Below are 72,089 nucleotides of genomic sequence, written 5' to 3' on the forward strand. Positions count from 1 at the left end.
CTGCAACGTCATGCTGGCCTCTGCCGCCACAGGCTCGTCCATCACTCCGTACCCCTCCCTCCCCCCGGCTGAGTGAGCCACAGCCCCCTAATCAGCTGCTCCTTTAACCCCGTCCTGTCTGAGCGGGAACAGACGCCCTCAAGTGACCTACATGCAAAGGAGGGCCAAATCCAAAGCTGAGCCCCAGGAGCTGTACGAACAAAGAAGAGAAAGGGAAATCTCTCCCAGCAGCCTCAGGAGCAGCAGATTAAATCTCCACAATCAACTTGATGTATCTGCATCTATGGAATACCTGAATAGACAACAAATGATCTCAAAATTGAGGCACTGGACTTTGTGTGATTTTGTCTATATAGCTTTGCTTTTACGATTTGTCATAGGGTTCTGTCTGTCCTTTTTTTTTCATTTTTTTAGTATAGTTTTTAGTGCTTCTTGACATTGGTGGATTTGTTTTTTGGTTCGGTTGCTCTCTTCTTTCTATCTTTTTTTAAAATTACTTTTTAATTTTATTATTTTTTTAATAATGTTATTTATTTAATATTTTTCTTTCTTTCTTTCTTTTTTCCTCCCTTCTCTTCTGAGCCGTGTAGCTGACAGGGTCTTGGTGCTCCAGCCAGAGGTCAGGTCTGTGCCTTTGAGGTGAGAAAGCCAAGTTCAAGACATTTGTCCACCAGAGACCTCCCAGCTCCATGTAATATGAAACGGCAAAAGCTCTCCCAGAGATCTCCATCTCAACACTAAGATCCAACTCCAATCAACGACCAGAAAGCAACACTGCTGGACATCCTACAGAAAACAACTAGGAAGACAGGAAGACAAGGCCACCCATTAGTAGAGAGGCTGCCTAAAATCATAATAAGTCCACAGACACCACAAAACACACCACCAGACGTGGACCTGCCCACCAGAAAGACAAGATCCAGCCTCAGCCACCAGAACACAGGCACTAGTCCCCTCCACCAGGAAACCTACACAACCGACTGAAAAAACCTTAGCCACTGGGGGCAGACACCAAAAACAACAGGAACTAAGAACCTGCAGCCTGCAAAAAGGAGACCGCAAACACAGTAAGATAAGCAAAATGAGAAGACAGAGAAACACACAGCAGATGAAGGAGCAAGGAAAAAAATCCACCAGGCCAAACACATGAAGAGGAAATAGGCAGTCTATCTAAAAAAGAATTCAGAGTATTGATAGTAAAGATGATCCAAAATCTTGGAAATAGAATGGAGAAAACACAAGAAACTTTTAACAAGGACCTAGAAGTAAAGAGGAAACAAACAACGAAGAACAACACAATACATGAAATTGAAAATTCTCTGGAAGGAATCAATAGCAGAATAGCTGAGGCAGAGGAACAGATAAGTGATCTGGAAGATAAAACAGTGGAAATAACTGCAACAGAGCAGAATAAAGAAAAAAGAATGAAAAGAATTGAGGACAGTCTCAGAGACCTCACGGACAACACTAAATGCACCAACATTTGAATTATACGGTTCCCAGAAGCAGAAGAGAAAAAGCAAGGGACTGAGAAAATATTAGGAGATTATAGTTGAAAACTTCCCCAATATGGGAAAGCAAATAGTCAATCAAATCCAGTAAGCACAGAGAGCCCCATACAGGATAAATCCAAGGACGAACACATCAAAACACATTAATCAAACTATCAAAAATTAAATACAAAGAAAAAATATTAAAAGCAGCAAGGGAAAAGCAACAAATAACATACAAGGGAATCCCCATAAGGTTAACAGCTGATCTTTCAGCAGCAACTCTGCAAGCCAGAGGGAGTGGCAGGACATATTGAAAGTGATGTAAGGGATAAACCTACAACCAAGATTAGTCTACCCAGCAAGGATCTCATTTAGATTCAACGGAGAAATTAAAACCTTTACAGACAAGCAAAAGCTAAGAGAATTCAGCACCACCAAACTAGCACTACAACAAATGCTAAAGGAACTTCTCTAGGCAGGAAATACAAGAGAAGGAAAAGACCTACAATAACGAACCCAAAACAATTAAGAAAATGGTAATAGGAACACACATATCAACAATTATCTTAAATGTAAATGGATTAAATGCTCCAACCGAAATACACAGACTGGCTGAATGGATACAAAAACAATACCCGTAAATATACTGTCTACTAGAGACCCACTTCAGACCTAGGGACAAATACAGACTGAAAGTGAGGGGATGGAAAAACATATTTCATGCACAGGGAAATCAAAAGAAAGTGGGAGTAGCAATTCTCATATCAGCCAAATAGACTTTAAAATAAAGACTATTACAAGAGAAAAGAAGGACACTACATAATGATCAAGGGATCAACCCAAGAAGAAGATATAACAATTGTAAATATTTATGCACCCGACATAGGAGCACCTCAGTACATAAGGCAAATTCTAACAGCCATAAAAGGGGAAATCTGCAGTAACACAATCATAGTAAGGGACTTTAACACACCACTTTCACCAATGGACAGATCACCCAAAATGAAAATGAATAAGGAAACAAAGCTTTAAATGATACATTAAACAAGAAGGACTTAATTGATATTTATAGGATATTCCATCCAAAACCAACAGAATACACTTTCTTTCAAATGCTCATGAAACATTCTCCAGGATAGATCATATCCTAGGTCACAAATCAAGTCTTGGTAAATTTAAGAAAACTGAAATTGTATCAAGCATCTTTTCTGACCACACGCTATAAGAATAGATATCAATTACAGGGAAAAAAATCTGTAAAAAATACAAACACATGGAGGATAAACAATACACTACTAAATAACGAAGAGATCACTGAGGAAATCAAAAAACACCTAGAAACAAATGACAAGGAAAACACGACGATGCAAAACCTATGGGATGCAGCAAAAGCAGTTCTAAGAGGAGAGTTTATAGCAATACAATCCTACCTCAAGAAACAAGAAAATCTCAAATAAATTACCTAACCTTACACCTAAAGCAATTAGAGAAAGAAGAAAATAAAGACCCAAAGTTAGCAGAAGAAAACAAATCATAAAGATTAGATCAGAAATAAATGAAAAAGAAATGAAGGAAACAATAACAAAGATCAAAAAAACTAGAAGCTGGTTCTTTGAGAAGATAAACAAAATGGATAAACCATTAGCCAGACTCAGAAAGAAAAAAAGGGAGAAAAATCAAATCAATAGAATTAGAACTGTAAAAGAGGAAGTAACAACTGACACTGAAGAAATACAAAGGATCACGAGAGATTACTACAAGCAACTGTATGCCAATAAAATGGACAACCTGGAAGAAATGGACAAATTCTTAGAAAAGCACAACTTTCCGAGACTGAAACAGGAAGAGACAGAAATATAAACAGACCAATCACAAGTACTGAAATTGAGACTGTGATTAAAAATCTTCCAACAAACAAAAGCCCAGGACCAGATGGCTTCACAGGCGAATTCTATCAAACATTTAGAGAAGAGCTAACAGCTATCCTTCTCAAACTCTTCCAAAATATAGCAGAGGGAGGAACGCTTCCAAACTCATTCTACGAGGCCACCATCACCCTGATACCAAAACCAGACAAAGATATCACAAAGAAAGAAAACTACAGGCCAATATCACTGATGAACATAGATGCAAAAATCCTCAACAAAATACGAGCAAACAAAATCCAACAGCACATTAAAAGGATCATACACCATGATCAAGTGGGGTTTATCTCAGGAATGCAAGTATTCTTCAAATTACACAAATCAACCAATGTGATACACCACAGTAACAAACTGAAGAATAAAAACCATATGATCATCTCAATAGATGCAGAAAAAGTTTTTGACAAAATTCAACACCCATTTCTGATAAAAACCCTGCAGAAAGTAGGCACAGAGGGAACTGACCTCAACATAATAAAAGCCATATATGACAAACCCACAGCCAACATCATTCTCAATGGTGAAAAACAGAAAACATTACCACTAACATCAGGAACAAGACAAGGGTCTCTCACCACTATTATGCAACACAGTTTTGGAAGTTTTAGCCATGGCAATCAGAAAACAAATAAGAGGAATACAAAGAAAAACAAATATGAGGAATCCAAATCGGACAAGAAGAAGTAAAGCTGTCACTGTTTGCAGATGACATGATACTATACATAGAGATACTGTCACTGTTTGCAGATGACATGATATTATAAAGCTGTCACTGTTTGCAGATGACATGATACTATACATAGAGAATCGTAAAGATGCTACGAGAAAACTACTAGAGGTAATCAATGAATTTGGTAAAGTACCAGGATGCAAATTAATGTACAGAAATCTGTTGCATTCCTATACACTAATGATGAAAAATCTGAAAGAGAAATTAAGGAAACACTCCCAATTACCATTGCAAAAGCAGAATAAAATACCTAGGAATAAACCTACCTAAGGAGACAAACAACCTGTATGCAGAACACTATAAAACACTGAGGAAAGAAATTAAAGATGATACCAACGGATGGAGAGATATACCATGTTCTTGAATTGGAAGAATCAACATTGTGAAAATGACTATACTACCCAAAGCAATCTACACATTCAGTGCAATCCCTATCAAACTACCAATGGCATTTTTCACAGAACTAGAACAAAAAATTTCACAATTTGTAAGGAAACACAAAAGACCCCGAATAGCCAAAGCAATATTGAGAAAGAAAAATGAAGCTCGAGGAATCAGGCTTCCAGACTTCACACTATACTACAAAGCTACAGTAATCAAGACAGTATGGTACTGGCACAAAAACAGAAATAGAGATCAATGGAACAGGATAGAAAGCCCAGAGATAAACCCATGCACCTATGGTCACCTTATTTTTGATAAAGGAGGCAAGAATATAAAATGGAGAAAAGACAGCCTCTTCAATAAGTGGTGCTGGGAAAACTGCACAGCTACATGTAAAAGAATGGAGTTAAAACACTCCCTAACATCAAACACAAAAGTAAACTCAAAATATATTTAAGACCTACATATAGGACCCAACACTATAAAACTCTTAGAGGAACACATAGGCAGAACACTCTATGACATAAATCACAGCAAGATCCTTTTTGACCCACCTCCTAGACAAATGGAAATTAAAACAAAAATAAATAAATGGGGCCTAATGAAACTTAAAACCTTTTGCACAGCAAAGGAAACCATAAACAAGATGAAAAGCCAACCCGCCGAATGGGAGAAAATATTTGCAAATAAAGCAACTGACAAATGGTTAATCTCCAATATTACAAGCAGCTCATGCAGCTCAATATCAAAAAAAAACCAACCCAATCCAAAAATGGGCAGAAGACCTAAACAGACATTTCTCCAAAGATTGCCAACAAACACATGAAAGGATGCTCAACATCACCAATCATTACAGAAATGCAAATCAAAATGACAATGAGGTATCACCTCACACCAGTCAGAATGGCCATCATCAAAAAATCTACAAACAATAAATGCTGGAGAGGGTGTGGAGAAAAGGGAACTCTCTTGCACTGTTGGTGGGAATGTAAATTGATACAGCCACTATGGAGAACTGTATGGAGGTTCCTTAAAATTCTAAAAATAGAACTACCATATGACCCAGCAATCCCACTACTGGGCATATACCCTGAGAAACCATAATTCAAAAAGAGTCATGTACCACAATGTTCATGGCAGCTCTATTTACAATAGCCAGGACACAGAAGCGATGTAAGTGTCCATCGACAGATGAATGGATAAAGAAGATGTGGCACATATATACAATGGAATATTACTTAGACATAAAAAGGAACGAAATTGAGTTATTTGTAGTCAGGTGGATGGACCTAGATTCTGTCATATAGAGTGAAGTAAGTCAGAAAGAGAAAAACAAATACTGTATGCTAACACATATATATGGAATCTAAAAAAAAAAATTGGTTCTGAAGAACCTAGGGGCAGGACAGGAATAAAGATGCAGACGTAGAGAATTGGCTTGAGGACACGGGGAGGGGAAGGGTAAGCTGGGATGAAGTGAGAGAGTGGCATGTACATATATACACTACCAAATGTAAAATATATAGCTAGTGGGAAGCAGCCACATAGCACAAGGAGATTAGCTCAGTGCTTTGTGACCACCCAGAGGGGTGGGATAGGGAGGGTGGGACACAGACGCAAGAGAGAGGAGATATGGGGATATATGTATATGTATAGGTGATTCACTTTGTTATAAAGCAGAAACTAACTCACCATTGTAAAGCAATTATACTCCAATAAAGATGTTTAAAAAATTGTGTATATTGAATTTTAGAAAAATGATTATTGCACTAATCAAGCTTCCTCATTTTAACATGTTTGTAAGCTTACTCATGATTTCTCACATAAGTAACTGAAAATCCTAGTTAAATGCACAGAGTTATGCTTCACTTTTAATTTGTATTATTTTCTTCTCTGAATTAAAATGAAACATTAACTCCATTGAGCAAAAAGCTATATCACAAGAACCTTTTTTGTTGTTGTTGTTGTTTAAAACCATTACATGTTCTGTTTTTTTTTGTTTTTCTTTTATGGTACGTGGGCCTCTCACTGTTGTGGCCTCTCCCGTTGTGGAGCACAGGCTCCAGACGCGCAGGCTTAGCGGCCATGGCTCTCGGGCCTAGCCGCTCCGTGGCATGTGGGATCTTCCCGGACTGGGGCACGAACCCGTGTCCCCTGCATCGGAAGGCGGACTCTCAACCACTGGGCCACCAGGGAAGCCCTGTTTTGTTTTTTAATGACGAAAAGGCACTGAGTTTTATGCCATCCTTTTGTTTATTTTCTGCATTTACTGAGATGATTGTAGGGTTCTTCTCTTCAATCTGTAAACAGTGTGAACTGCTTTCTTGTTTTCTACTGTTAAACTATTCTTTCATATCTACTTGGTTATTTGAATAGTTTTCTAGTTTAGTTTGTTAATAATTTATTTGAATTTGTTCTCTATGTTAGTAAGTGAATTGTCTGATAATTTTTCTTCCCTATCTAGTTTTGCCATCAATCTTATAAATGAGGTAGGAAGCTTTTCTATTTTTCTCTCCCTAGAATAGTTTGTATAAAATGGGATTATCAATGTCTTCAAAGTTTTATAAAATCTTTCTATAAAGAAAAACTGGGCTTTGTAATTATTGTGATAGACATTCAATCCCCATTGTTAGAGGATTCTGTATCTTTGAATTTGCCTAATCACTAAAACTTATTTGCAATCCCAAAATGGATAGTCACAGACCTTTTTAAGTCATTCACAGACATTCAGAGATTTTTGAAAAATCTCAGTTACGCAATGTGAATGTTTCTACCTGAGGTCAAACCAGGTGACACTCTGCCTTCTTGTTCCAGATCTCATATTGTAAACAAGTGTCCTTTTTATTGTCTATTTAGTGCCACGTTTTCACATTTTTATACTGTTAGCTGGTGATTTTACTGTTTAAAATAGTCCCCAACTGTAGTGCTGAAGTGCTGTCTAGTGTTTCTAAGCGAAAGAAGACTGTGATAGACCTTACAGAGAATTACATGTGTTAGATAAGCTTTGTTCAGGCATGTTATAATGCTGTTGGCCATGAGTTCAATGTTAATGAGTCAACACATATTATATACAGTGTCTTTAACAGAAACACACATAAAACAAGACTACATATTTAATGCTTGATGAAAATGTGATCAGAAGCTTGCAGGAGTCTCACCTTGTATTTTCCCCAAGGAGCAATGGTTTATATTTCCTTATTCAGTGTTCACAGTAACTTCATAGAACATATCTACTATGAATAATGAGAATTGACTATATTTTAAACTACCAATTCAATTTCTTTAATGGCTATAGATCTAGTACATTTTCCTCTTTCCTTCTGAATCAGTTTTTTAATTTAAATTTATTTTAAAAATTATCTATCTCATAAATTTGTTTTCTCATTGTAGAGATTTTAAAAACTGTCGTTCTATCTATTTTTCTATTCCTGACATGTACAATTTTGCTCTTTGTTTTTTTATTTTTTCTTGATCAACTTTATTAGATTATTTGCTTATTTTATTGTAAATCTTTTTTTGGTTGGGTTTTGTAAAACCTCTCCATTGTTCCTTTGTCTTCAACTTCATTAACTATTTTTCTTTTAACCTCTTTCCTTCTACTAATTTAGGTCCTCATGGTTTTTCATTTTCTGAGCCTCTGAGTTGAATATTACATTTCTTTATTTGCCTTTTTAACATATGAATTTGAATGTAAATATCTTTATGTTCTTTATTTTACAAGTTTTTATTTTCTTTGTCATTCAATTAGAATTGTTTCATAATTCACATTCTAATTTCTGTTTTGGACTATGAATATCTTAGAATGGCTGTGGCTTTTTGTTTGTTTTAGGTTCCAAAAATATAGGAATTGGAGCTTTTTTTCTCCACTTTCTAAATTCATTGCATTGAGGTTATAAAATAAGAAACACAAACTAATGATTTTGCAGGTTCTTATTTTTAGTTCTATTGTTTGCTCAGATTTGTTAAATGCTTCATGTGTGCTGGAAATGAGTAAGCATGTTCTATGAATGCAAGATTCTATTCATCATATCAGCTTATTAACTATGTTGTCTGAATTTTTACTATCCTCAATAATCGATTTTTTTCTGCTTGATCACTCATTGTCAGAAAAAAGTGTGTCAAAAGCAACCATTAAGATCAGGAATCTGCCCATTTAGCTTTGTACTTCTGTCCAATGTGTGTGTAGGTTTATTTAATTGTAGGTATGTTATTATTGTGTTGCTTTTGTAAATGGGATATTTCTTCTATCAGATTTCCTAACTAGTTTCTAACTAGTTTTAGTTCTATAATTGATTTTTTTTATTTCTGTATATGAAATGTATACATAGCCATCTACTAAATTTTTGTTTGTCGTGGTTTTTGCATTGATTCTTTTAGGTTTTCTAGGTAAAGACTCACTTTGTCTGATAGCAATGATTCTTTTACAATCTACTTTTATACCTCCTACTTTGATCTCTTGTCTAATTGCATTGGCTGCCACCTCTATAACAATGTTAAATAATAAAGGTGATATCTGATATCTTGTTTCTGCTTTTAGTGCTAAAGCATGATGCTGGCTTTGGGTTAACAAATTATGCCACAACTATGAAAGTCTCATCTATTTCAATTTTAACATATTGGGGAATTATTCATCTATTACTCTTTTATCATAGTGTGATATTTATTCATATTTCATCATATTGTAGAAGTATGCACAGATTCTTATTTTAGATATTAAATATTACCTAACACCTTTCAGAATCTATGGAGATGATCACCATTATTTTTCTCTTTTGATATATTAATTTTAAAGATTTGGTAGAATATCCTTTTAACACTAGCTAGTCTTAAGAATTGGGGGCGAGTCCCTCCCAGCAAGCCTCTTAGATAGCCTCATCCACCAGAGGGCAGACAGCAGAAGCAAGAAGAACGACAATCCTGCAGCCTACGGAACAAAAACCACATTCACAGAAAGATAGATAAGATGAAAAGGCAGAGGGTTATGTACCAGATGAAGGAACAAGATAAAACCCCAGAAGAACAACTAAATGAAGTGGAGATTGGCAACCTTCCAGAAAAGGAATTCAGAATAATGATAGTGAAGATGATCCAGAACCTCGGAAAAACAATGGAGGGAAAGATCAAGAAGATGCAAGAAATGTTTAACAAAGACCTAGAAGAATTAAGGAACAAACAAACAGAGATGAACAATACAATAACTGAAATGAAAACTACACTAGAAGGAATCAATAGCAGAATAACTGAGGCAGAAGAACGGATAAGTGACCTGGAAGGCAGAATGGTGGAATTCACTGCTGCGGAACAGAATAAAGAAAAAAGAATGGAAACAAATGAAGAGAGCCTAAGAGACCTCTGGGACAACATTAAATGCAACAACATTCGCATTATAGGGGTCCCAGAAGGAGAAGAGAGAGAGAAAGGACCAGAGAAAATATTTGAAGAGGTTATAGTCAAAAACTTCCCTAACATGGGAAAGGAAATAGCCACCCAAGCCCAGGAAGTGCAGCGAATCCCATACAGGAGAAATCCAAGGAGAAACATGCTGAGACTCATAGTAATCAAATTGGCAAAAATTAAAGACAAAGAAAAATTATTGAAAGCAGGAAGGGAAAAATGACAAATAACATACAAAGGAACTCCCATAAGGTTAACAGCTGATTTCTCAGCAGAAACTCTACAAGCCAGAAGGGAGTGGCATGATATACTTAAAGTGATGAAAAGGAAGAACCTACTACCAAGATTACTCTACCCAGCAAGGATCTCATTCAGATTTGATGGAGAAATCAAAAGCTTTACAGACAAGCAAAAGCTAAGAGAATTCAGCACCACCAAACCAGCTTTACAACAAATTCTAAAGGATCTTCTCTAGGCAAGAAACACAAGAGAAGGAAAAGAACTATAATAACAAACCCAAAACAATTAAGAAAATGGGAATAGGAACATACATATTGATAATTACCTTAAATGTAAATGGATTAAATGCTCCCACCAAGAGACACAGACTGGCTGAATGGATACAAAAACAAGACCCATCTATATGCTGTCTACAAGAGACCCACTTCAGACCTAGGGACACATACAGATTTAAAGTGAGGGAATGGAAAAAGATATTCCATGCAAATGGAAATCAAAAGAAAGCTGGAGTAGCTATACTCATATCAAATAAAATAGACTTTAAAATAAAGAATGTTACAAGAGACAAGGAAGGACACTACATAATGATGAAGGGATCAATCCAAGAAGAAGATATAACAATTATAAATATATATGCACCCAACATAGGAGCACCTCAATACATAAGGCAAGTGCTAACAGCTATAAAAGAGGAAATCGACAGTAACATAATAATAGTGGGGAACTTTAACACCTCACTTACAGCAATTGACAGGTCATCCAAAATGAAAATAAATAAGGAAACAGAAGCTTTAAATGACACAATAGACAAGATAGATTTAATTGACATTTATAGGACATTCCATCCAAAAACAGCAGATTACACTTTCTTCTAAAGTGCGCATGGAACATTCTCCAGGATAGATCACATCTTGGGTCACAAATCAAGCCTCATTCAATTTAAGAAAATTGAAATCATATCAACCATCTTTTCTAACCACAACACTATGAGATTAGAAATGAATTACAGGGAAAAAAACATAAAATAAACAAACACGTGTAGGCTAAACAATACATTACTAAATACGCAAGAGATCACTGAAGAAATCAAAGAGGAAATCAAACAATACCTAGAGACAAATGAGAAGGAAAACACGATGATCCAAAACCTATGGGATGCAGCAAAAGCAGTTCTAAGAGGGAAGTTAATAGCTATACAAGCCTACCTCAAGAAACAAGAAAAATCTCAAGTAAACAATCTAACCTTACACCTAAAGGAACTAGAGAAAGAAGAACATACAAAACGCAAAGTTGGCAGAAGGAATGAAATCATAAAGATCAGAGCAGAAAGAAATGAAATAGAAACAAAGAAAACAATAGCAAAGATCAATGAAACCAAAAGGTGGTTCTTTGAGAAGATAAACAAAACTGATAAACCATTAGCCAAACTCATCAAGAAAAAGAGGGAGAAGACTCAAATCAATAGAATTAGAAATGAAAAAGAACTTACAACCCACACCGCAGAAATACAAAGCACCCTAAGAGACTACTACAAGCAACTCTATGCCAATAAAATGGACAACCTGGAAGAAATGGACAAATTCTTAGAAGGGTATACCCTTCCAAGACTGAATCAGGAAGAAACAGAAAATATGAAGAGACCAATCACAAGTAATGAAATTGAAACTGTGATTAAAAATCTTCCAACAAACAAAACTCCAGGACCAGATGGCTTCACAGGTGAATTCCATCAAACATTTAGAGAAGAGCTAACACCTATCCTTCTCAAACTCTTCCAAAAAACTGCAGAGGAAGAAACACTCCCAAACTCATTCTATGAGGCCACCATCACCCTGATACCAAAACCAGACAAAGATACTACTAACAAAGAAAATTACAGACCAATATCACTGATGAATATAGATGCAAAAATCCTCAACAAAATGCTAGCAAACAGAATCCAACAACACATTAAAAGGATCATACACCATGATCAAGTAGGTTTTATCCCAGGGATGCAAGGATTCTTCAATATATGAAAATCAATCAACGTGATAACCATATGAACAAATTGAAGAATAAAAACTATATGATCATCTCGATAGATGCAGAAAAAGCTTTTGACAAAATTCAACACCCATTTATGATAAAAACTCTCCAGAAAGTGGGCATAGAGGGTACCTACCTCAACATAGTAAAGGCCATATATGACAAACCTACAGCAAACATCATTCTCAATGGTGAAAAACTGAAAGCATTTCCTCTAAGATAAACAATGAGACAAGGATGTCCACTCTCACCACTATTATTCAACATAGTTTTGTAAGTCGTAGCCATGGCAATCAGAGAAGTAAAAGAAATAAAAGGAATACACGTTGCAAAAGAAGAAGTAAAACTGTCATTGTTTGCAGATGGCATGATACTACACATAGAGAATCCTAAAAATGCCACCAGAAAACTACTAGAGGTAATCAATGAATTTGGTAAAGTTGCAGGGTACAAAATTAATGCACAGAAACCTCTTGCATTCCTATAAAATAATGATGAAAAATCTGAAAGAGAAATTATGGGAACACTCCCATTTATCATTGCAACAAAAAGCATGAAATACTTAGGAATAAATCTACCTAGGGAAGCAAAAGACCTGTATGCAGAAAACTGTAAGACACTGATGAAAGAAATTAAAGATGATACAAACAGATGGAGAGATATACCATGTTCTTGGATCAGAAGAATCAATATTGTGAAAATGACTATACTACCCAAAGCAATCTACAGATTCAATGTAATCCTTATCAAATTACCAATGGCATTTTTTATGGAACTAGAACAAATCATCTTAAAATTTGTATGGAGACAGAAAGGACCCCAAATAGCCAAAGCAGTCTTGAGGGAAAAAAATGGAGCTGGAGGAATCAGACTCCCTGACTTCAGACTATGCTACAAAGCTACAGTAGTCAAGACAATATGGTACTGGCACAAAAACAGAAACACAGATCAACGGAACAAGATAGAAAGTGCAGAGATAAACCCACACACCTATGGTCAACTAATCTATGACAAAGGAGGCAAAGATATATAATGGAGAAAAGACAGTCTCTTCAATAAGTGGTGCTGGGAAAACTGGACAGCTACATGTAAAAGAATGAAATTAGAACACTCCCGAACACCATACACAAAAATAAACTCAAAATGGATTAGAGACCTAAATGTAAGACCGGACAGTATAAAACTCTTAGAGGAAAACATAGGAAGAACACTCTTTGACATAAACCACAGCAAGATCTTTTTTGATCCACCTCCTAGAGTAATGGAAATAAAAACAGAAATAAACAAATGGGACCTAATGAAACTTCAAAGCTTTTGCACAGCAAAGGAAACCATAAGCAAGACGAAAAGACAACCCTCAGAATCGGAGAAAATATTCACAAATGAATCAACAGACAAAGGATTAATCTCCAAAATATATAAAGAAAATATATAAACAGCTCATGCAGCTCAATATTAAAGAAACAAACAACCCAATCCAAAAATGGGCAGAAGACCTAAATAGACATTTCTCCAAAGAAGACATACAGATGGCCAAGAAGCACATGAAAATCTGCTCAACATCACTAATTATTAGAGAAATGCAAATCATAACTACAATGAGGTATCACCTCATACCAGTTAGAATGGGCATCATCAGAAAATCTACGAACAACAAATGCTGGAGAGGGTGTGGAGAAAAGGGAACCCTCTTGCACTGTTGGTGGGAATGTACATTGATACAGCCACTATGGAGAACAGTACAGAGGTTCCTTAAAAAGCTAAAAATAGAATTACCATATGACCCAGCAATCCCACTACTGGGCATATACCCAGAGAAAACCATAATTCAAAAAGACACATGCACCCCAATGTTCATTGCAGCACTATTTACAATAGCCAGGTCATGGACCAACCTAAATGCCCATTGACAGACAAATGGATAAAGAAGAGGTGGTACATATATACAATGGAATATTACTCAGCCACAAAAAAGAACAAAATTGAGTTATTTGTTGAGATGTGGATGGATCTAGAGACTGTCTGTACAGAGTGAAGTGAGTCAGAAAGAGAAAAACAAATATCGTATATTAACGCATGTATGTGGAACCTAGAAAAATGGTACAGATGAACTGGTTTGCAGGGCAAAAGTTGAGACACAGATGTAGAGAACAAACGTATGGACACCAAGGGGGGAAAACTGCAGTGGGGTGGGGATGGTGGTGTGCTGAATTGGGCGATTGGGATTGACATGTATACACTGATGTGTATAAAATTGATGACTAATAAGAACCTGCAGTATAAAAAAACAAAAACACACAAACAAAAGAAACCAACTAATACTAAACTTTCTTTGGGTTATTTGTATGGAAATAAGTTAATATAAATGTTTCAGACATTACATGAAATTTCTAAAAATCTCATATGTTCCGGTATAATGTTATAAGTCATAATTCTAGTTATTACTTTAAAATGTATATCTCAGAAATAACTAAATGTCCTTGTCAATTGCATTATTATGAACTTTCATCACATCTTTAACCGTGGTCATTTTTAAGTCTCTTGTCATTTACAGACAGTTCTGGGTGTACTCTGATGCTTTTGCAAAAATGTTCCCATAAAAGGGTTTCATCTTCAAGGAATTCATGGAAAAGACTCCGACAAGTACAGGTTTCTGGTAACTGACTATACTGCTGAACTGAATGAATAAGCATTTTCAGAGCTCTAATGGAAAACTGATGAATTCATAAAAGTGCTAACAAGAGATCAAGATGAAAAAATAATTAATTACATGGGACTGAGTGACCTGATGAGGATGATTATAATTTTTGTGACTTTCTCTTTGAATAAAAAAAATAAAGAACTGGGGCCTATGGAGAGTGGGTGGATGTATATTTTTTGCTCATTGAAACTTCCTTTGTTTTTACCATGGCAACTAGTCTATTTGAGTTAAAGAACTTTACTTGGGTTAGTTTTGTAATTTTTATAAATAATCCACATGCATGTGAAAAGGTAGTGTTTTCAGGGAACAGATTTTTACATATACCTTATTATGTTACTTAACTTATGCATGGACAGTAACATGTGAAATAAAGCCTTTCATTACCAATGTATTTCTATTTCTCTTTGTATTTCTAGCAAGTTTTTTTGTTAACTCTTATTATTTTCTCCATAAAACGTTTTTAATTTTTTTTTTCCAGAGGCTATATCACTTGCAATGTGGAATTATTGGGACTATAGCAACTGTAGTATTCATAGAAATAAGACAAATTTCCTTTCAAAAACTCTGGAATTCTTGACAAATGCTACATCAAGATGTAGACTGTAGAGAAGCCACTGTTTTATAATTGTTTAATAACTGATATTTTTAAGGGCCTGTCATGAATGTAGTGAATTATTCCAAAGAGAAAGAGGGACCTAGCCAAGAAATAAAGAAGTCATTATTTTTCTAGCCCCACTTCCTATGAATATAGGTAACTGCTTTGACAAGCAGCTCATTCTTCACACTCACCGTAGTTCTTCACTGACCCATCCCTGAAACACGATCAGATTCAGTCAGCAATAGCATTCAACTGGGTAAAAGGGCCTTAGTCGATTCGTAGTTAAATAGAACATATACCCACCTAATTACATGTCAATCTTAACCAGTAGAATTAGACAGGTAGGCAAGGGGTTATTTGTTGGTAATAATCCATATTCAGTATTGAACGTAAGTAGATTTAATTAATTTCTAGGCCGATACATATATTTATACTCAGCTTGGCCCAGATGGCAGTTGGCATCCTCACTAAGTTTCCTATAATCACATCATCCATGTTCTGTGCTCCTATTTCTCTATGGTGAGGCTTCCTGTTTGATGTTAAATCCTCCTTGACTTTTGACAACGAGGCGTCACCACCCTCGGCCAGCTTCCTGCCACCTCCCTATAATTGCCACCTTGCATGGGCTCTTCCTCATCTTAGACAGATAGCTGTTCCCCTCCTTTCCTTCAATGCAACTGTCTCCCCATAAACCAGCAAGCAGAAGGAACATGCATGACAAAAACGTCTTCCCTAAAGCCCAACTGTACCAAACTGCTGTTGCATGTAACTGTCATTGTATGAAAAAATAGAACCCAGAATTTCTTGCCTGTCTCCCTCAGCCATGCTGTGAAGCTGCCTGTCAACCTATTTTCAGTCAGAAAATTACAGTATTTCTTGTAAAGCTTTCCTTACATAAATATTTTCTTTCCTAACTTTGTGCCACATTTTTCTCCTTATTTCTTTTCTTAAAACCTGTTTCTCAAACTAAAAACCCCATTCTAGCTTGGCACACTGAAAACAATTCAACAGATGTTGCACTCATCACTGGACATTTTCTGTTTCTACAAAAGAACAGAAAATTGGCTGGGAAAGTAAGTCTCTGTTGATCTTCACTTAATGCTGGTGCCATCAATGCCTTCCTCAGAACTCACCTTCCTGTCCATCAGTCTCACCGTAAGCCAGCTGTCATAAACATACTAAATTATTTCTTTCCATGCCACTTTTATACATATCTCCTATCTGGTCAAACTGTACAATGGCTGTTCTGTTATTTTACAGTGTAACTGTCTAAAACGATTGCCATGGGATTTTTTTAACATCGTTTTTTGTTTGTCTTCTATATTTTGTAGTATTTTCCCCTAGTGTCTTTCCTGGGCAGCTGACTTTTCTGAAAGCGAAAACACAGTATCTGAAGAGAAATAATTCCTGAATAAGGTTTCCCCACATAAAACTTTTGCAAAAACTTGATAATAGTGTTTACAATTCATTCCATACTTAGTATTTATATGATTATAATAAAGGCTTTCAATTTGAGAGTATGAATAAAGAGTAACAAAACATCTACGTAAACATAAATTCAATTTTGCAGATATTTCATCACTTTGAGTCACTAAGCATCCACATGATTACGTGAATTATTTTACATCACTCAACACATTCAGTTTCCACTCCTTGCCTTATACTTCAGTTAGGCATTTGAGGAACACAGAAGAACTGTGAGTTTCCTGCTCTCTGTGTCTGGCTTCTAGTCCATGAGACATAAATGAATTTGCCATAAACAGCTGGAGAATAGCATTTATCTTCGAACATCTATGTCAGGAAGATTTTCATCATAAGGAGGCAAAAACTGTAATTTAGTTGCCCAAAGAGTCTATCATTTATCAGTTTTAAGGCTAATGTGTCCTTCAATAAAAAAATGAAACACTATTAAACACCACTCTTCTTTGCTATTTTAGTGTAATATTTCCACATAATCAATGCTCTATAAACATCAAATAAATGAAAATGAATGAATATTGTGATTATTTAGATGTCATTATTCTACTCATGCCCTATAAGAATTTATATAACTGCCATTCACAGAAACTGTTTTAGGTATATGAATTAAAGTTTTACTCTCCTCTTTGTTTTGAACCATTCAATTAAGAACAGTGAAATAGATCCCTAATTTAAATATTTCATATAATAGAGGCATCACAGTCAAATGACAGCTTTGTCTTACAGCCAACTCAGTGACTTCAATTTAATAACACTCACCTTAAACTAGTCTTGAAAGTTCAATAAAAATTATTCTCAGATAGAAATGTAAGAAAATAGATCCCGTGGTTTTCTTATGTGTAAACATGGAAACTCCAAACCTGGGGAATTCTTCTATTCTAAGTAAAGCTAAGAATGTTGGGAGAAAAATCAGGCACATTCTTTAATCTTTCAAACTATGAAATGTAATTTATTTGCATCATTAGAAGAGCTTCCCTCATTTGTCTGCCTTAAATCACTTAAGAGCTTTTGATGCTGGTGATGGTTATAAGAATGTAAAACAGAACATTTTGCAGCGAAGTATAAATGAACGTTGAAGAGTGGGCAAAATTCTGGTTGTGTTCTGGAGCAAAGCTGGATGAAACTGTTAGAATCTGAGGGAGAATTGCTGGGTTTCAGAACTTTTTAGGGATTAACCTTAAACAAAAAAGGAAATTTTAATTTTAATGAAACAAAGTGGTATATTATTGCCATAGTGCCTGGCTGGAGCTATGGGGCAGGGAGACACTTTTTTTTTTTTTTTTTACTCAAAAATGACTTATAATTGAATCCTAATAAAATGTAAGACAGAACCTGAAATATTTTCAGGCCATGACTGGATGACCAGCCTCACAGATGGTAAGATTCCTGCATGGGTCAGGCAGTGGGCTTCTTGAATGAGTTCCAACAGCCTCTGGTAGTTCTGTAGCCCTCCCTTTTCATTCGAGTCATATTTGCACAATTTGAAAACATTTTAATCTGAACAACATTGCTTAGCTTTTCAGTGGATGAATGAATTGTCTGATCCAGCCAGAAAAGTCAAGGGCCTTCATACTTAGGAAATTTGTTCCTTGTTACAAATTATACTCCTAATCTAGAAAACAGCCTTCCAATCTCTTCAGTTAAGATGCCTCCACAAACTCCTGCCTACATCATTGAAAAGACTGCCTACTGTGTCCCAGAACCACAAGGAGGCCAGGGTCTCTGGAGCAAAGGGAGCAAAATGGAGACTTGGTACTAGAGAGTAAAGAATTCAGAGATGGAGCAGAAAAACAGGCCATGCGGAGTCTTGTAAGCCATTGAAAGGACCATTGCCTTTACTCAAGATCAAAGGAAAGCCATTGTAAGTTCTTGAGAAGGGGAATGACTTGATCTGATTTACTTTTACTTTTTAAAGGCTGCTGTGTGCAGAACCAGTTCATTAAAATATCTGTTAGTGGATCCCAGTAGAAGTTATATCCAAAGTCCTCCACCAAGCCCTCATTCTCCTTTACCTCTTCACATCACTAATCACATTTGAATACTATCCAGGTCTGGAAGGACACATTTGGCCAACTCAAACAGTGTAGGTAATTGTAGGTAATACGACATTAAAAGGACTATTTACAAAGGTGTAGGCAAGGTTAAGTAAAACTAACAGTCAATGGTGAAATCACCCAGGGTTAGAAATAACGGAGTTGTTACCATACCTTCTGTGAAGTGGACAGGAGACCGGTGGTTACCAGAAGCCAGACGTAAGTTCTGTAGCTGTAGGAGGGGATACCTACAAGAGCCATGTACCTAAACAGAGAAATGCAGACGATTGGCAGCAACCTGCAACAAAACTCTTACTTTGAAAATGCAAATTTGTTCCAATGTGACTGATATATTAGGGAACAATTTAAGCATAACTAAATTTGATGTTTGCTTATGCACAATTTCATCCATGAGAAATACTGAGCGAACAGAGAAAAGTGCATAGCTAAACTATGCTGAGCAGGAACACACAAAAGGCACATGCGCACACACCTCAAATATCTACCTGCTACCTCAGTTCACCATGTGTTATGAGCCACGAACACTCACATCTGGTGTTACAACTTTCCTTCCAATTTCAGATAATCCACCTTCCACCACTTTACAATAACTCATATTCTACAACTTTTCCAATGCCCACTTCTGCAATCAAACTGCATGCAGGTCCTTTTTGAGGTAAAGTGCCATATTTATTGTAATATATCTGTGTATTTTTAACAATTTAACATGTGTAAAACTGTGCTATATTTTTTATTGGGTTTCCATCTTTGAGTGTGTGTGTGTGTGTGTGTGTGTGTGTGTGTGTCACTGATAAAGATTTTGTGTGTTCTGCCCCTAATCCCATTTTCCCATAACCCTGTGGGATTTTTGTTTGTTTTGTTTTGTTTTTATTATTATTATTATTTTTGCGGTACGTGGGCCTCTCACCGTTGTGGCCTCTCCCGTTGCGGAGCACAGGCTGCGGACGCGCAGGCTCAGTGGCCATGGCTCACGGGCCCAGCCGCTCCGCGGCATGTGGGATCCTTCCGGACCGGGGCATGAACCCGTGCATCGACAGGCGGACTCTCAACCACTGCGCCACCAGGGAAGCCCAACCCTGTGGTTTTAACTGCATGACTTTGCACTGTGTGGTGATTTTTAGGACAAGAAATGTCCTGTTATAGCAAAACTAATTGTACATACCCAGATCTCACTCACATGCCTCCTTCCATTTTCAGCCAATTCTTCTTACTAACCCAAACCAACAGAAAGCCAAAACAAAGAAGCCCACTGTTATAATCCATAAACAGCAGCCTCCTGGGGCACAGTGCCAGGTGGAGAAGGGTGGAGAGAGCATCTGAAAAGAAACTGAAAGCGAGGAGCACGGAAACCTTCCTTCATTTAAAAATCCTCTCTTTTGAGTTCTAGTGCCTTGCTACTCAAAATGTGGTCCAGGGATCAGCAGTTTCAGCATCTTTTAGGAACATGTTAGAAATGCAGAGTATTGGGCCTCTCCAAAGAATTACTGAATCGAAGTCTGCACTTTAACAAAATCCCTCCTCAGGTGACTTATATGCACATTAAAGTTTCAGAAACATCGTTCTCAAGTCTTAAAATATTTGTTCTTCCCCTATCTCTTACCTCATTGGTCACTGCCTTGATGTATCCTTTCCTAGTGTCTCTTCTTCCAACTCTATAAAATCTTCAAAGCTGTGTTAGACCATGACTGGCCTGTAACTTGAAGAAATTTCAATGGTGGAGTGAACTTTGGCCTCAATGATATAATTTTCATCCTAATAGCTAGTTCTAAGAATACAGCAAAAGGTGAAATAACATCTATCCCCAAGAAACCAAATCAAGACCATTAGAGTTAAATTTAACTAATTAATGCTGAGTCAAATACCAAATATTGTCTATCAGCTTGCAAGAAAAATAGCATGAGACCCATAGGCTAATCAAGATTAATTATGAATCAACCGGTATTAATAGATATAGAATTTTTACCTTTTTAAAATAGCAAAGCCTAAGAATTTTTACCTTTTTAAAATAGCATAGCCTAATAGTTGGCTATGAATTCCTCATTAATTAAATTCAGTAAATGATTTATAATTTATTTTCAATGCCAGCCAACTGAAAGCAATGTAATCTTCACCTTCCCTTTCCTTCAGCAGCTCCCCCAGAAGATTCTCCCAGTTACCTATTCTCAAGTCCTGAGAATTATGTTTGACTCATTTCTTTTTTTTGACCTCACTCTTGGGAGCCAAATGATCATTGAACCTTAACAATCCTTCTTCCTCAATGTCTCTTATATTTTTTTCATTCTTTCCATTCCCATTTCTAATTTTCTGGTTCATGTCTTATCACCACTTATCACTTGGGATACACGAATAACCTCCTACGTGGTCTTCCTAAATTAATTATTTCCTTATCTCAGTTAGTTAATGATCCAGGAGATCATTATTGCCTCCAGAGTGAAATTCATGCCTGCCCTAAAACTCATGATTTCTGATAACTTGGTCCCAAACTAGCATTCCAACTTACATTGGAACCTGCATGGTGTCCTTCATGGCTCCATCACCAGCCATAGATGAGGCCATATGTCCATCCATCCCTGACTCTCTAGAGGAGAACTTTTGGAGAATTCCTCAACATCTGTCTATTGTGTGTCCACCTAAATTTGTTCCTTTCATCCTGCTCTCACTAAAGGCAGTCCCTTTAACTCACACATGGTTTTCTGGGCTGTCCACTTTGATTTTTCATTTATTTTTGTCCTTGGTGTTATTTTTTCAGATGCCCCTTTATTCCATGCTTCAAAGTCACAGATCATACCTGTACTTCCTTCAGGGCTCAACCCTGAGAAAGCTCAGCTCAAGTCAGTGCACCTGGACCATTTATTTGGTTGAAAAAGAGATCTAGAAGACTTATTTCTAGTCCTTTCTACTTCCTTAACCAAACTAGTTACTTGACAGACCTTGCCCCATTTTATCTTCCATGAATGGAAATATCATTTCCTTTCTTCTCTGAATACTCAAATTGTATCCATCTTCCAAGAACCTGCTGACTTCCACTTTCTCCATAAAGGATTGAATTCCACACCACTTCAGCCACACCAGTTATCCCTCCTTTCTTCACCTTCAGGTACTTTTTATTTTTTATATCAGTCTTTATTTTTCAGTTAAGACTCCTATGGTTTTATGACATTGGTGAACTTTTCCTGAATTGTTTAACTCAGGTTTATGTCTTACCTCCCTAACAAGACCAGGAACAATGTGTAATTTTTCTTGTATGCCTTAGAAATTTTGTATGTCCTCAATAATATTTGTTGATTGAAGCCACAGCAATTTCCCTCAGTTGTTTAACAGAAGAGGTTTTTGTTTTTTGGTTTTTTTCCTTAATGGAAACTATAAAGCCTGGACCCTGTAAATGTCCACACAAATACTACCCACATGCTGACAGATTAACAATGCTTTTAAAAGTTACCATGAAGGATCCAGTTCAAGTCTACTTTTCATTAAGTTTTAATCCCATAAGCAACTTCCTTTCCCAGAGTCCTTTCTTAGTTACAATGTCTTCATAACGCTATTTAACTTTAACCATTAGAGAACAGGTTAAAACAAACCCATAATCAAATTGACACTGAAAAGTGATAAACGTTGCCTTTCAGTGCAAAGCTTTCTATCTTAAATGTGTCCATCTCTTGTCTACTTTGGTTAATTGCTCATAACTTTATTCCACTAGAACTATCATTTAAAGGTACATGCAGAGATATGTGTACTTTATATACATGGATATTTAATTTTATATGCATGGATAAAATAGAGAACTAGTTTCTTTTAATAAATTGTAGTAAGTTTTAATATAAGAAATGTCTTAAACAGTTTTCAATATTTGAGATATTAGTTTTCAAAATTAATAAATTTGGAATAGGCCTAGAGCATTAATAAAGTTTGTAACAAAAAAAATATGTTTGTGATTTTTATTTAAGAAAATCTTATCTAGTGCTTACTATGGGTCAGATACTCTTGTAACTTTACAAATATTGTCATTTACTCTTCATAACAAGGCCATGAGCTAGGTATTATTATAACACCCATTTTACAGCTGGGAAAAGGCATAGCTAGCTCATGGCAAAGACAGGACTCATACCCAGGCTGTTTGGCTCTTCTGGGCTCCTAACCGTTACATACTGATGCTTCTCTTGTGAAAGAACAAAAAATAATGTTATGGGATATTTTGTGTACAATTATAAGTATTCCTCTGTCTATATCCAAAGACATTTTTCTGTATATAGAGATCATATATCAGAATATGTAAACTTAACACTCACTAGAGCCACATAAAATCACCTTCATCTAACCTACTGAATCATGTTTTTTGCTATTATACTTCTCATCAATCCCTTCCGTGAATTTTTATTTAGATTTTAAATGTTGTTTGACCAATAGTCTTTTCTGTAGGAATTTGGGCACATTTTAATAATGGTTCACCCTTTAAATTTAATTTTTACGTGTATTAAAGTGAGACATATATATATAATTTAAAAGTCAAATATTTCTATAAACACTTTAAATAAATGACATCCCCAACCCTTTTTACCCATGATTTCCAACTTCCAGAAGCAACCATTTTTCAAGTCATTTTAACTGTTTCCTCTGGTGTTTACATCATTTTAAAGAATCTGATTAAACTCTTATTTCTATCTGCTTGTTTGCTTTAGGTAGCATCTATTGACTGTCGTGATAGGTGAGAGGTCTCTGTAGTGATGGGTTGGCCTGGGGAGTGGCAGGCTTTACTCTGAGGTAACAGTGTGAACTCAGACATTTCATTGGGGGATCACTATAATTAGCATCTATAGTATTATCACTCTCCTATTTTGTTTATCCAAGGAAAGTCTCCTAATCTCTCTGGGAGTGGGCAAAGCACGGTGTGGAATGAGAATATAAGCATGGATGGCCACCGAGGGAATGACAGTTGGACAGTTTCATTTTTAACTGAGCAGATTTTTATTGAATTCTTTTATTTTCAGTAAAGTACCAAAATCCTCATCTGGCTTAACGTCAATAAACCCAGACTCCCTCTTTTCCAACCCATCCAGAAAATAAATCTCCAGTCCATTGCCGACAATGAAGGAAGTATGGTCACCAAGTTACTTTGAGAATTTAAGTGTCTTTGAAAAAAAAGAAAGAAAGTCCCATCACATTTGGGATAAAATCCAAATTTCTCCTTATCAAGTTGGTTTTCTAACCACCCAATCTCTAGTAGATGTGAATCTACCAAACCACCCAATCTCTAGTAGATCTGAATCTACCGTAACTCTTATCCTTCCCTCCTCCCTCCCTTCCACCTTCCCTTCCTTGCTTCCTGGCTTTCTTCATTGCCCTCACTATTAGGATGTAAACTTGCTGTTGTCTTATAAACCACTCCAGTACCTAAACCAATATTTGGTGCCTAACTGCCCCTCAATAAAAACATTTTGAATGCTTGTTGGTAGAAAGCTCACAAATCAAAGTCAAACTTCCTTCACCAAATGCTTTGCTTCATCCTCAGCTGGGGGAATTAGCACCTTTTATGCATGAGAGTAGGGTCTTTAGAAACAAGGTTTTGAGCTGCAACCCAGATTCATGACTTAATGTCATACAAATCCCTTGTCTATAAGGATGATGGCAATAATACCAGCATCACCGAGTTGTGGGAGGATTAAGTGGCTGCCATTTAGAACACATTCCACAAATGTCAGTGTCCTGTCCTATCCCTGAGACCAGGAAAAAATAACTTCCACTTCCTGATCCTGTGTATCTGTGAAGTGTGAGTGTTCTCAGTCTTTTCTCTCCCTTGGTCTGCCAGAGGGTCCTGGCTTTGCCTGCTCAGTTCTTGGTCCTCTTCATCCCTCTAAGGAAATTTCTGCTGTTGTCACATTCTTTTTTTTTTTTTTTTCAGCATTGCAGAATTGGAAAAAAAGGTCAAAACATAGAAGGTTATAACTTTGTTGATAGGCTGTGGAGAGAAATACAATGGGAATAAAACAGGAACCGTGGGCTGTGATAGTGAAGGTGGAAGGTGAGGACAAAGGGGTTCCAGAGGAGTTCAGAGGGGAGTCTGTGTTTGGGGATGGGGGATGAAGAGAAATGGAAGGGACAGAAAGTCATGAATGAGGAGAAGGGTCCTCTCAGATGCTATTGAAAATAGCTAATGTTTATTAGGTGCTTACAATCAGTCAGTTCAATAAATCTTATTTATTCCTTGTAATAGTCCTATGAGGTAAATACCTAAGAGATATGGGGTTTTAGAGAATAGGAGACAACCTAGAATTTTTATAAGCTTTCCTGTGAAACATGGCTCCTTATATTCTTCTAGAGAAATGAAGAAACAATAAAATTCTTATTTAGGCTATACATTTCTGCAAGAGAGATTACTCTGAGATTGACCCATAGGGGTCACAGCTTCAAAAGATGACACGTAATCCATTTTACATATATTTCGCATCCCTTAGTATTAGCTATGAATACAACAGACCTTCTCTCTGCTATCCAATGCTGGAAATTCCTTTACTTTATAGGAGTGAAGGACATAAATTTAAAAAACTCTAAAGACAAAAACATTCAAAAGATGATCTCAAGTAAATTAAGCCATGGTCATTCTCTGGTGGGGACCAAGATGAAAGCAAGTGAGAAAAGAATAGTTGATGGTTTTTCTCCCCAACAATTTTGGAATATAATTATTTAAACCTGGGAGAAAGACCCCATATTTTAAAAGGAAAAGAAACCACACAATTGGAATTCAAATTTTATTTCAAATTATAATTTTTTTAATCTGCTACTGGAATTAAATTCGTTTTCAATTAACTTCTCTTTTATTGTATTTTCTTTGATCCTGTGGAAGGCGGAAACTTTATTGATTATAATTATTTTTCTTACTATGCCTGGATAATAGTGTTGGTAAGTGGGTTTGCAATTCTGTAAATAAATAGATTTACACTCACATCAAAGAGTCAAAAGAATATATCCTAAAATATATACTTGTGTCTAGTGAGGGGTTCTTTTGTGCTTCTACTACCCACAGGTTGTCTTGTCTATAAGACTCATGTTTTCTTGTCTTTAATTGAAGGAGTAAAAAGCCCTAAGAATATTAAGGGGACAGCTACACTTCAGACCCATATGTTACCTTATTAGGCTTGGCTTTTAAGTGTGTTTAATTTTCATTTTCATTGCAAAGGCAAACTTCTAGCTCCCTGATCTTTAAAATCATGTGTCTGAATTATTTTAATTCATGTAAGCATAAAATAACACTTTTTATTGCACCATTTTCAGATGATTTTTTTTTTACCAGTTGCCTTTTCAAAATAACAAAACAAAAGCATAGATTTGCATAACACTCATACTTTCAAATCAATTTCATATACGTTGTCACATTTTCTCCTTCTAAAGCTTTATGGGGTATGGAGGCTGGTATTATTTTCCACACTTTATAGATAATGAAACTGAGGTACAGAGAGTTTAACACACTGGCCCAAGGGCACATAGCTAATAAATGATAAAATAGAACTATAACCCAGGTCTTCTCTTTTCTGATCCACAAAATAATAAATCATATGTGTTTTTCCAAGCCTTAATTTCTACTCTAACCAGGCTTTTTACCATTAGCTTTTACCAAGTGTTTATGTTATTATTACAACTATCATTATGTTCTAGTGGTGAGCCAAAGTTTGGAGCTAGAGTTACCTCTGTTCCCTTGTTTGTTAAAGGGAGATGCTGACAAAATCTAGCTCATTGTGCTGTGAGAATGAAATGAGTTAACACAAATAAAGGGGCCTTCTATGTGAACCAACCTGGGGTAAAATCTTGGCTCTTTAGTACTAGCTGTGCAAACCTGGGCAAGTTACCTCCCCTTCCCAACTCTATAAAATAAGGGCCGAGCTCAGCTCATAAGAGTCTTGAGAGGATTAACTGTGATACTTGCAAAGCTCCAGTACAGTTCAACTATCAGATAAGTGGTAGCTGCCACTGCTGTTGTCTTCCTAGGTACTAGTCCTTGTCACCACTTGTTTCTGTTTTCCTCTGCTTGGTATTAAGTGCTGCGATTCAGGATTTCATTCCAACATTTACTTAGTTGATTAACATTATTAGTTACTTTGGGGATAGCTGTCCAACTAGATGAAAAAGTACTTAACTACTCACCTACTTTTTCCCCATCTTTCCCACTGGATATAGTGAGATATTTTTCAGAGACCTTAATAAAAATAAACCTAGTTGTCTGCTCCATCCACTAGTTCCCACAGCACTTAGTTTGTACCTCTGTAATAGCACTTCCTTATGGTTTTTGTTTTTACTTCTGTCACCTCGAAGTCAGATGCCAGCAAGCTGAATGGAACCATGGATCAAGACTGCAGTGTCCCAGGGAACAGGGCTCTGCCCAGAATTTCAGGACCTTGTGCCCATGCTGGCAGCTAGAGAACGAAGGAGCAATTACCAGAAGTAACACCTTACATGGGTACACAGTCTACTGTCTGAAGCAGGGTTACCTAATCCAAACATGATAAAGTTAAATGGTGGAGACCAATATCTTAATCTAAGTATGTCAGGAATTGATGAATCAAGAATTGATGAAGCATGATCTGATGAATGAAAAAATTTAAAGTGTATGAAGGAAAGGTGAAACTGGAGAAATTCTCTGAGCTAGAATTCAGGTGGTATCCGATTCGAGTTTTTATGTGCCTGCTTGGAGCGGGGGCATTTATGAGAACTGATGCAATGAAGGGAGCAACAGTGTCCCATTTATTCTGGTTTTCCCCGTGCTGGGCACTGAATGAAAAGCTTTCTTCACAGCCATGGCAAGCCCACCTGCAGCTGCCTCTTAACCCCTCACAGGAGGGTTGTCATGTTAAGTCTTTTCCTCCCGGCTTATTAGCAAGGTTCTTCCCATTTGGCGGAGCCCATGATTCTCCTGTGTATCAAACAGTCCCCACTGTTCGATATCCTGTGTTTCTTCAAACAGTTCCCACACACTCCAACAAGGAAATCCTCTTAACTAGGCTAAAATTTCCATGGTGGATAGGTTTTCTGCTTGTGCATTTTATTGTTGCTACGGTTTTCTTCTCCACTATTTACTTTGAGACACAAACTTCTAATCACAAACGTCCTATCATTGATTTCCTCTGTTACCATGCCTACCTGGCTTACTTCTTCCAACTTGCCTAAGAACAATTCACCCTTTCAATAAAAGAGCATTCGCCAAAGGTTTCCTTTCCCCTTTTCCTCTAGCATGGAGATGCACTTGCAGTACACATAGCTAATGATCATCCAAAGCAAAAATACATGCATAGCACATAAGCTATAGATCACTGGGACAGATGCCACCATGCTCCAATGTAATGGGTCTCAGGAGTAATTCTTTAGCTCCCCTGATATATTTCTCCATATACATAGTATGGGAATTGCCTCTTTGCAGCTCCTGTTTCCCTAGGGAAGAGCTACTGATGACGTGCTTAAGACTCATCCTCTTCTATTTGTTAATTTGTAAACCCGCTGTAGAAGGTTAGCTTTAAACAAGATTTCAACCCTGTCTCTGGAACCCTCACCCTCAAAGAATATACAACAGAACCTTGCAACAGAATTCACTCTCTCTCACGGGCATTTATGCCTTGGTAGTATTTCCTGCTTCTCCTATGTTATATGGAATCTGGAACTGGAAAAGACTGTCAGCATGAGAATAAATAAGTTACTGTTTTCTTGAGTAACTGCAGAGGAGAAATGGGTGTAATGCAAGGATGTTATAAATATTGGAACGTGAGGTTGAGAGAACGGTGCTGAAAATAACTCTAAGATTTTAGGTCAGAAAGATCAAGAGGAAACAGCTCACATAATATTAAAATTTTAAATTATCCTGAAGTTATTTGAATTTTATTCTAGTCACCCCAGAGCTCTGGAGCCCCTAACATTAGCTGAGGAGTATATATGCAGGAAGTCTATGACTCTCACCCAGGAGATGTCCAAAATGAGCAACTTAACGCAGTGTAATTTTTCTAAGAGTATTTGGAGCACTTTTTGTTCCATTAATATTATGTCATACCACAGAAAACTCATATGAGCTACTGACTTATCAATCAGCATGTCAATTAATTGGCTCCTTAAATATGAATATATAAGTGTATATTACATATATATATATATATATATATATATATATATATATATATATATAAAATCTACAATATCTGGCTCTAAGTGGTAGCCTAAGGGAAACTCCCAGCCTCTTTGATTTCAGATGATAGGCAGCAAAGGCATGGCTGTTAATTTTTATACCTATTTTCTAATTCTCTCTTTCATCTTTCATATATATATATGAGTGTGTGAAAATATACAAAATATGTACTATATATATATTTCTATTGTATATATACCCATCTCTAATACTAAAAATGACTCACATTAGGTAGTTTGAAGACTTCTATTACTCTGGAAATTAGAACATTTTCTCCTATTGTCTGCCATTTTTAAGTAACAGGCACCAATATTTCTTTCTTTAGTTCTTTAAATCCTTCTCTTGTTCTTCTCTCTTCCTCTTTTCTTTCTCTTCCCATCCAACCTCAGCCCTCTTCTCCCACTACCAACGATCCCACTTCAACCAGGCAATGATGTCTGCTCAAGTACAAACATCCAATATGACAACCTCAGAATTTCTGAGCTTCACCATGTCCAAACCAGAAACGCTCACTTTCCTTTCAGAAACTTATGCTAGATGGAAAGAAAAGATACACTTTTAGCTAAAGGTCCAATTAACTGAATGCCCAGAAAAATATAAATGCTCTATAAACATTGCCAATAATCTATTTCCATAAACAAAGGAGAACAACCACTTTCATATCTAGCCTTTTTATAACCCCAAACTCATGAAGACTAATGCTACTAAGTACCTATCATCTTGAGTGCTTGTTCTGTATCAAGCACTGTGTTAAGCAAAATATATTATTTTGTTTAATTCTCACTATGATGCTATGACAATAGTATAAGTAGTATTACTGTCATTTCTCAAATGAGAAAATTGAGATTTAGGATAGACAAACAACTTACCCACGAGTCAAAAAGCTACTAAAAATGTAGACTTGAAACCCAGGTCAGACTCATTTTAAAACACACAGTTTTAGCCCCTGAACTCTAATGCCACCAGGACTTTTTTAAGACTTTCAAAATATACTTTGAGGTAAATGAAAATAAAGTTCTTGATCAAATGGAATAAGAGACATTTTTTCACTAAACTCTAACTTACAAATGGAACATCTGCCTACTCGTTTTCTTTTCAAATAGAGTTCTATTAAGATAATAAAAACCAAGGGAACTTACAATGATTTTGGGGGTCATACTTTAAAGCAAATTTCTGATGTTTTATCACTTCAACTTTTAAATAATTCTGTAAGAGTATCTACAAAACATAGACATTTAACTGTATAATGGTATTATCATACCTAAGGAAATCAATGATAACTTTTAATATATAATAACTGGTTTACATTTTTTTTGAATTAAGTGCAGTTCTACGCTTAACAAATGCAGAATCAAAGGCCAAATGAGATCCATATATCATAATTAAATACTCAAAGTTTTATACTAAATATTTAACCACTAAATAATAATTTTAAAACTATATGTCAAACAAATGAATTACTAGATACATTATTTTTATTCTTCTACATTGACAAATATACCTTTACATAAGAAAAAACTTGAAAAATATGCATACAGCTATGGTTCTTATATAATTGAAAGTTTAAAAAATATCAAAAGATTATTATTACTGCAAATGTCTGGGTGTTCCTTGGTCAACTGGTAATGTCTGGACGTGTAATGAAATACAGATATATGTAATTCATAACTTATTTATTATATTTTATTTTTCTTGATTTCAACAGAAACACTGATTTTTATCATTCTGATCATGATTTAGTATAACTTGTGCTGTATTGATAGAAATGGTTTAAATAAATAAAAGTAATGTCATTATTTTCAAAAGTTTATTAAATTTGAATATACTTCATTAAATGCTATCAAATTTTTAAATTAAAATTATTTTGTCTTATTTTCTTATAAAATATTCTGTCAACTATTAAAATCATATAATTAATAACATTAAAATTTAAATCCATTACTTAAAATCTGATATTTGTGATTAATTTTTGAAAATTTTAATTAAGCCATTACTTTTTGATAAGACCACAACTATTCTCAATTCTTGCAATCAATGTCCATCTTGTTGTTAATGTAAAAAACTAGTGTCAAACTTCACCTAAATTACCTCTAGATCTACATACACACAAGGTGAGTAAATACCAATGATTTTTTATTGTAAAAATTTCTCAGTCATCATATGCAACTGTTGTAAATTTCATGCTATGTCATTAGTACATCCAGAAACATGAATTAGAACAGGAAACTAAGCAAAATAAAGGACTCTCATCACTACTGAGAAACAATATTTCATTATACTGCAAAATCTATTGCAGTCATGCTATCTGGAAGGAAGCATTTGACAAGTTAATTAACATGTCTTTTCTGCCAATGAAGCATTTCTGCCTCTCAAATCCTTCCTGTACTATAAAACATTGTCAATTTTCAATGTTCATGAAGGCATAATCCCCAAACCTTCACCACATTTGGAGGCCATCTCCTGTGATTTCTAGGAAAAATAACTAAAGACATGGAGAGGCTTTTCCCTGGTGCCTGAATGGAGCTGGCCACAAGAATAGATGCTTAGGACTATAGGCCATGTTATACCAGTGCTGAGTGCCAGATCTCAAGTGACAGAGGTATCCTTTTTTTAAAGGTTGTTTTTTGTCTGTATTTTGTATTTTTGTGTATGTTTGTGCTATAAAGGAATATCTAACTTGCTGACCCAAGGAAGGAGACCCTTTTGTCCAGGCCAAGTTTAGGGATCATAGGTTATTTTCAATGTTAGAGGAGCATTTGTTGAAGAAGCCAGCAATTCTAAAAACTTGGAAAGGTCCCTCAATGTTGTTTCAAGTTAACCTAATCAGGAACTCCATATATGATTTACTTTTGTCCAATTTGTTTGACAATGGTATGCAATGTTTCAAACCCCATCTGTACTTCCCTAGCCCAGAAAAGTAAATCATCTGTGGAGTAGTGTCCACTGGGTCCCATCCAACACTGGACAATCAGACTAAAATAAACTTATAATATAAAAAAGTAAAGAAAGCTGTTCATCATTGCTTCTATGCAATTTTACTTTCCACTATACCAAGAAAACTCATCAATACAAAACCAATAAAGAGATTTTAGGAATGGGAATTACTCTGAAGATTTTGCAAACCAGTGTTTAAAAAATAAATTTAAAAAGGTACCTATTCTCCATTCCAAGAATGGGAGATTTATATTCACCAAAGGAAAACAAATATGTGTCAAATTGCTACTTAATGCTTGTCCAGGCAGAATTCCATCAGGGCAAGGTGCATGATCAAATTGCTAGGATAAGATACTGAAGTTTTAAATATGACAATTCTCACAACAGAAGGAAAAATGGGCTATCAATATCCATATATTTAAGAATATATGGATAGTGAATGGGAGAAACAAGTTACAAAACTGTCTATTCTATTTCAGAGTATAGATAGTACTAATGTAATATGAAAAGCTTTATGCTGATACAGAAATTCTGTTAAAATGTGTGCATGTTTATTAATATTTGTTATATATGAATACACATACATGTAATATATATATACACACCTAATATATACACATACATGTTATATATATATATATACACACACACACGTGTACATGACTATGTTTGGATAAGTGTACCAGAAATTTTATATAAACACCATGGATTGTATTCAAGTAAGAATGAAAGTAATTAAATAGATAAAGGCACTGATGTACAAGGACAGACTAAAATAAGTAAATATATGAAGTTTGAAAGTAAAAACATTAATAGCGTAATCACATCACGCAACATCCGAAAAAACTGTAGCATGGATATGGAGGATGTCTTAATTTGTAAAGTAAAGGAAGAGCAACACATGAAAGTACAGGTCTTCCTTAATAATCAAAAATATTTCTTGGAAGTTAGAGAAGTAGGAAATAGAATGCAGGGAAAAAGGTCTTTTGTGAAATGAGTCAGTGACAATTAGGGTCCTATATACACCATCACCAGTTCAGAGCACCAAAATATTTCTGCTAAATGTTTCCAAATTTGAATTTCAAGAAACCAGAAGGAGAGCATGAGTCATTAAGATGCCCTGCTCCAAAATTCCCTCATGTTTTAAGTACTACAAAATTCAGTTTGCTAAACTCAGAAGAGAACAAAAACAACTAATTTCTTACAAGCATTTTCTAGTGAGAATAGGGGGCGTTGTAGTTGTTTGATTCCTCTGTTATATGTGTCACTTGCAACTATACTAGAGATCCCATGCATAATGAGGGCATTTCAAATTAATAATAATAATTATAATGATGACAATAATAATAATAATGTAAATGGAGTTTCTTTTCCAATCAGATAAGAAAGTCACAAGAGACTATTACTCCCACTCTAACAATAACAACAAAAAGCCAGATAAGCTACAAAAATCATAGTTTTTAAAACTCATTGAAGAGTTGAGGACACAATGAAACTTCAATGAACTAATGTCCAGAAAGTGCCAAGTTCTTCATAGAAGAGAAAAGAACAAAGGTGCTGAGGAAGAATGACATGGGGTGGAGTGTGGGAGGGGCATAAGTAGACATTAGGTACAGATTTAAAGTGTTAACAGTCACTTGTGAGCTGGCACTGCAGATCGGAATTAGAACTCCACCCACAGACCAAATCTGCACCTACCCGCCAATTCTTGCTCAAGTGTAAGGAGTAATACACTAAAAGCAGTGGGGAGTGGTGTCAAAGAATGAGAGCTAAGAAACAGCCCCACCGACATGTACAAGGGCTCAACTGAGTACAAATCTCCCTATGCGGGGGAGATATTCCACAGTTCTAAAAGCTTACAGCTCAGCTTTGAAGCACATGCAGGTCTCTGGAGTCTTGGCAGTGCTCTGATCTCAAGCCTAGCAGAAGGAAAAGTCCTGATTCCAATCCTCAAAACGTTTGAAGACAGTGGGAAACAAAAATAAGCTAATGTTGAAATAAGTCAAACCCAGCTTAACTAGATCATATAGACTCAGTCCCTGCTCCAGTGGCCTAATTTAAAAGTGCCCCTTTCTAAAAGCAAATATTATTTACTTCAGTTCCTTCTTTCTTTTATACAAAATACATGGCAAAAAATGAAAGGTTATAAGACAACAAAAAAAGCAAAATATATGACCAATGGACAAGAGAGGAAATAGTGAATAGAAGTAGATCTAGAGAGAGCTCAAATGTTAAGAGTTATCAAACCAGGAATTTAAAATGACCACGATTTTTTAAAAAGTTAAAGAATATAGTTAAAATGGTGGATAAATAAGCATGAAGAAATGTTAAGTTTCAGCAAAGACATAAGAGATCTAAATAGAAACGTTATATGTCAAAATTGTGGTAAAATATGGACTTAATAGACTGGACACAGCAGAGGGCAGTATCAGTACTGAAAGCAGATCAATAAAAAGCTTCCTAACAGAAACAAAGAGAAAAAAACAAGTAAAAATAGGAATTGAAATAGGAATTAAAACGAACAGAATATCTAAAATATGAGGGATAGTATCAAACAGTGTAATACATATGTAATTAGGCTGCCCAAAAAAGACGAAAGAAAGAATGGGGCAAACTACTAGAAGAGATAATGGCTGTTAATTTTTCAAAACTGATGAAAAAAAATCAAACTATGCATTCAAGGGACTCGGTGAATTATAAGCAAGATACATACCAAAAACCGAAATAAAACTCGAGGCACATCATAATCAAGTTTGTCTTTGAAAACCATAGACGAAGGGCATGTCTTAAAGCATCTAGAGAACAAGGACACCATAAAGGCAAAATATGCCCCTGAGTTTCTCCTCTCGTCTCATACTATACTTCCAGAACACTTCTGGGGACCAAATGGGGGAGGTGTTTCCCACACCAAGCAATTCTGTGACATGAGCTGGATGTCCTACAATTTCCTTCAGTTCTGACACTGTCCACCTGGGGTTATCATCAGATCCCACAGGTTAAGGTCTCAGTCCTGCAAGACTGAACCCTCGCCTCCACTTCAGACATCAATCTCAAATCCAGGGAATCACCTCTGCTTTTTGTAAGGCCAACTGGCCCGAGGCAGGGGAACACAATCAGATTCACAGGTTGCATCAGACTGAAATTCTCCGGACCACCCAGTTCCAGAAACTGCCCTGGAGACATTCCGGACCACCCAGTTCCAGGAACTGACCTGGGGACTTTGAACCGGGCCCAGCCTTCCCGCCTTTCGAGGGGCGGGACTAACGGTTCCCCAGGATACCCGAAAAGACCACCAAATAAGGAATACTCTGTGCCCTCCCAGATTCACCACACCCCTTTCCTTCTTCCCCTATAAAATCTTGCCCAACCCTCGCCCGGGTGCGACTTCTCTGGCCCCTTTCTCTCGGACCAGTGAACCAGTGAACCTCGCCCGGGAGTGCTCCCTAATAAAGCTCACTTGAAGCTTTCCTCTGTTTCGCGGTGCCATTTGTTAAGATCCGACCTTACATTTGGTGCCGAAACCCGGGAGGGGTACCAAGCCCCGCGGGTTACTGTGCGGGCCGCTCCTCCCCTCCCCCAGGAGACAACCAGGGAACCTCTACTCATCCACCCGATCCGGCAGAAAACGGGGTAAGTCCCCCTCCCTTGTTCCCTCCAACCCTCAGAGTCCCTGCCCACCGGACTCCCTGTCCTTAATCACGGCTGCGTCAGGGATTCCTCCGTCCTCTCTCCGGGCCTCGGGCAACTGTGGAGACATCCCAATCGCCTGACCGCCCTCCGACCTGCCGTGAATTGGAGACTGAGACCAGGGACGCCTCTCTCCCTCTCCATTCACTCAGGGACAGACTGGGGGTCATGGGAACCTCACAATCGAAACCAGATCCTAAGACGCCCCTGGGGTGCCTCCTAGCCAATTTTACAGCCCTCGGCTTCTCCCAAGATCTCCCGTCGCCGACGGCTTATTTTCTATTCCACTGTGGCCTGGCCACAATATCCTCTAGACTATCAATCCTGAAGGGACTTTCGATTTTAACATCCTCAGTGATCTAGATAATTACTGCCGCAGGACGGGCAAATGGTCTGAGGTCCCCTATGTCCAGGTTTTTTGGTATTTGCGCTCCCGCCCCTCCCTTTGCGTCAATTGTTCTACCTCTCAAATCTTCTTTGCCAAACAAACATCTTCTCCATCCAAAACCTCAATCCCCTTGGATGCCCCTCCACTAGCCAACCCACCCGAATCTCTCGCCTCTCCCTGCTCCAGAGCTCCTCTCCAACGTCCACCCTACCCTGAGGCAGTGCCTCCTCCTCCCGGACCCGCTCCGGCCCCTCCAACCGTTCCCCCGCCTCCCTCGACGGTTTCTCCTCCCACGCCCCTTGCTTCGCCAATTAGTGCACACACACGCCCTCACGACTCCCAAGATCCAAATCTCCTCTGCCCTCTGAGGGAGGTAGCAGGAGCGGAAGGATTAGTTAGAGTTCATGTTCCCTTTTCCCTCCAAGATCTCTCTCAAATAGAAAAGCGATTAGGCTCCTTTTCTGCCGACTCTTCCCGCTACATCAAAGAATTTCGCTACCTCTCTCAAGCTTACGATCTAACCTGGCACGATATCTTTGTGATCCTATCTTCTACTCTGACCCCTGACGAGAGGGAAAGAATTCAAACTGCTGCCCGAAACCATGCAGATCAGGTTCACCTTACCAACAACTCCATGCCCGTCGGAGCGACTGCCGTACCTGGCACCGATCCAGGCTGGACTTACCAGGATGGCCAAGATGGCCGCCGTAAACGCGACCTCATGATCCAATGCCTCCTGGCTGGCATGCAGGCTGCCGCTCATAAGGTGGTCAGTTTTGAAAAACTAAAAGAGATAACCCAAGAACCTAACGAAAATCCACCTATCTTTCTCAATCGCCTTACAGAGGCCTTAACTCTCTACACCCGGCTGGACCCCAACACCCCGGCAGGGGCAGCCGTCCTAGCCACCCATTTTATCACCCAATCAGCCCCGGACATCCGAAAAAAATTAAAACGGACAGAAGACGGCCCTCAAACCCCTATCCGAGATCTGGTAAAGATGGCCTTTAAAGTCTACAATAGCCGTGAGGATTTGGCAGAATCCAGTCGACAGGCTCGGATGCACCAGAAGGTGGCCCTCCAAACCCAAGCTCTTGTAGCCGCCCTAAGGCCGGCCATCGCCCATGGATCACAGCATCCACGGGGTCCGAAAAAGACAACACCGCCGGGGGCCTGCTTCAAATGCGGAAAAGAAGGCCACTGGGCTCGCCAATGTCCCAATCCCCGACCTCCTTCTAAGCCCTGTCCCAGTGCGGGCTAACGGGCCACTGGAAGAGTGACTGCCCTACGACTGGCCCTCCCTCAGCGTCTCCACGCGGGGGGCAGGCTGACCCAACGGCATTACCACTCGAACTGCTGGGATTGGCTGACGACTGACGGTGCCCGGACTCGAAGACCCCCATCACCCTCGCCGAGCCCAGGGTAACGCTACAGGTAGTGGGTAAGTCCATCTCATTTCTGGTGGACACGGGGGCTACCTATTCGGTCCTGCCTACTTATTCCGGGCCAGTTTCTCCTTCCCAGATCTCGGTCATGGGTATTGATGGCAAACCATCCTTCCCACTCAAGACCGGTCCACTCCCATGTCATATCGAAGGACTCCCTTTTACTCATTCCTTCTTAGTCATACCATCCTGCCCAGTTCCCTTGCTAGGCTGAGATGTCCTTTTCCACTTAGGGGCCTCCCTCCAGCTGGTTAGACTTGACCCTAAGGTCCCCTCCTCCCAACTCCTGCTTCCTCTTCTCGGCCTGTCTCTAGAACCCTCCCCCTCCTATCCCCCTCTTCCAATCACACCGAACCCAATCAATCCCCAAGTCTGGGATACTTCTAAGCCCATAATAGCAACACACCATTCCCCCGTTCTCATCCGCCTAAAGGACCCCTCCAAATTTCCATCAAGGCCCCAATTTCCCCATCTGTGAGACTCACCTTAGGGGCCTACAACCTATTATCACCAGACTCCTAAACCAGGGACTCCTTATCCCCACTGACTCTCCCTGCAACACCCCCATCCTGCCTGTCCGCAAGGCCTCTGGGGATTATCGCCTGGTCCAGGACCTCCGAATAATCAATGAGGCCATAATTCCTCTCCACCCAGTAGTACCAAACCCATACACCTTGCTCTCCCATATCCCCCCATCCACAACCTACTTTACGGTTCTGGATCTCAAAGATGCCTTTTTCACTATCCCCCCTACATCCCGACTCCTATTTCCTCTTCGCCTTTACCTGGACGGATCCGGATACTCATACTTCCAGTCAGCTCACCTGGACAGTTCTTCCCCAGGGCTTCCGCGACAGTCCTCACCTCTTCGGTCAGGCGCTGGCATGGGACCTCACTTCCTGCTCCCTTACCCCCAGGCACACTCCTTCAATATGTAGATGACCTCCTCCTTTGTAGCCCGTCTCTCAGCCTCTCAAGACAACATACTGCAGATCTCCTCAATTACCTTGGCTCTCGAGGTTATCGGGTCTCCCCAGCCAAGGCTCAGTTATCTGTATCTTCTGTAACCTACCTGGGGCTCCACCTTACCCCTACCACAAAAGGTCTAACAGCCGACCGCACCCGGATTATCCGTGAACTCCAGCCTCCGTGAACTCCAGCCTCTGGAAACAGCGGAACAAATTCTCTCCTTTTTGGGCCTTATAGGATTTTTCCGACACTGGATCCCTAACTTTGCTCTCCTCGCTAAACCCTTATATCTAACCACTAAAGAAACCCCTCAAGGACCCCTCACCTCTCCTTCCGCTGTTCGACAGGCCTTTCTCACCCTCCATAACGCTCTGATATCTTCTCCCCTTTCTCTGCCCAACCCAAACCGACCTTTTCATCTTTTTGTGGATGAACGGGCCGGAATAGCCACTGGACTCCTTGCCCAGCCTGTAGGGCCTTCCTACCGCCCCGTGGCTTACCTCTCCAAACAGCTAGACCCAATCATTCGGGGATGGCAACCATGCCTTGGGGCCCTAGCAGCGGCAGCCGAACTGACCAAACACTCAAACTGACTCTGGCCCACCCACTAACCGTGTTTTCCTCCCACCGGCTGGCCGACCTCCTAGGCCACAAGTCTCTCTCCCTGCTGGGCCCCTCCTGCATCCAGGAGTTCCACCTACTATTCATTGAAAACCCAGCTATTTCTCTTGATCTCTCCCCTCGCCTGAACCCGGCTTCCCTCCTGCCTCCTTGATTCAAAAAATCAAACCATCTGTTATGGCAGCCGCCCAAATCTAGCCGATACTGGGTTTCTTTGCAACTCATCCCTCATGGTAAACACATCAGTTGAAGCACCACCAGGCATGTTTTTGTGGTGCAATGGTTCCCTCACAAAAGAGATCAATTCTTCTTCCCCCTTCCCATGTATCCCCGTTACTGTCGTCCCACAACTCACACTGTATAGCCAAGCCGAATTTTCCTCGCTAATCCTGACGAAAAAGAGCTTTCTTCCTGGGGTCGCAGGCATCTCTCTCACCTCCTCCCTGGTCGCTGCAGGCATCGGGGGAGGAGCCCTAACACACAGTGTCTCAACATCCCATGACCTAGAACATAAACTCCAGCTAGCCATCGAGGCTTCTGCCGCCTCCATCACCTCCTTCCAGCACCAGATCACCTCAGTAGCCCGAGTTGCCCTCCAAAATCGACGAGCCCTGGATCTCCTGACGGCCGACAAAGGAGGTACCTGTCTCTTCCTACAGGAGGAATGCTGCTATTACATCAATGAAACAGGACTCGTCGAAGACAACGTAAAAGCCCTCCATCGCTTAAGAGAAGAACTCCAACGCAAACACCAACAGTCCGCCTCCCCAATTCCCGATTGGTGGCGATCCACCCTCTATACCTGGCTAACACCAATCTTAGGCCCCTTAATTCTCATCTGTATCTTGCTCATGCTTGCTCCCTGTTTCCTTAGGTTCCTTCGCAGGCGCATGGAAGAAGTCTCTCGGGTGGCCGCAAACCAAATGCTCCTCCGTCCTTACACCTTGCTTCCTACAGAACCCCCCACTGGTCTCCCCTAAGCCTCGGACCTCTGGTCGCCCGACTCCCCTTTCGACGCCCCCATTCAGCATAAAGTAGCCAGAGATCAGAACGCCGCCCCATTACACCAAAGATGTCGGGATGTAAGGCCAACTGGCCCGAGGCAGGGGAACACAATCCGATTCACAGGTTGCATCAGACTGAAATTCTCCGGACCACCCAGTTCCAGGAACTGACCTGGGGACTTTGAACCCGGCCCAGCCTTCCCGCCTTTCGAGGGGCGGGACTAACGGTTCCCCAGGATACCCGAAAAGACCACCAAATAAGGAATACTCTGTGCCCTCCCAGATTCACCACACCCCTTTCCCTTCTTCCCCTATAAAATCTTGCCCAACCCTCGCCCGCGTGCGACTTCTCTGGCCCCTTTCTCTCGGACCAGTGAACCAGTGAACCTCGCCCGGGAGCGCTCCCTAATAAAGCTCACTTGAGGCTTTCCTCTGTTTCGCGGTGCCGTTTGTTAAGATCTGACCTTACACTTTTGACCAACTGGTCATAAATTTCACATTCTCAAAACTTACTAGATTATCAGTTTATTATAAAAGGATATAACTCAGGAACAGCCAGATGGAAGAGATGTATAGGGCAAGGTATGGGGGAAAGGGTATGGAGCTTCCAAATCTCTGGGCACATCACCCTCCCAACAGTGCCATGTGTTAACCAACCTAGAAATTCTCCAAACCCTTTCCTTTGGGTTTTTATGGAAGCTTCATTACACAAGCATAATTGATCAAATCATTGGCTGCTGGTGATTAAGTCACTCTCAAACCTCTCTCCTCTCCCTGGAGGTCAGGAGTGGAGCTGAAAGTTCCAACCCTCTAATCACATGGTTGGTTCCTCCTAGCAACAACTCCCCATCCTCAGGGGCTTTCCAAAGGTCACCTCATTAGCATAAACTCAGGTTGAAAGAGGCATGTTAGGAATAACAAAAGATACCTTAATCACTCTTGTTCTTATCACTTAGGAAATTCCAAGGGTTTTAGTTTTAGGAGCTCTGTGCCAGGAATGACAGTGAAGACCAAATACATATTTCTTATTACAAATCGCAGTATCACAGACACATTATGCAGAGTAGAATAATAATATGAATAATAGTTGACTTCTCAGCACAAATAATGGCAGCTAGAAGAAAAGGAAATAATATCTATAAGGTGCTGGGGGGAGGGGGGCAGTACTGTGAACTCAGAATTAGATATACAGCTAAAATATCCATCAAAATTGAAGGCAAAATAAACATATTCTCAGGCAGACAAAAGCTGACCGTAGTGCAGCAGTCCCTTTCTAGTATAAGTGTGATACCAGATAGAATTCTGAAACACAGGAGAAAATGAAGAGCATAAAAGAAAGTATGTTTGTGAAAAAAAAAGTGTTCTAAATTTATATACATATAAATGTAAAATTTATATAAATATAAATGCATATGGTTTATATTTATTTTTGAATTTATTTAAAAGAATATGGGCTGCATAAAACACAAATTAAAACAATGTATCATGGGGCTGTGGAATAAATAACAATATAAAGCAAAAAGAGTACAAAGGGTAGAAGGAGGGTAAAGGAAATTTTATTGATGTAAGGTAAATGAAGCAATACAATATCACTTATAATGTGTGCTATAGCAAAGTGTGCCAACTTAGTGATACCTAGTGTAATGTCTAGAGAAAACATGTAAAATAATACAAAGACTTATATATAGCTAAAAATAAATGCATGAGATAAAATGGAATACTAAAAAATATACAATGTACCCAAAATAAGGCAGTAAACAGGAAACAGAAAACAAAATTAAGATGATATATTTAACTCACCAATAATTACATTAATTGTAGTGAACTAACTATAAACAGAGTGTCAGGCTAGATAAAAAAATTCAAAACCAAACTCTATGATGTTTAAAAGAAACACACCTTGAAAACAAAGACACAAGTAGGTTAAAAGTGAAAGGGTGGGAAAATATCCTATGCTAACACTAAGCGTGAGAAAGTTGAAGTGACTATATTAATGTAAATAGATTTCACGAAAAAGAGTAAGACTGAAACAGATAAATTTCGTCATGGTAAAATGATCATTTCAGTAGGTACATAAAAAGTATTTGACCAAATTTTCCACATCTTCATGAAAAAACTTTCAATGAACTAAGAATGGAAGAAAACTTCCTCAAGTCAGCAAAGTACATCTCTTTAAAAAATCTACAGTTACCATCATAATTAATGATTAACTATTGTATATTTTTCTCCTAAGTTTGGGAATAAGGCAAAGATATCCACTTTCAACACTTCTAGTAAACAATGACTGGAGTACCTAGTCAATAATTAGGCAAGAAAAAAAATAAAAGGCACAAAGATTAGAAAACTTATTACTTGTAGATGATATGATTATGTACATAGAAAACTATATGGAATCTACTAGAACTAATAAATGAATTAAGCAAAGTTGCAGGTTACAAGGTCAATATGCAAAGATCTATTTTTTTTAATGCTAGCAAAGAAAATAGATTTAATTTAATTTAGAAAATTCAATTTTAATAGCATCAATAAACATTAAATAATCTGGGAATCAATTTAATAAAAGGTGTGTAAAACATCTAGGATAAAACTGCAAAGCTTTGCTAAAAGAAAGGAAAGAACACCTAAATAAATGGAAAGATATGCCATGTTTGTGCACTGTAAGACAATTTTTTAAGATAGCAATTCTCCCCGAATTGATCTACCAATTCAACAAGATCTCATATCATGATTATAGCAGGATTTGGTTTAAAAATTGACAAGCTGAGGGCTTCCCTGGTGGCGCAGTGGTTGAGAGTCCGCCTGCCGATGCAGGGGACACAGGTTCATGCCCCAGTCCGGGAAGACCCCACATGCCGTGGAGCAGCTGGGCCCGTGAGCCATGGCCGCTGAGCCTGTGCGTCCGGAGCCTGTGCTCCGCAACGGGAGAGGCCACAACAGTGAGAGGCCCGAGTACAACAACAACAACAAAAAATTGACAAGCCGATTCTAAAAATATATGTGGAAATGCAATGACTCTAAATATAGTCACAACCATTTTGGGAAAAAGGCACAAATTTGGAGAACTTACACTACCTGACTTCAAGACTCACTAATGAACTGCAATAATCTAGAGAGTGTGGATGTTTTATTAGCATAAGAACAAACAGATCAATGGAACAGAATAGAGAGTCGAGACATAGACCTACAATTATAGAATAAAATGATGTTCCATCAAGGTGCCAGGTCAATGGAATGAGAAAAGGAAAGTCAATAAACAGATGAGAAACCCAGTTTTCTTAAATGGAGAAAAGGCTTGAACAGATATTTTAAAAATGAGTTAAATACATGGCCAATAAGTACGTGTAAAAGCACTCCAAACCACAACAGAATGCCATTTTACAGCTTTCACAATGGCTAAATTAAAAACAAAACAAAACGAACAAAAAAACAACATCATTAAATGTTGTCAAATATGGGGAGAAACTGGAACTCTCATTCTTTGTTAATGGGTACATAAAATGATACCATCATTTTGGGGAACTGTTTTGCACTTTTTATAATATACATATATACCCTATGATCCAGAAATTTCACTCCTAAAGTATTAGCTAAGAGAAATAAAAATATATGACCACCAAAATATTTCTGTAAGAATTATGATAGCCACCTTGCTCATAAATGGCCCAAAACTGGAAACAAACCAACAGGAAAATGATTAAACAAACACTGGTGTAGTCATAATGAAATACTACTCAGAAATAAAAAATAATATACTACTGATACATATAACAACATGGATGAATCTTAAAATCATATTGGGCAAAAGAAGCCAGACACAAAAGAGTACACATTGAATATCTGCATTTATAAGAAATGCCAGAAGGCAAAACTAACTATAGGTAATGACATCAGAAAATGACTGACCAGGAAAAGGAGGATGGGAATAGAGCTGACTGGGCAAATGCATTTGGAAATTTTCTATTAAGTGATGAAAATGTTCTATACTTATAGTGGTGGTTACAGTGGTGAACCCAATTGTCAAAATAGTCGAGCCAAACAATTAAGATATGTGCATTTGATTGTATAATCATTATACAACAATAGAAAAAAGAAAAATAAATAAATAAAAAATTGTTTATCTGGAAAGATTACTATTATTAGTGGGTAACTATAATTCTTGTAAAAGAAAGAGAAAGTAAAATGACCACTGAATAAAAGGCTTTCAATTAGAATATCCTAAAACTGTCTTTGATTGCTGTTTGCTTACACCCCAACTGTTTTCACATTCTTATCTCCAGTACTACAATAAAATAAAAAATAGGCTCAGCAAACATATAGAATTAGTGAATGTTCTATCATTCCTAGTGGCTGAAACACATTATTTATTCAATAAGTACTTAGAAAGGGCATTTATCCTAAAATTAGGAAGCTATCAGCCCCACACTAAAACAGTGGGGTAAAAGGTAATTTCAGCTCTCTGAAAGTTTTAAAACCACATACTTGCCAGCATTCAAATTTTTAACTTCCACTTTTTCCATTATGTCCATTTCCTTTTTCATCATATATTTTATGTAATGACTCTTTGCAAAACATGCAAACAGAATTCTTCTTTGAGTATCAATTTCTGTTGATTTCTTAGAAAACAAAAGGAGAAAACACAGAGTAGCAATCCAATACATTCTTTATTGGCCCTGTCAACAGACATACAGACACTCATGCACTTGTGACTGAACAGCACTCCCTCATGGCTGGTAAATTGTACCTTCTCACCTATGGTTAATCTTTGGAAGAGTCATTTGTGAAGCAGTAGGGGAAGAAGGAAAAGCCTTTATACCCAGCTGGCAAGTGGAAAGAACTCTGTTGTCTTCACATTCAATAAATAATTTCTTGATTAATTTGAAAATTATCTATATAGTACTACCCACTGGAAATCTGCTCCAACTTAATCTTATTTTCCACTTCGAACAGAAATTTAGATATCTCAGCTATTGAAACAGGAATGGCACATCTCTTCCCTTCCCATGCTTACAGAAGACATCAGTATCAATCACCATGCTCTATCCTTCTGAGCCAGGTATGGCCTCAGAATCTTTCTTACCACAGTACCTGAGACAGCCACTACCATTATAGTGAGATGAAACTACTTGCCATCCTTGTTCTGAATTTCCATTAGTACGACCTTACTTGATCCAGATCCTATAGCTATAAAATGAGGAGAGTAATATTTATGATTTAAATCAAGGAGTCAGAAGTGCAGTACTAAAACCATCATGGCATCTTCTAGCTTCAAATGAAACAGGGACCATGTGAGTTAAAATGAATTACTATTTGTTATGCTTTTTTAGTGCATTTGGTGAAATAGGCTGAAAGTGCACAGTGATACATTATTATTTTCAAAGTGTTTTAACTTGCCTACCTCTAGCAAACTGGAAAAAGACATGCAAGTTTCCTAAAATGACACATAAAACTGAGATTTCAAACAGCTGTAGTCAAATCAAAACAAATATCCTTGTTTATGACATCAAAGAATTCTGTTTTTTTAATAATTACTTCTTAAGCACTATTTCTTCCTTGGAGTAGACCTTCTAATATGTCCACCTCAAATTCACCATGTTAATGTATATTGCTAATATAGGAAACTCAACCTTTAGAACAAAAATTCTTATTTGTGTAGCTGGCTAATCATCTCTAATCTAATTCCTTGTTATTTTGAAACCCAAATTCTTTTTTCTCCAAGGTGACCAATTTACTAGATTGTAAGAGTCCTCTGGTCTTCCCAACTAGAAACAATCCCTTGTTGCACACCAGTTATTGATACCAATAATTGTTAAATAAAAATGCAGTAGTTGTGTAGATAAGGTGGAAAAGTCAAATGAGAGTGATATAGAGTCAGAGAAAGCAATAGTCAGAGAAGGGAAGAATATATCTGCCATTTATATACTTTAAAAAATTGTTGCATTGAACATCCAGGCAAGAGACTGAAGACATTCCCTTCTTGTGTTCTCTAACAAATATTAACAAAAGCTTTTGTTAGCTCAAAATAAACAACCAATAAGATTTTAGCTATAGAATCCAAAATTTAAGACACTGTAATATACTAAGATTAGAGAAATGAATATTTCTAGACTTCTCTTACTGCACTCACTACAAAATGAATTCTTAGCACAATTAATTCAAATCAAACATAACTTTTTAATTTTTGATAGCCTGGTATTTTCTGCAAAATTGTTAAGTTTATAACAAATACACTAAAAATCAAATTTATTTAAAATGTATGAGACTTTAAGCTCTGCTAATTTTGGCAGACTAAGTCACATATTAAGAAGCTTATTTATAAAAACTATCAACAGTGATTTGGTACCTTTTATTAAGGATTCATCAACTGACTTTAGAAGTCCTCAACCTCTCCCTCTAATTTGGGTTTTCCTGGCTCATCAACATCAGTATTCTCCTCTGGGCACAGGGACTATATTCTCTAGCCTCTCTGTAGTAAGGCTGGGTCATCGTGTCCATCTGTGACATATTTTCTCCCAGATCCTTCAGCCTTTTCCCTTATCAGCTCTGCATTTCAGGGCACTGACCCCTGCAGCCTGTCTTTCCCAGGCTTGCAGTAGTAGCTTGAAGCTGGATTTGGCAAATGAGAGGTACTGGAGGAATATCAGGGCATAGGAGGAAGGGAAAGACTTTCATGGCTCCAGCTCCCACCAGACAGTGCCACCGTGATTTCAGCTTCCCAAAAGCAACATGATGTAGATTCTGGTAACACTGCCTCCTCCAATGAGAGGGGCTAACAGTTTCCTGTTATTGCTAATCCCTGAGGCTAGTTTAGTGTCCCTTGTTTGGCTACTCAGCTTTGTTATCATCTGTGTCATTTTCTGCATTAAATTTCTTGTAACAAATTCTTTATTTTAGATCCTTAAAGCAGTTTCTTTCTATCTGATGGGGCTCTGACTGCTAACACCACGTTTCTGAGTTCTGATCAAGGTAATATGAGCAGAAATGATGAGTGACGTTTCCACTAGAACTTCTCATGTGTGATCCTCACTCCTTTTTCCTTTCCCCTACTGAATAGAAATGACTGGCAGGACTTAGAAGACATGAGTCCTCAGCCCACTGGCATACATTGTATTTTGACATGAGCAAGGAATTAAACAATTATTAAGTCTCTGAGCTTTCAGGGTGAATCTACTGTAGTATCTAGCATTTACCTTAACTAATACAGGTACCTTTCTGCTTTTCCCACACCCTGTGATTCTTGGGTCTCTATATTCACACATGGAGTTATGATTTTCATATTTCCTAATATGCAAAATTAGAGTTTAATAATATTTACCAGGTAATTTAATTTTTGGATTAATTCTCAGTAACTCTCTCCAGAAAAAGTTATTAAAAAGGTGAAGTTAGACTTTGGTATATCTCATCTGTTCTTTAAGGTGAATCCTCCAAACTTTTGTGAACCGACCTCATGTTAACATAGTGATCTTATTGTCTTTTAAAATATGTTGACTTAAACAAAATAAAAAACTATGTTTTCTCATATATGGATAAGCAAAGATAGTCCAATGCTAGTAGGATGACTCAGGGGCATTAGGGATTTTTATTTTCTTCTTATTTTGCATCCTTGTTTTTTTTGTCCTTGGATTTATTGTCAAAGATGGCTCCCCACCATATCCACACTCCAACCTCAGGGAGGAGGGAGACCAAGAAGAATGTAAGGATAGAGAAGTGGAGGAAGTTATTTTTATTCTAGATGCCCAAGCCAGAAGCTGCATATATAACTTCTGTTTGCATCACATGGGCAGAACCTACTCACGTTGTCATAGCTGTAAGGGAGATTGGAAATGTGTTCAGCCAAAAACCACTGTTCCTTTAGAAAGGGGTAATGTACATGAGGACTGGAGGGGTGAAACAGCTGCTGCTTCTACCATAGAGGCCTGAAAACCAAATTAGATCAGACTGTTAAAAGGTTCTATATAAACATCAAGAAGAAAGTGATTCCCTATAACAAATACTACATTAAGGAAGATGACGATCTTAGTGAAAGACTTTACTGAAAGATCATACACATTTTAATATCATATTTCATTGACTTTAAAAAGCCATCAATTAAATGATTATTAGATGTACCACCATCTTATAACCACTAAGAAAATTTCCTATTAAACTATGCCACAATAATTTCTTATTATTTAGAATTTTTATTTTATACTTATTGTATTAATTTTTCAAGTTTTATTTATATACGCATTTTAGCACATATCCACTGCTGTTTCCCATCTTTCTATGTACACAATAACTCTGTATTATTGCTGAATCATAATGTACTCTTCCTGATGATATTTTAAATAGCAATTAAACTCAATGTGTGTAGTACCAACATTGTGAATCATTCAATTGAAATGATGATATTATGAGCAACTGTGATCAAGTTTTCATATAAGTAGGCAATTACTACTAGATCACTGACCACTGCCTGGCCAACAATAATTATAAGGTGCATCCCAAACTTAGAAGTGTTCAAATGTTAAAAACAAAAAGTTCATCTTCAAATGAATGAAATACAGTAATTATAATGCATTATATGTACTCTCCCACTCTCCCTCTTCCAACCTCCACCACGTCTGTTAGCTACGTTTCTTTCTGAGCAACACAGGTTTTGTAAAGTAGGAGCACACCATCTTCTTTTAAAAGATTAAATGTTTTGTTTTATGGTGTATATTTGTTTTTGTTTTATGGTGTATATTTACATATATTTTTATATATGTTGGCTATTGTTTCTGTTTTTAGATACCACCTATAAGCATAGCAAGGAAGACATACAGTAATGGAACAGAAGGTGAGTAATAATACCCTTGACAACAAAAATACAAAGATGTAGTAATAGACAATTGAGAATTGGAGAGAACATGGAAAGATGAAGGACTATATAAGGGCACTAATTCCCTAAGTTTACATTCTGAAAATGCAAACAGTGCTGTCTAACATTGGCAGATGATAAAGACTAAGATGGTAAATGAATCTTTAAATTTAATAAGACCTAAAAGGAAAATCACGACTATCAGAAATATGCAGATGGAGCAAAGGAAGAAGAGAAAGTGCAGACCAAGTGAACTGAATTCTTCATCTTTAATGGTGGGGAATCAACAGATACAGTCTATTCTTTCTAGCAATTAGGTGAGGAAAGAGAAAAAAGGAGCTATTCATTTTCATCATATAACCTCTATCATTTTGGATTTTTTTTAACTTTTTAACTTCAATAATTACATTTTAAAAGTTCTTTTTCTTTCTTTTTTTTAAGAATAACTGAAAGTTTTGTTTTCTCAATTTATATTCCATTTTTTCTTTGCAAGTTCCATAAACATTTAACTTGTACACTTTATCTGATAATTCCAATCACTGAAGTCCTTGAAGATCTACATCTTGATGTTTCTTCCACATCAAGTTGCTTATTGCCTTTTGTTTGCTATTGGTTTTATTTTCTTTGTGAGTTCATATTTTTTTAATCTAACTTTTGGGAAGGATTATCTTAAAGGCTTCAATTAGGTAAACTTCTCAGGGGCACTATTGCTCTGGAGCCTCATGAGTCCCATTTAAGGATTTTTTCTGGTCTCCTGTCTTGCAGTGAAACCCAGTCTTGGTCTCCTAGTGCCAGAAATAAGTCGATATTTATCTTAGGGGAAGATTTCCATGCATAGGTTTTAGTTTATTTTGTCCTTAGAAGTATCTCTTATTTTCTGTGATGTTAGTGATTCAAGTAGTACATTAAAAAATGTATATTTTAGCTTGAATTTTGTTGTATTATTGTGGGAGAGTCCTTCATAGTTTTCAGTCAGCTGTGCTAGTAGAGGTGGAAGAACATAAAATTCTTTAATGATTTATTAGTTATCTCTTACTGTGTAACAACTTATCCCAAAACTGGGTGGCTTGAAACAACAAACATTTCTTAGCTCACAGTTTCTGTGGGTCAAGAATTCAACATGGGATTGGGATGTTAGCTGGGTGTCTCTGGCTCAGGGTCTCTCACAAGGCTGCCATCAAGGTGATGGCTGGAGCTTCAGTTATTTCAAGGCTGGGCTGGAGGATGATATGCTTCCAAGCTCACTCACTCACTGAGGCCTCTGTTGGCTGGTAACCTAGGTCATCAGTCCCTTGCCCCATGGGCTTCTCCACAACCTGACAGCAGGCTTCCCTCAGAGCAAACCAGAGATGGAGCCAGCAAGGATGAGATGGAAGCCACAATCTCTTCGTAACCTAATCTCAGAAGTGGCATCCCGTTACTTAGGTCATAGTCTGCTCTTTAGAAGAGAGTCATTAAATTTAGCCCACACTCAAAGGAGGGGATTACACAAGGACTAGAAGGCAGAAGTCATTGGGGACTATTTTATAAGCTGCTTACCACAATTACAAAAGTACATAAGTTTTAACAGAAAAATTTGGATTTATATAAATCATTTACCATTATTATCGACATATCTTTCCTTGAGACCTTATTACTATGTTACTCGACTGAACTGCCCTCCACGAATCTCTTCTACCTATTTTATGTGTATGCCTTTAAACTATCTTTCCTGCTTACATGATATTTTCATCATGCAATTTCTTTTCCATAAAGCTTTCTTCAGCTCTTTATTTCTAACCTCTCTTCTGTTCCCCTGATCTATCCTACTTGATCAACCTTATTTCCTCTCCCCCACTAGGAAACAATGTGTCCTTTAACTGGTTTATTCCTTGCCACTCCCTTATCTTTATTCAAATTATTTTACATGCTTAGCTTTCCCTATTTCTAGCCTCCTAACAAATAGTCTCATAATTCTTCAAGATCTGGTTTGTTCCATCTCTTCTATCTACGCCTTCTCTTCTTCCAAGCCCATAGAGTGACATTTTATTACCTATATCAGTCATTTGACAGTTAAGCACATGCTATTTTGTGGCAGCTCTTATATGAGTATTGCTTTCAACTCCCACTGATATTTAATGTAAATATAATATTTCTTCAGCTAGATTATTAGTACCTCAAAAGCAGGAATTGGTTTTATAGAATACTTACACCAGCCAAAGTGTACCTAGCATATAGATGTCAATCAAAAAACCATCTGAAACATTAACTTATACAGAAATAAATGAAAACTTTCATCTTTAAATCTACTTTTAACCTATGACCATCTGAAGTCTAACCTACCTAATGTATTAATGAATCTTTTTTTGTATTCCAACAAAATAAACTTTGGGGGTACTCAAATGTATGAAAAATTGGTATCCAAACAAAAAACATCAATTAAAATCAAAAATGAATAAAAATCAGTGATGACTGACTTTCAAAGTTTACATGGAATTATAAAGAAGTTTTAGGAAAATCAAATTTAATGATCAACCTTTACAATCTTAGTTTTCACAACTGTGAGTGCCTAATTTTCTAAGTGCAGACATCCCTAAAGATGTGAGGGGGAAAATGAGTGGGCTAGTCATAAAAGACATGGAACATGAGTAGGAAAATAACCATAGCAGGGTCCTAAATGATTAAATAACCTTAAAAATGAAAAACAAAATTTAATCCTATTCCCACTCATGAAACAAAAATCAGGTTAAAATGTTGGTACTCAGGGCTTCCCTGGTGGCGCAGTGGTTGAGAGTCCGCCTGCCGATGCAGGGGACGCGGGTTTGTGCCCCGGTCCGGGAAGATCCCACATGACGCGGAGCGGCTGGGCCCACGAGCCATGGCCGCTGAGCCTGCGCGTCTGGAGCCTGTGCTCCGCAACGGGAGAGGCCACAACAGTGAGAGGCCCGCGTACCGCAAAAAAAAAACAAAAAAACAAAAACAAAACAAAATGTTGGTAGTCAAGTCCTCTTTGTGGCATAGTAAGACAGCATCACAGCCTCACTGGGGCCTGGGCAGCGAGCGGATGTTTTCCCTATTACCTTGCTGTAGGATGACCTAATGCAAGGCAATAGACAAGAAAATGATAGGTTAGCCATACTCCAACTTGAAAGATGGCTTTTGAAGAGATCTTCACTCTAAGTCCAAAAAACTTTCAATCTTATTTCTGTTACAAATTATGCTTGAACAAGTCACAGCAGGACACCCAGGATCTCAAGTGCTTTAAGAAAACAGAGGAACAGCACAATGAGGAAAACTAAAATTTTCTCTTTCTAAACACAATTTAGTTTTGAAAAAAAGGAAAACCTTACTAGGTTACGTGTTAAGTGAGGTGTCCAAGGGCAGAGAATGACTCATGGCAAGGCTAAGAATAAAACGTGGGTTTTACACCCTAGAAAACATTTTTTTTAAATAAAAATTAAAAACCTACGTGTAATTGAAAAAGTTTTCTTACATATTTCTAAGTGTTTCACAGAAAAGTTCCTCTTCTCTTCCTCTTCCTTTTCTCTCTCTGCCTCTGTCTCTCTCTTACTCTCCCTCTTTCAATTTGAGGTCAGCACTTGCTAAAATGTTATTACTCTTGGGATATAGAAGCCTTAAATATAGAGAGCAGAAAGGAGAAATGAAAGAGGGGAGAATTAAATGAAGTTAACATTAATAATTTTTGCTGTAGTTGGACTACACTAATAAGCATTTATTTTTAAAATAAATTGTAATGTAGTACAAAGAACATAAGTTCTAGATCAAACAATCTGAGTTCAAATGCCTGTACTGCCCTATGAGACCTGAGTCTCACTGAGTTTGAGCTTCAGGGTCCTTATCTGTAATTTAGGTTACTGCCCAGCCCAAGAGAGATATTGTGTGTAAAAATCCTTTGTAAACTCTAAAGCTTACATAAATATTAAGTCATGTTTGGCTCCCAAGATTTTACATTTTTGCTCCTAATGCATGAAAGGATAGAAGCTAGCTCTAGGCAAAATTGTCAGATAGACCACATTTGATCTCATGGCTCCTCCATTTTCCATGTTTCACCCTCTTCATTATTTCTCACCCATGTCTGCTGCTAACGGTGGAAATACAATTGCCTCTCCCCTTCTATAACTTTCTTCCTTTTCCACAGTCAACCAAGATGAGAAGAAGGTCCATACCTGTATGTACACACACACACACACACACACATATATATAGATATACATATATGTGTATATATATATATCCCTGTAGTATAGCCATAGAGGGAGGAAGCCTTATGGAAGAAGAAGTAAGATCTTCCTCCCTACTGGTAGCAGTTTACCAGTGGGCTCCCAAAAACAGTGTCCCCTTTGCATATTCCAGAAAATTTGCTGCTATGATGCAGAGAGTGGACCATGTGAAACAGAAGACATATCCCAGTAAAAAAGGAGGTTGGGGAAAAATTAAAACTTTTTGCAGCCCTACTCATGGAATAAGATACCAATCACTGGCACATGCCTTTCATTTACTTTCTATTTTGTTTTTAGAAACAGCTTAAAGATAATTTCTGGGCACATGGCTGTATCTGTAGGGCTCTAACTGACCTTAATGAAGTACAACACTAGAACCACTAAAGTATTTACGCGGGCCTCTCACTGTTGTGGCCTCTCCCATTACGGAGCACAGGCTCCGGACGCGCAGGCTCAGCGGCCATGGCTCATGGGCCCAGCGGCTCCGCGGCATGTGGATATCTTCCCGGACCGGGGCACGAACCCGTGTCCCCTGCATCGGCAGGTGGACTCTCAACCACTGTGCCAACAGGGAAGCCCAACAGTATCCATTTTTAAAGATGGAACTCCACGTGATGTTAAATAGCAATTTGAATTAAAATATACTTCAGCCAGATTTACATTTATAGGCTGAATGAGTGCCAAGGTATATTTTCACGTTTTTTGTCTGGGAGACATTTTAAATGTATGAAAAGCCCTGCAATATGCAGAAAAACTAAGTGAAACAATAAAAAGCAGCCCACCATAATCTGAGCGACTTGTTCTGGTGATGTAAGCAACTGTAGAGTCTCTAGTATTTTTCTGATAACCATTTTAAAATGCATTTTAATAAGAATAATTACATACTCCAAGGTAGACTTCTATACTATTCTTGTACCAAGAAATTTGATAGCATTATGTATATAGACTTTAGAGGATCCAGGGGTTTCTCTCTATCTCATATGTATTATTTCCAAAACCACTTGATTCTAACCAGGAATATGCATAATTTTGACGTCAGTGAAAACTGCTTCGGAGGTTGATTGCTATTAATTTCATATATTTTAATACTGTCAGTGTGTTCTTCATGTACCATATGTAACGCTATTTTTGTCCAACTGCATATTTATGCTAATAAGTAAAGTTCATCAATGATAAGAGAATTTACAAATGACATAGGAACCATTAACATTTTTTTGCTGACTTCAACAATTATTACCTAGCAATTTTAAAATCAATTTCCTATTGCTTGTAATATGTGCCCCTTAGTTAGGAAACTGCTACATCTATACCCTCCTAAAGTATACTTATGTACAATAAATTCCCATTGACATTATAGCAGTTTTCATTTTCATGTAATATGCCATCATTTTTCTACAATAAGGTAGTATTTCAACATGGCTAATTGAGACAATTTGTAATTAATTTACTTCTAATTTTACCACATTCATTAGAAAGTCTTGGCAAGCACCTGTCTTTGCAAATCAAACTTCCTATGTGGGCCTTTTACTTGAAGATGTAAAGTTCTTCTCCATGTCCTTCAATCCTTATCTCTTCATTTGAAGATGGGAAGTTCCTCGTCTCATTGTTCCTCAATTCTGCCACTCCGGCCAGGAGCCTTTTGACATTCGTCACACTGCCTGGCACACCCCAGCCTTAAACAAATTTCACTGCCTGCTTTCTCAGCCTCTACATCAGTGCTTCTGAGCTCTGATGGAGAAAATCACACAATGGCTCAGATCGATTCCAATTTATGGCCTCCACATTCACTGGGCACTCACAACTGCCTGGCATACCCTCTGTGTTTCTGTAGTCACCCTCTCTCCCAACCTCAAATTGGCAATTCCAAACATCCTCCCCCCTCCTCAAGCCTTCTACCTCATCTCCTGATTTGTAATTCTCATCACAGGACTCTTCTTCCCATCCAGAGCCTTTAGATCCTCCCTACTGCTGAACTGTCCCTCTCCCAAGCCTGGCTGGCCCCACGTGTGTCCTGTACCCCAGATGTTTGGCTTCCTCAGAGAACTTTGCCCTCACACTCAGGGCCTCTCCCTCCTTTTTGCAGCATCTCTCTTCTGCTTATGGCCTCCTTCCCACTAGCCTTGACCTTCCCAAGTGTTACCCACATTAAAATAAACATTCTTGGGCTTCCCTGGTGGCGCAGTGGTTGAGAGTCCGCCTGCCGATGCAGGGGACACGGGTTTGTGCCCCGGTCTGGGAGGATCCCACATGCCGCGGAGCGGCTGGGCCTGTGAGCCATGGGCACTGAGCCTGCACGTCTGGAGCCTGTGCTCCGCAATGGGAGAGGCCACGACAGTGAGAGGCCCGCCGTACCGCAAAATAAATAAATAAACAAATAAACGTTCTTGATCTCTCCTATACTAGTTACTCCATTTACTCTCCTCCCATTCATTGCCCACTTCCTAACATCTCACCCCATCCCCAAACTACCAAAACTGCCCCTGCCAAGCCGCCAATGATCTCTTCTCACTGATCCAATATAGGCTTCTTAATCCTACTGTGATTTGATCTTTTCGGTCTCTGTGATACTATTTATTTTTCTTTCCTAAAATTCTTCCTTTTTGCATCTTCTATGATACTACGCTCTCTGGATTTTCCTTGTCCAGTATTCAATGCTCTTTCTAGCTCTCCAGTCGAGGTGTTCTGCCTATCCTTTTCAGGCAGGTTATCGAGGCTCCACCCTCAGTCTGCTTCTTTTGTTATGTTAAATACAGTCCTTTGATGATTTAATCTACTTCTGTAGACTCACTTACCGCTTATATGCTGATAACTTCCAGAATTATAACCCAGCTTTCTCTGCTGAAACTCAGACCCTTATATATAACTACTCACTAGATAGTTCCACTGAGACGTGCAATAGAGTCCTAAAACTCGTATGTTCAAAGCATAACAGGTCAGGGACAGGTTGCCTGTTGCAAATCCATCTATCCTCTCCTGGTTCTCTGTGAATTTCTCTGGTTTAGTAAATGGCACCTCAAACTCCCAGTTTCTTAAGCCAGAAACATATGTAAGTATGCACGTATAAATTTGAGTTTTATATATATATATATATGTATATATTTACACACAGACATACACACACATGTGTACACATTTTTTATAACATCATTTCACTTTAAACATAAAATCCATGCAATTCTTCCTTCTCCATATACCTTGATTCTGTCAGTTTCTCTCTAAGCCCACTGCTCCTTGCCTAATTCACACCATCATCATACCTGGGTTAGTGCTGGTGGGAAGGAAGCCGTAAGCAGAAGAGGGATGCTACAAAAGCAGGAGGGAGAGGGCCTGAGTGTGAGGGCAAGTTCTCTGAGGAGGCCAGACGTCTGGGGCCTGGGACCCAGGCGGGGCCAGCCAGGCTTGGGACGAGGAACTCAGCAATAAAGATCTAAATGCTGTCTCTCTCTGAATGAGAGGAGAGGTCTTGGGTTGAGAAGGACAAATCAGGAGATGAGGTAGGAGGTGTGAGGAGAGGGAGGATGTTTGAAATTGCCAATTTGAGACTGGGAGAGAGGGCACCTAAGGAAATCCTCCGTAGACAACCGTTATAGCTTCCAGCTCGTCTCTCTGCCTCCCGTGTGGTCTTTCCTACATACCGCACACTGCAGCCAGACTGACTGTTTAAAACACAGACCTCCTGGGCTTCCCTGGTGGCGCAGTGGTTGGGAGTCCGCCTGCCGATGCAGGGGACACGGGTTCATACCCCGGTCCGGGAAGATCCCACGTGCCGTGGAGTGGCTGGGCCTGTGAGCCATGGGCGCTGAGCCTGCGCGTCCGGAGCCTGTGCCCCGCAACGGGAGAGGCCCCAACAGTGAGAGGCCCGCGTACCGCAAAAAAAATAAATAAATAAAAAAAATAATAAAACACAGACATCCTTTTTAAATACTTCAATCCCTTTCCATAATCCTCAGGAATTTCTAACCTGAGCATGACATGGAGACCATCACAGCCTTGGGACTCCTCAGGAGGTCCAGAGGTTAAGACTCTGTGCTTCCACTGCAGGGGGCACTGGTTCAATCCCTGGTTGGGAAACTAAGATGCCACATGGCGGGGCAAAAAAAAAAAAAAAAAAAAATTCAAAATCACTATCTTGTCCCTCCTCAGCCCTGCACCTCATCCCTTGTCACTGCCAGCTCCTTCACCCACCATCCCAATCCAATTGAATACTTTGAAATGCCCCACAAGAGTAATGTCCTCTTTCCTCTCAAGCCTTAGCACATGTCCGTACCTCTGTCTAGAATGCCTGGATCTCCCTACTCAGCCTGCCCTCTTCCTCTATGTAGTTCCTCTTCCTGTTTCCCCAGTCTTTCTTCGGAGGTTATCACCTGCAGAAAACCCTTCTGCTACACTCCCTGCCATAGGTTAGTTGCCCTCACAGTGGTTCCTCAGTACCCTGTGCTTTAGCCCTTTATTGGCATGCATACTGCATCATGATTTTCTCTTATTTTTTAATCCAACTAGCATCACGGCAAGGCCGGAGTAAGTGCTATGTAAACAGTTTTGAATGCATGAAAAATTAAGTCACCCTATAGCAGGTATTTGTTGTACAAGTGTTTCTACCTTATCCATGATTCATTTCCCAAACAAATATGGACGAGAAGGCACAATGTGTGTTCTCCTTAGCTGAATAAGTACATTCATTTTAAAACAGAAAGTTGAAACATATGATAATCTCTCAGCCGGCGGGAGAGACAGAGTATGTATTATATGAAACCTGGATGTGGTTTAAGACTGTTGAACTCAGGCAGGTCAGAAGCTGGACCTCTCTTATCTGCCATCAGTAATAAGGCCCATCAACCAGTGAATTGATGGCAGAAATGTCAGCAGTCACAGAAGCTAATGTGTGGCTCCTGTTGTCTAGCTCATAGGCTCTAGCTACTACATACACAATAGATTAATAAAAGGGAGCAGTACAATAATTTTCCACATGACCATCATTTTTCACAAGCAGCTGCAGATTAAGAAAATACTGGCACAGCCCACTAGTTAAATGTTACACTTACTTAACACTTACTAAAATTTTAAACTCTTCTGAGTTTTCTTTCTCCATTTTAATATACAAGCTACAAAGGTATTCAACTCAATTCCTAAGCCAGACACAATTTTAGTATTTTCTGCTTTAAGTAAAAAGTCTGATAGCTTTTCTTTCATCTCTCTCTTCTTCTGGTAACAGACCTTTCCTATCTATCACTCCATGTAGAGTCTTTAGGTCTATTCAGGGATTAGCCTGGCAACTTCTTATGTCAGTACTAAAATGTCACACAGTTGTTGTTCTTTTAAATTTTATTATAGAAGTGGTATTACAACCTGGGCAAAAAAAAAAAAAAAGAAAAAATGACACCTTCCCCATCCCATGTTGCATAAGTATCAAACAACGTCCTTACAAACTAATGTTCTATTTTTTGCTGTAATGTCCAGTCTAACTTGTTGAGACAGAATAAGTTGTTATTTACTGTTATGCAGAGTTGCCAGTCAGAATACAGGACACAAAGTTAAATTTGAATTTCAGATAAACAATGAATAATTTCAAATGTAATATCCCATGCAATATTTCTATTATACTAAAAATTATCCATTAATCAATGAAATTAAATTTTAACTGGACATTCTCTAATTTTATTTGCTAAATCTAGTAAGCCTACCTGTGAGGGCTGAAGCCAGGAAGAGATCATCTCAAAAATCACTTTCTATTTCCTAGCCAGCCACATCCCACCCACCCTTCCCACCATCTCATCTCCTTACCTGAAAAGCCTCACCATAAAAGTTACCAGCTCAGAGATGCAACAGGAAAGGGCTTAGCTGTTCAGGTCCAGATCCAAGCCCGACCTCCTCATTTTCCATTGAGGAAACAGGGGTTCAGAGTTCAGTGGCTTGAACAAGGACACACAGTAATGGGCTAGTGGAGCTGGAAGGGGTCCCATTTTTCTGTTGTTATTGTTGTTGTTATTAGTTACAAGCCTTGCATTCTAAAGGTCTTAGACTGTGGGGGGGGGGGGGAAGCAGAGTCATTTTCTTCAGAATGCCACTAACAAAGATAGCTAAACTTGGTTGGGTGGGAGATGGTTATGTCCTCTCTTAGAAAGTAGAAAGGTCACATAAATATCCACTTAATTGAATTGCATGCAGTATAATGCTCAGCAAACCAGTGGTTAAACCAGGAATAAGAATATGTATATGGAGGTGTAGCAAGAGGACACAGAAAAGAGTTAGCACTAGAGGTGTCTGCATGTCCAAGGAAGCAGAAAAGCCCCTGGGGACCCTGATGGTTTCTCCTCAGGACTGTACAAGAGCCTTTATAAACCAGTGATGGGCTTGCGTGGCACAACTGATGCTTATCAATGTAAAGGCACATCAGAAAACAATCAACATAAAATGATACATGTATATCTGAACATATTCAACTTATTTATGCTTAGAGACAACTGCCTTTGTGGGTCCAAGTCTAGGCCTGGTCTTCTCATGAACTTTCACTCTACACCCCCACAGATAAAACATCCATCTATATGGCATCTCTTGTGTGTTCCTGAGGTGTACTATAATTTTAATACTGTAAACTCTCAGACATATGATTCTCAAGATCATTCCCAGGCTCCTGAAGGACGCAGCCATCAGAGAAATCAATGGAAATAACACTCCGAGCAGAGAAAGGCCTCATAATACGTGAAGCTCAGAGCCTGTCTGCTGTCTGTCTTGAAAGTGAGCTAAGTGGGAATTTAGCATATGCTTTGGAACAAGAAGGAATAACAGGTTTACATTGTGCTGGTGGCTGGAGTGATGTGATGTAGTCAGGCACAAGGGAAAGGCAGTGTACATGATCAAAGGGATCCTGTGACTATGTAAACCACACAGAAAAACTGGCTTGGAACTAGAAAACCAAGCAAAAAGAAGACCTGGTCTACTAATAAATGCACTTCATAAAACTTAAAGAAGACAGAGAGAAATGGATCAGGTGCAAAAGCCATAGAGACATTTAGGACTGAAACTCAGATTGTGCCTGTAAAGACAGACATATACAGGGTACTGGAGCCAGCTCTGGCTAGCCTCTGGGGGCCAATGGTGTACTTCTCTTCCCAGTGTCTCATGTTGGTAGTTTGAAAGTGGCCATGGTAGGAATATTTATATATGGAAATTGACAAATGCTGCTAATCAGTGTTTGTTTGTTTTGCTTTCCTGAGAGCCAGTTTACATACACAGCACTGCCCACTATCTAAAGCCCAGTAGAAGAAACATGACAGGAATGGTATAGCACCAACAAGCCCAGGATGCCTTCAAAGAAGATGGCCTGGGGCCAGAGGATGTGTTCATTGAGGCAGAAGAGGCAGGCCCAGAAATAAAATTGGAAAGAAGAGCCTGGTATAATTTCCCCAGATTTAAAAGTCCTACCTATCTGAATCTAATTCAGAATAGAAATTTAAGCAGTTTATCTCAAATTACGTTGAGGTAGAGAAAAGAGAACATGTAAATTTTAAATAATATTTAGAAATCAATGCTCTGTAAACATGCACATTTTTATTTTTATTTTGTTTGCTTCCTGAATTTTCTTTAAAAACAATTTCAAATCCTGTGTTTGCTGTCCTAAAGAGTATTGTTTCTAAACCTTAGTCTTGATAATCCCAAATGATGTTTCTGGAGCCAGGGCAGGGAGTGGGACAGAGATACCAAAATGGCAAGAAGGATGTAAAGTTAAACTTTGCCCATTTCCAAACAGAAACTAATAGCTATTTGAGCAAGCAGAGCTATACCTGGAATTTGCAAAGCTGCCTCCAGAGGGTCCAGAGGACCCCCACACACCAGTAAAAGCCCCAAATACATATCCTCAGGGGTAGCCCCTGAATTTGCTCAACAATATCAAAATTGCCCATTAATTTGCTTTTCCTGTAACTTCAGGACAAGGACAAACCTTTGACAATCTGTGTTTGTATGGGCAAGCAGATCATCACTTCTACACTTAAGCAGGAGATAATTGCTAAGCCTACTCCAAAGAACAGAAAAGAAACACATTTCTTATATTCTCTGTACCAAAAGTTTTGCCAGTCCTGATAAAGAATTTTTAAAACAACTCTGATTATGAAATTACCCAGTATGTGCAAGAGAGAGCATTCATCTCTTTTGCTCTGATGAGAAATTATTTTACTTACTACTGCAAATGTAATCGTCAGTTTATAAAGAATATGTAAAATAATCACTAGGGATATTATCAAAACTAAGTACAAGTATATGGTATACTCTGTGTGTGTGTGTTTGTGTGTGTGTGTGTGTGTGTGTATGTTGGGTTTTCTACTTTGAGCTCATGTAAAAACCTTCTTGATGTTTCTTTTTAAAAACTCATACTTAAAAACTCATTATTCAAGAAAATCTTCATTTTAAAGCATATATATATATATGTATTTACTGTTTTAGAGCAGGAAAATTATCATAGTAATCAATCAATTTGAAGCCTAGATGCTACAAATGAGGAAACTCCACTGGTTTGTTAATGGAAGAGCTCAAGTCCAATCTTCTGGCTCTGAAGCCAGTGTTCTTTCTACGACCATGATACACTGCTTCCCTGAAAAGGAATACCTTAATAACTACTGACTGAGGGGTATAAAATATTAAAGTATGTGGTATATTTAACAATTCAGGTGGAGTGAGGGCAAAGCAGGTTAACTAAAAGCAAAATACTATGAAGCCTGGATAATCCTACCTGCAGCAACCCAAGAGAGCCTCAGCTGGTGGCTTCAGTTAGGGCCATCTGCAATCTCGAATCCTTCCTCCTAACTTCGTGGTGAATGACTTTGACCAAGTAACCACAATGGGTAATTGCAAGACAAGAAGGCCTCTAAAATGGCTTCTACTGTAAAATGCTCATTGCTAAGTGCATGGTCACTTTCTTATCCACATGAGTACTTTCCTATGTGCTGGCTTGCCAGGTAACTGCTATTACAGAATCTGCATTGCAATTGCCTGGTATTTGTAAGAAAATGTCCAACTCTCTTTTGACACATGAGAAGTCTTTATATACACCCACAGAGGGTGCTTTGACTGTATTTCTACAGGGACAAAGTTGCTTTAAATTTTTGCCTCAGCATTATTTTATGTTTTCGGGAACAATGAATGGCACTGATGTATCAAATTTTTGTATCAATTGTTTTGACAGCTAAGAGCAAAGTTCAGAATGAGGTTTCTAATCCCCCATCACTTATTCTATTTCTAGTTTACACTGACCTATGCTTGAAAAGCACTTGTTATTACAAAAATTAAATAAATATTGAGAAATTGCTGATGATGCAGGTGTGGATCAGTAGAATTCCAAGGGATGCCATTCAAGTCATAATGGATGTGGATGGTGCCCCCTCTGGGGTTGTGCTATGTACAACCTGCATGGCCATGCAGAGTGGCATCATCTCCTTGGGGGCTCATTTTCCTATAATTATAAGAGGTGATCTCATATGTTTCACACTCTTCAGCAACTACTACCTCCTCAGCCCAGTTTTGCAAACTCCTCCCCCGGGTCTCAAATTCACAGATACCATACCCAACAGAACCACAACTACTTGATCTGTGATGACAAAGGGAAAACTTTCAGCTTAAAACTATCAGAGGTAGAGGATCTAAGCGGGAATGTACAGGTTCAAATGCCCATCCAGCAACCTGAGCAAGTCACCTATGGACTCAACCTCACTCTCTTCGGCGGTAATGTGACAGTAGTGAAACCCGGCTTTCCTCACTCTCTTACTGCAATGAGGTAATGAAATTGAAATCATCCATCACAATCCTGTCATCTACAGGGAGAGGCAGGGGATTCAACAGGTATTAAAGGACCCTGAAGGAATTCCTATGATAGTCCTGAGATTTAGGCCAATCGTTGACCTAAGGACCACAATTCATTCAGTTAACCTAAGGGACTCAAGCACAACAGCTGCTTAATCATGGAGAAACCAACGTCAAAGCTTGAGGAGACTGGGGAAAAAATGTATAAATAAATCGTAAAAAAAAAAAAATAATAATAAACATGCGTAATCAACCTCACCTGCAATCAAAGGAGTGCAAATGTAAACATCAAGGAGAAAATATTTCTCACTTATCAAATTAACAAATCTTAAAAAATATTGGGGAAGTTGAAATGAGATACTGTTCCACACCACTAGCAAGACTATAAATTGGCATAATTTTTTAGTAAAGCAATATGACAGAAGGATACTAAGCCATTAAAAAGTTAGTGCTCTTAACAAAAAGAATAAAATACCTAGGGATAAACCTACATAGGGGGACACAAGACCTGTATGCAGAAAACTATAAGACACTGATGAAAGAAATTAAAGACAATACCAACAGATGGAGAGATATACCATGTTCTTGGATTGGAAGAATCAATATTGTGAAAATGACTATACTACCCAAAGCAATCTACAGATCCAATGCAATCCTTATCAAATTACCAATGGCATTTTTTACAGAACTAGAACAAATCATCTTAAAATTTGTATGGAGACACAAAAGACCCCGAATAGCCAAAGCAGTCTTCAGGGAAAAAAACGGAGCTGGAGGAAACAGACTCCCTGACTTCAGACTATCCTACAAAGCTACAGTAATCAAGACAATATGGTACTGGCACAAAAACAGAAACATAGGTCAATGGAACAAGATAGAAAGCGCAGAGATAAACCCACGCACCTATGGTCAACTAATCTATGACAAAGGAGGCAAGGATATACAATGGAGAAAAGACAGTCTTTTCAATAAGTGGTGCTGGGAAAACTGGACAGCTACATGTAAAAGAATGAAATTAGAACACTCCCTAACACCAAACACAAAAATAAACTCAAAATGGATTTGAGACCTATATGTAAGACCGGACACTATAAAACTCTTAGAGGAAACATAGAAAGAATACTTTTCGACATAAATCACAGCAAGATCTTTTTTGATCCACCTCCTAGAGTAATGGGAATAAAAACAAAAATAAACAAATAGGACCTAATGAAACTTCAAAGCTTTTGCACAACAAAGGAAACCATAAACAAGACAAAAAGACAACCCTCAGAATGGGAGAAAATATTTGCAAACGAATCAATGGACAAAGGATTAATCTCCAAAATATATAAACAGCTCATGCAGCGCAATATTAAAGAAACAAACAACCCAATCCAAAAATGGGCAGAAGACCTAAATAGACATTTCTCCAAAGAAGACATACAGATGGCCAAGAGGCACATGAAAAGCTGCTCAACATCACTAATTATTAGAGAAATGCAAATCAAAACTACAATAAGGTTATCACCTCACACCCGTTAGAATGGGCATGATCAGAAAATCTACAAACAACAAATGCTGGAGAGGGTGTGGAGGAAAGGGAACCCTCTTGCACTGTTGGTGAGAATGTAAATTGAAACAGCCAATATGGAGAACAGTACAGAGGTTCCTTAAAAAACTAACAATAGAATTACCATATGACCCAGCAATCCCACTACTGGGCATATACCCAGAGAAAACCATAATTCAAAAAGATGCATGCACCCCAATGTTCATTGCACCACTATTTACAATAGCCAGGTCATGGAAGCAACCTAAATGCCCATCGACAGACGAATGGATAAAGAAGAGGTGGTACATATATACAATGGAATATTACTCAGCCATAAAAAGGAATGAAATTGAGTCATTTGTTGAGAGGTGGATGGATCTAGAGACTGTCATACAGAGAGAAGTAAGCCAGAAAGGGAAAAACAAATATCGTATATAATGCATGTATGTGGAACCTAGAAAAATGGTACAGATGAACCAGTTTGCAGGGCAGAAGTTGAGACACAGATGTAGAGAACAAACATATGGACACCAAGGGGTGAAAGCCACGGGGCAGTGGGGATGGTGCTGTGATGAATTGGGAGATTGGGACTGACATGTATACACTGATGTGTATAAAATTGATGACTAATAAGAACCTACTGTATAAAAAAGTAAATAAAATAAAATTTAAAAATTAAAAAAATAAAGTTAGTGCTTTTTGTCTTAGGAATTCCATTTTTAGGAATAATCCTAAAGAAATAACCCAGAGATTTACATTAAAAGATATACAAGAGAGGGGTTTCCCTGGTGGCACAGTGGTTGAGAGTCCGCCTGCCGATGCAGGGGACATGGGTTCGTGCCCCGGTCTGAGAAGATCCCACATGCCGCGGAGCGGCTGGGCCCGTGAGCCATGGCCACTGAGCCTGCGCGTCCGGAGCCTGTGCTCCGCAACGGGAGAGGCCACAACGGTGAGAGGCCCACGTACCACAAAAAAAAAAAAGATATGCAAGAGAGTACATATGCTTGGGAGAAATTGCCCTCCCCCGCCAAAAACCAAACCCTGTACTTCCAATAAAATCATGGTACATCCATCCAATAGACTATAAGGCAAAAACTATTTTTTAAAAGCAGAATGTTAAATGACATGCAAAATGACTCTATACAGTGTCAAGTAAGGAAGGTAGGATATAGACTTGCAATATGTGTAGTTAGCATATGGAGTGTACTTTTTAAAAGATAACTATAATCAATGGCAGTATTGAACAGGAAAACAATGACTGGACTATTTTTAAAAAGTTCAAAAATCGGCAAAACTAAACTATGGTGTTAGAACCGAAGACAGTCATTACCTTTGGGGAATAGAAAAGGGATAGTGATTAGGAGGGTCTTCTGGGGTGCTAAGAATGTCTTATTTCTTTTACTTGGGTGGCAGTTATCCTAGTGGGTTCACTTTGTGATAATTCATTGAACACACTTGCAGCTGACTCATTTTTCTGTACGTGTGCCATATTTCAATAAAAGTTATACATATATTATTTGTTAAAGTATAAAGAAAAGCAAGGGAATGTTTGTCATACAATTCATAACACTGTTGAGGAGAAAGATTCAATCCTTATGTATTGATAATGTCCTACTTCCTGAAATGTGTGGAAGGTATATGGCTGATCTTTTCATTTTTTTTAACTTTTTAATGTATACAACAGAACTTTAACTCCTACATACATATACTTTAGAGTACAAAAAAAAGTTTTAGAGTATTTTTCTTTAAAAGAGAAAAGATATACAAAATCTTATGAAGTATATTTATGTATACCCTACCTGTGCATTTATGTGTGTGTGTCAAAGAGGCAGAGAAGAAGCATGATCTATTTATCTATCTGTTCATGGTAAAGAGATTGCAAAGATATACACTAGAATGGTCTTAGTGTTTCTCTTAAGACTACAGGTTATTTTTATTTTATGTACATCTTTTTGTATTTTCCAAAGTATTTTTAACAATCATATTACTTTTAGAATCTGAAAGGAAAAATACAAACTCTTTCTACGATTGAAAAAAAAAATCAGGTGCCACGCACGTATCACGCAGGTGTCACGGGCAGGGAGGGTTTGTGGGTGGGGCCGCGTGCACAGAGGCGGGGCCGCGTGCAGAGGGGCGGGGCCTCGCGAATGTGATGTTTCAAACCTGGGCTTCCACGAGCACACAGACCAGCGTGGCCTCGGACTGGGACGTTTGGACTCAGACGCGGCCAGATGCGGCAGCTGGGAGGAATCCAGAGCTTCGCGCCGCCCCCGCTGGGCTGAGGCACAACTGCGTAGGTAGGAGGCCATTCAAGTCTGGTCGGTTAAAACTTTTCAATTCCCCTGGCTGGGTGAGAAGGAAGGGGGCCTTCAGGAAGAAGCTCGAGGAAGTTGGAGAAAGTAGGACCTCCTTTCTTCCTTACCACTCGAGGAACGTTGCCTATTGATAACCCTAATAAGTAGCCAAGAAATCATTTCCTGCAGGCAGTTAGAAGACAGGGAGTTCCCAAGTGGCTCCCTGTCCCCTATACGCGGCACCCCCTATCACATTTGATGAGAAAGGAAAGGCCAAGATCCTATTTGGTTCCCGAGTAACAGACTTTTACTTTGTTTTGTCCTAACTTGTATTCCTTCATAAAGTGTATAATATGAGGACACCGACCTCTGGTCAAGCGAAAGATGATCACTATTTCACAGTCCAGATTTTATTACCACCTGTTTTCTCCCTAACTCATGATATTACTGTGTCTGTAACTTATCACTGAGGAACTGAAGACACCCTGTGTCACTGAATGTGGTTTTAGGCAGAGAGACAATCTGACACAATTCTCTCTCTGACAATTGTCAGAGAGACAATCTCTAAGACACAGACCATTTCTTCATTTGTGTACTCTAACATCATACCTGGCATAAAATGTGTGCTCCGAGATGTTCGATGTATGAGTGACTGAATGAATGGTTGAATGAATGATTATCTTTAAAAGGAATCTGCTATTCAAAGGTGGCTCGGCATGAGCAATGAAAAATTGTATCAAGCTTGTTTAAAGTTTGCTTTGCACATTACTTGTCTATAAAATATTCATAGGTATCAGTAAGAATCTCTGTTTTTGGAACACCAGCAGAATATTTACCACTTTTAGTAAGCCACTAGTTTTAAATAAATGAATAAAAATTTATTTGTAATGGTAAATATTTTTGTTTAATTCCCTATGGTTACATTTAATGTGCTAATAATGTTATTATACACAACAAAGGGCTGTGGATCTTTCACATGTCACCAGTAAGACCTTGGGCGCCATACAGGTGCTCTCTTTTACATATTATTGCAGGCCGGATGGACTGTTTTCCTCCAAATGGAAAAATAAATTAGGACCCAATTATAACATTTTACAGGTTTTCCCCCCCTTCATGTGAGACAAGAGCTCAAGGATTTTTGTAAAGGGAAAGGTAAATAAAGGTAGAAGAGAAAAAGAATGCACTGGAAGCAAGAGATAGGCCAGAATCCTTCTAACCACCTAGCTCTGCACACAGCATGTAGTTTTTCTTCATTGTCCTGATCTGAATAAGGAGTGAAATATTGATTCTGATATGGGAGAAAGGGATACGACCGGAGGCGAGGCTGTGTTGTGTAGTATTTCAAAGAGGTTTTTAATTTTTAAGCCTCTTTTTCAAGTGCATAGAAACAACGTAAACTGGTGAGTTGTCATGGTGTTTAACACAAATACATAATCAAGATAGAACTGAGATTTCTTTTATTTCCAAAGTGAAATTTTCGCTGAAGTACCTTTTCAACCCTGTTATTATAACCAAATAGCTAAAACCTCCAATCTGGTCATTTTCAAAGATCTTTCCAAAGAGAAATAATTTTAAAGGCCGTTTGAGAAAAATACCCTCTCCTTTATTCTTTTTTCTTTGTCAGAGTTTGGAATGGAAAATAACTACTTGTAACAGTATCTGCCCTAAATTCATAAAGCTGTTCATCTTCTGAGCACTGAAACCAGTAAGCTGGAAATTAATTACAGCTTAAAAGAAAACAACAAATGGACATGAATAATAATCACGATATACAGGACCTTAAAATGGTCTCCAGGTATAAACCCACAGTTCATTCCTTACAGCAGGAGAATTTTTTCTAATTAAGAAACACAATGGGGCTTCCCTGGTGGCGCAGTGGTTGAGAGTCCGCCTGCCGATGCAGGGGACACGGGTTCGTGCCCCAATCCGGGAAGATGCCACGTGCCGCGGAGCGGCTGGGCCTGTGAGCCATGGCCGCTGAGCCTGCGCTCCGCAACGGGAGAGGCCACAACAGTGAGAGGCCCGCGTACCGCAAAAAAAAAAAAAGAAACACGATGACTAAAGCCACATCTCTCCACATAGCATTTGACTGCAATTTCTTTTTTTTTTCCTTGTATGTGACATATCAGTTTAAAATAGATGAATAGGTACCCAAACAATGGAAGGCTATGGTAACAAAAGCCATACAAACACCATATGCTCATGGGTGTTTAAATCCTTTTATATCAGGGAGCCTGGATTATTGTCTCTCAACTAGTGTAAAATATATTGAGTCATCTTCCTGGAAAGTAACATTCAAGTTGTAACATTTTGCACCCATGAAGAGCCTTGTTGAATTTTTTTCAGGCTGTTAATAAAATATTACAGCAGTCTAGTTTAAAGATCACTGAAGTAGAGACTATAACTTATCACAGCTCTGGCTAAATTTCAAAATACACATGATGAATGAGCATGAGTGAGGGGTCCAATAGAAAGAGCATTTTCCTGTCTAATTTTTTAAAATTGCTGAGCAATAATAACAACACTAAAAAGGATGACAATAGTATAACAGCATTTTTCAAGCACTTACTATTACCAAGCAACCTTCTTCTATTACTCTTGTCAACAACTATGAGGCAGAAATCATTAACTCATTCTGTAAATGAGGAAACTGAGAACACAATAGCCATTACCAATATCAACATCATTCCAGATTCTCCATACGATGGGAAAAATAACTGTGATGGCAAAGATTCAGCTTTACCTCTACATTTTAGAAAGCCTTAAGGGGTAAATTTATTTACATACCATATGATGTGGTATACATCTGTATACACCTAGGTATGTCTATTATAAAATGTTGAGGATTCATGTATTTGAACCACTAATAGTTCACAAATTTTAGGCAACTTTGAAAGGTAACTGAGCTGATTTTACACAGGATAAGCATTAGAATGTGTCCCTTTAACCTTAATTAGTAGAAGCTGAAGCTGTAGTCACATTGCAGTGTAGAATTGCATGACAAGTGGAAAACTGATACGGTTTTAAGTAGATCATTTAAAAAGAAATGTTTCAGGAAGACTAGTGTTATTATCACTGGCTAGAAACAGAAATTACCAATAGAAATCAGAGCTCTTGGCAATTTCTTTTCATAAATGAATTGGCTGTTCCACCTATTTACTTAAATAAATGATTTATTAAACTGTAATAAATAGATACATGATAAAACAGTAATTAATTGATTAAAAAGTATTAATAGATAAATAAAATTTATTAAAGTAAATAATACAATTTATTCTCTTAAGATTTACTTAAGTTGCATGTGTGCCTTTCAAGGGTAAGCATTAATATATGGAATCAGAATTAAGACAGTAGGATTAAATTCCCTTTAACAAAGGAAGAGACTTGTATATAACTCTGTTTAATCTGTTGTTTTTAAAATGTGCTTGAAAAGATAGACTTGAAAATATTGGTCTTGCTTTTCTTCAGGCACCTCTAGTTGTTACTTATTAGGATAATAGTTCCACATGTTAGTTTAAAAGCTATTGGCACTCAACCTGGGTGGTGTTTCTCCACTAGAATAACTTTCCTTAGGAAATTCCAATTCTGGGTGTTCATCTGATCCCACATGGATGAATGCTTCAATGCTCTCCTACCAGTTATCACTTAAGTTCCTATTAGCCAGTATAACTCAAGCAGAAGAATTCAATGCTGTCTTTGAAGATCACCTAACTTATAGTTTGAAAAGACATTGTATTGTCAACCCCTCCTTCCAAAAAAAGTGTGCAATTAACTTGTTAGAAATCAGCTCAGATTTGTTAAGTTTGAAGGAAGGTATAAGGAGCAAAACTATGACATAGTAACCACTTCACACCTCTGTTCAACAGACATTTGGAAACCTAGGTTGAAGCACAGAAAAAAAGGAATGCAATAGTCCCGTGACCTCCACAATCAGCTCTCAGCGTATATTCCCAAACGTAACTTATCTGTTCTACTTTAGGCAGGTGTGTGTGTGTGTGTGTGTGTGTGTTGAAAGCCCATGGGATCCTACTCAGATGATGAAGATAATGGAGGAAAAACATGCAGAAGGCATCTCAATGTCCTTAGGTACTGGGAGCAAGGCTTAATTAAAGACTCAAAAGTTCAGACCTCACTTAATTCCCTCATCTTCCCTCATCTTTTATATTCACTAATTTAGTTCACAGTGAAGAGAACACCGTGTTAAATATGAGAGCCATTACCAGACTGATGGGCAAGACTTGATATACGTTAAAAATCACAACATTTATTAATTTAAACATTTCAACCTGACTGCGTACAGAATCCCTTCAGATGTCGCCCGTACATTCATTGGTCAATTCCATGAATACAGAAAAGGAAGTATAATCTGCAATTCACAGAGGCTCCGTCTTCTCATGCAGTTCCCATTTCTTCCCATTTTCCTCCCAGAGATTCTGCCTTCCATGGGCCTTCATGTTATTCTGTCTGTTGTCACAGAATTTGTTCAACCAGTCCCCACACTACACTGGTCATCTGGCTTTGGTCTTATCTTCCAGTAGTAGGTGACTACCTCTGTTTTCCACTTATCTCTCCGTCTCCCTAATTCTCAATATTTTTCATTCTTCCAGATCCTTCATATCTACAATATGCTGTCAAGAATAATGGGACAGAGTTGGGTTATGGGTGGGGAGGGAGATGTAGTTTAAAAATGTCCCTCCAGGAGCCTGACGCATCTCTTCCTCCAGCCTTGAGAACACTGCTTCACTTTGGGACATTCATACCAGGAGATGTTACCTATGCTGGTATGGATGTTTTAAAGTGAGGGCAGAGGAAAAATGATTCCATTAATTTTTGTAGCAGAATTCATTGAGTGAGCTCTTGAGGCCTCATTTCTTTTAAAGTTGGAAAGTAGGGATGCAGAAAGGGACTATTTCTACTTACCAATCAGAGATAACTCAGTAATGATTTAAAATAGCCTCTTTGGGTAAATATCTTCCTCCTCCCCAAGACGCAGGACAGGGGAAGCTTACTCACCTTCATGGCAACCGAAATGGGAAGAGGCCTTGTGTCAATGCCTTCTCTCGTCCTCCCTGGCCTCTATTGATACATCCTTCTTTCCACCTTTTCCCCAGGATTGAGTGTTGACTGAAGTACAGTACAGTTGATCCTGAGTTCATTGATCTGGTCATCAGGTCATCAGATTT

The 72,089-nt window shown here is 38.3% G+C and overlaps 1 protein-coding gene across 1 annotated transcript; it reads left to right on the forward strand.

Moving 5' to 3' along the window:
* The first annotated feature begins 39,456 nt into the window (after window positions 1–39,456).
* On the forward strand, window positions 39,457–40,206 carry LOC149749393 (endogenous retrovirus group FC1 Env polyprotein-like). Its single transcript, XM_089909916.1, has one exon. It carries the CDS (start codon window positions 39,457–39,459, stop codon window positions 40,204–40,206), a length of 750 nt encoding a protein of 249 aa, XP_089766042.1.
* The last annotated feature ends 31,883 nt before the right edge of the window (window positions 40,207–72,089 follow it).

Source organism: Delphinapterus leucas, chromosome 4, assembly GCF_059928025.1.
Source record: "Delphinapterus leucas isolate spDelLeu-1000000601 "Yukka" chromosome 4, BTC_Dleu_Yukka2, whole genome shotgun sequence".
NCBI lineage: Eukaryota > Metazoa > Chordata > Mammalia > Artiodactyla > Monodontidae > Delphinapterus > Delphinapterus leucas.

Coding starts and splice junctions, on each gene's coding strand:
- LOC149749393 (XM_089909916.1), top strand. CDS start 39,457: ATGGTAAACACATCAGTTGAAGCACCACCAGGCATGTTTTTGTGGTGC.